At 32.2% G+C, this 72,089-nt stretch overlaps 6 protein-coding genes and 2 long non-coding RNA genes across 10 annotated transcripts; 7 read left to right on the top strand and 1 right to left on the bottom strand.

Annotated features, from left to right (window-relative positions):
* The first annotated feature begins 7,507 nt into the window (after positions 1 to 7,507).
* On the top strand, positions 7,508 to 12,185 carry LOC112754180 (uncharacterized). The gene is made up of 2 exons (XM_029294016.2): positions 7,508 to 7,893; positions 9,019 to 12,185. Exon 2 carries the CDS (start codon positions 10,724 to 10,726, stop codon positions 11,567 to 11,569), a length of 846 nt encoding a protein of 281 aa, XP_029149849.2. The 5' UTR covers positions 7,508 to 7,893; positions 9,019 to 10,723; the 3' UTR covers positions 11,570 to 12,185.
* An 11,750-nt stretch (positions 12,186 to 23,935) lies between these two features.
* On the top strand, positions 23,936 to 25,753 carry LOC112756325 (probable aspartic proteinase GIP2). The gene has a single exon (XM_025804862.3). It carries the CDS (start codon positions 24,236 to 24,238, stop codon positions 25,541 to 25,543), a length of 1,308 nt encoding a protein of 435 aa, XP_025660647.1. The 5' UTR covers positions 23,936 to 24,235; the 3' UTR covers positions 25,544 to 25,753.
* Positions 25,754 to 26,683: 930 nt separating this feature from the next.
* Positions 26,684 to 27,496, top strand: LOC112758037 (uncharacterized). Its single transcript, XR_003179483.3, has 2 exons — positions 26,684 to 26,867; positions 27,072 to 27,496. It is a non-coding gene; the product is annotated as an uncharacterized lncRNA (long non-coding RNA).
* Positions 27,497 to 33,250: 5,754 nt separating this feature from the next.
* On the top strand, positions 33,251 to 34,595 carry LOC112756884 (uncharacterized). Its single transcript, XR_003179396.3, has 2 exons — positions 33,251 to 33,403; positions 34,220 to 34,595. It is a non-coding gene; the product is annotated as an uncharacterized lncRNA (long non-coding RNA).
* A 1,494-nt stretch (positions 34,596 to 36,089) lies between these two features.
* Positions 36,090 to 42,951, bottom strand: LOC112756379 (uncharacterized). Its single transcript, XM_025804957.3, has 17 exons — positions 42,720 to 42,951; positions 41,924 to 42,044; positions 41,024 to 41,172; positions 40,707 to 40,790; positions 40,563 to 40,625; positions 40,244 to 40,375; positions 39,867 to 40,142; positions 39,456 to 39,575; positions 39,100 to 39,149; positions 38,671 to 38,833; positions 38,432 to 38,569; positions 37,666 to 37,788; positions 37,485 to 37,583; positions 37,128 to 37,217; positions 36,943 to 37,027; positions 36,669 to 36,799; positions 36,090 to 36,564 (listed from the first exon to the last, which is right to left on the bottom strand). The coding sequence occupies exons 1-17, from the start codon at positions 42,732 to 42,734 to the stop codon at positions 36,421 to 36,423; spliced, it is 1,983 nt and encodes a 660-aa protein (XP_025660742.1). The 5' UTR covers positions 42,735 to 42,951; the 3' UTR covers positions 36,090 to 36,420.
* An 18-nt stretch (positions 42,952 to 42,969) lies between these two features.
* Positions 42,970 to 46,551, top strand: LOC112755902 (small nuclear ribonucleoprotein SmD1b). Its single transcript, XM_025804227.3, has 4 exons — positions 42,970 to 43,306; positions 43,420 to 43,496; positions 44,622 to 44,813; positions 44,926 to 46,551. The coding sequence occupies exons 1-4, from the start codon at positions 43,293 to 43,295 to the stop codon at positions 44,985 to 44,987; spliced, it is 345 nt and encodes a 114-aa protein (XP_025660012.1). The 5' UTR covers positions 42,970 to 43,292; the 3' UTR covers positions 44,988 to 46,551.
* LOC112755903 (outer envelope membrane protein 7) lies at positions 46,128 to 46,551 on the top strand. The gene has a single exon (XM_025804228.3). The coding sequence runs from the start codon at positions 46,128 to 46,130 to the stop codon at positions 46,332 to 46,334; it is 207 nt and encodes a 68-aa protein (XP_025660013.1). The 3' UTR covers positions 46,335 to 46,551.
* Positions 46,552 to 62,426: 15,875 nt separating this feature from the next.
* Positions 62,427 to 65,209, top strand: LOC112758764 (F-box protein At2g27310). Of its 3 annotated transcripts, XM_025807506.3 has the most exons (3): positions 62,427 to 62,768; positions 64,011 to 64,363; positions 64,538 to 65,209. In XM_025807506.3, exons 2-3 carry the CDS (start codon positions 64,027 to 64,029, stop codon positions 65,146 to 65,148), a joined length of 948 nt encoding a protein of 315 aa, XP_025663291.1. In that variant the 5' UTR covers positions 62,427 to 62,768; positions 64,011 to 64,026; the 3' UTR covers positions 65,149 to 65,209. The 3 variants fall into 3 exon arrangements, with proteins under 3 accessions (XP_025663291.1, XP_025663288.1, XP_025663289.1); XM_025807503.3 differs by having other exon boundaries at positions 62,533 to 62,768; positions 64,011 to 65,209; XM_025807504.3 differs by having other exon boundaries at positions 62,565 to 63,479; positions 64,011 to 65,209.
* The last annotated feature ends 6,880 nt before the right edge of the window (positions 65,210 to 72,089 follow it).

Here is a 72,089-nt window from a genome sequence, read left to right as displayed (position 1 = left end):
AATTATATATGATAAAAAATATTTTGCAAAAGATATTTATACACCAATTTTTCGTATATATATATAAAAGTTTAGTCGAATTAGAGAATAAAAATTTTAGATAAAAAATTAGGAAATATTTGAAAATAATAAAAAATAAAAAATAATCTTATTATAAATATATAATTATAAATATTATATATATAAAATTATAAATATTAAATTTAAAAAATAATTTTAAATTATTATCTTTTTAATATTACCACAAAATAAATATGAATAAAAAAGATCAAATGAGAGAGTTATAAGGTGTCATATATATATTAGAGAATTTAAAAAATAAAAAATATATATCAATCTTATATTAGTCACAGTTACATACACACATATGATACATATATGTAGTTGATACATATTATTTATTCAGTTTTTCTAAAAAAAAATTTAAAAAATAATATTTTCATGTATTATATAAAAGATTTTAAATAAATTATATTTTTTAAAATATTTGATAAAAAATTATATTATATAATAATATTTTTAACAAAAGTAGTTACTTAATAGACTAAATTCCTATTTTGGTATGAGAAATTCATGCAATTACCTATTTCAGTCTCGAGATTCAAAATTACTTTATAGTGGTCCTTTAAATTCAAATTCGGACACCAATTTAGTCCATCGACCCATTCCGATGATAACTCAGCAAACAGAGTACTAAAGTGGCACGCTTCCTACCACGTGGACGCTGCAATGGCTAACTGACATGACAAGATTTGTATTTTGGATCCAATTTGGTCTATGAAACCTAACTTCTGCGCCATCCTCCTTTTTTTTTTATGACTATTCATGCGATAAATATAAAAAGTAGGGTTAACCACCAAAAATGTCCTCGAATTATTTAAATGCGGACAAAAATACACTCAAATTTTACTATTTGACAAAAATGTATTGAAATAATTTAAAAACACAACAAAAATATCCAACAGTAAATATATATTTTAAAAAAAATATTTTAGAGATTAAATTTTGATATAATTTTTTGTAAGCATGAATAAAAAAAATATATTATTATACTTAAAATTTGGTGATTTTTCGTTAAATATATATTTTTTTATAATTTTTTTATTAACAACCAATAATACTTTTAAAAAAATCACAAAATAATATATACTTAACAAAAAACTACTAAATATTAAAAATAATAATATTTTATTTTTCTAATCATGCTTGCAAAAAATTACAGTAAAATTCAATTTTTAATATATTTTTTGAGAAATACATATTTAATGTTAGTTTTTTTGCAAAATTATCTAATATTAAATATGTATTTCTCACAAAAATACATTAAAGATTGAATTTTGATATAATTTTTTGTAAGCATGATTAAAAAATAAGATATTATTATCTTTAAAATTTAGTGATTTTTCGTTAAGTATATATTTTTTTATAATTTTTTTATTAACAACTAATAATCCTTTTAAAAAATCACAAAAAAATATATATTTAAAAAAATATATTTAAAAAAAATACCAAATTTTAAGGTAACTTGATGTCGGTTGGCAAATAAAAGATTACTTAAAAATAAAATTTATTAAAGGTTTAATTACTCTATTGGTCCCTATAGTTTCACGAAATTTTCAATTAGATCCCTATACTTTTTTTTCTTTTAATCGGGTCTCTGCACCAAATTTTTTTCTTCAATTAAATCCTCTTAGTAGTAATTGGCTTAATTGTATAAAGACCCAACTAAAAAAAAAATTGGTGCAGGAATTCAAATAAAAGGAAAAAAAAAATATAGGGACTTAATTGAAAAAAAAATTGGTGCAGGGACCCAATAAAAAGAAAAAAAAGTATTGAGACCTAATTGAAAATTTCGCGAAATTATAAGGACCAATAGAGTAATTAAACCTTTATTAAACTATGTGCAACAGAGTGTTTCCTCCCTCCAACTTAACTGCACCATATGAATGTTTTCCAAATTTACTTAAAAAGATAAAATTGATCAAGAATTCACGTGTATTAATAATAATAGTGATCCACATATTTTCACATGATTATGATTTTTCTTGAGCTATAACTCAGTATAATAGAAAATGAAAATCAACGAAGAAATGTAGTTATATTAACATGTTCAAAGAAATGGGGTCTGATCCAGAAAAGAGATAACATCGAAGACAATTAGCCAAACAGATTGCAATCGAATCATGATATAAAGTTATGTGTAAGACACTGACATTTCCAAATCACATAATTGCTTTAGCTGAACCTATTTATAATTTCCTCATAATTCAGGAATGCCAATCAAACGAAAGCAAAACCCATTAATTAAATAGGTATAGCTTCATATGAAATGATATTAAAATAGAGATCAAAACAAACAAATGTATAATAATTTTATTTTTTATGAAATAAAATTATAATATTAAATATAAATATAACAATAAAAAAATTTGTATTAATAAATTTAATTGAAAAAAAAATATATATTCACGTAAAAAGTAAAAAACAAACACAGTATTAAAAAATCATAGTTTACATATTAAGTGGCAACAATAACAGCTAAAAGAATATCTAAAAAAGAGCAAACTGATGAGCACACAAAGGGGACAGAGTCCGACGGGAGGGGCTGACGCTACTGAAGGGGAGGAGCGCGGTGGAACAAAGATAATATATATTAACTATAATCACAAATTAAGCTATCTTAAATTAAATAATTTATATAATGATAATCTTATTTATTGTTATAAATACTGAAGTAAATAAATCATTATTATTTTTTATTTGGAATTAAATGAGAATAAAATTAGAAATATTATTTTATTTAAATTTTAGAATTTAATAGATACAATACTCAAATATAAATAGTGACTTAGTTTTGATCCCAACATATCAAAATTGCCTCTATAATTCTTTTTTCATAAGAGTTACGATTAAGTCTCCTCAAAAAAAAATTCTGGTTAAGAAAAATCATAATTACAAGAGTCAAACTCTCTCAATCATGCTCTCGAATTAAAGTATGTATTCAACTTTTTTGTATAATAATTTAATATGGATAAGAATGAAGATTTTTATAATTTCAACGGTATACTTAGTTAAAAATATTTACTTAAATTGACAAAAGATTTTTAACTTGATTTTTTTTTTAATTTTAACATGAAGTATGGTAATTTCAATCATAGTTGTGAGAAGGATCGAACTAGCCAGTTGGACTAGAAATTGAAAAATTAATTACTAAGTTGATTCGATTGAAGTATCTGACCGGACAAAAAAAAATTATAGAAATTGATTTGAACCGGCTAATTCGAATTTTTTAAGAAAATCACCCTCGCGTCAAAACGAGGTTTTGGAAGTTTTAAAAAGAAAAAAAAATCCTAATTGCTCGAAGGCCCCTAACTCTCTCAAACTCACTCAGCCTCTGTACCAAAGGCCCTCTCTCAGTCTCTCACGCTCACAAGAAAACCACCAGCCACCCCAACTGCACGGTTGCTGTCACGTTTGCCGGCTCCTCTGCCTTGTCTCGCATGCTCTCACCGCGTCTCCGTCACTGCGTCGTCGCCCTCCGTCTGTGACTCGCCTAGTCTGCGTCGTCGTCCTCTGTCTGTGGTTCGCCTGGTCTGCGTCTCGCCCGTGCGTCTCTCATCTTCGTCGTCGCGCCCTTGTTCGGGCGTAGCTCACCGTTGCTGCTGCCTTGCCCTTGCTACTCTCTGCTTTGCCAAATTTTTATATGTTGTTTTTATCGTAAAGTAAGAACATATCAAAATTAGCTTAAAATGAACAACAAATTATTAAACAATTTTAATGTACAAATTTTTCTAATAAATAATAAATAATTAAAAATCATTAATATTTATTTAATACAACATATGCTAATACTAAAAATATTTCTAAAAATATATATTCATAAAAATAGATATAATATGATTACAAATATAACATAAATAAATATGTTAAATAAAAAGTTAAACCAATATGTTTATCAATGCCTTTATTAAATTTTATAAATTGGAGAATAAGTATGTATTTGGTTGTTTGGTGATCATATAGATAATTGAATAATTGAGTTGTAAATTGATCTCCAGCACCTTATTTTTTCTCATTTATAAATAAAAGCAAGAATAAGTAAAATAAATAGTAATATATAATAAAAAAGATAACATATTTTGCATATGCATAGATAATTGTTACAAACAAAATCTTATTGTGGAATATTAAAATTTCACGTACTCCAAATCATGAAGATAACCACAATGTAATTGTCACTTCTTCCTATTTTTAATCATGATATATAAGCTCTTTTTTTTCGATCAAGAGTCCAATAACATCTAATTTAAAAAAAAATTAAAAGTATCAAATTAAGGACAAATAAATGAATAATATAATAAATTACTTATAAATTAAAGAAATTTTACCAATTTATTTTATATTAAATGGTAAAACTAATAATATATTAATAAAATGATATACCTTTAAAAAAGTCGCAATACAATTTTAAACATTTGCATAATTTATAACCACTAATATTTATTTAATACACCATATGCTAATACTAAGAGTATTTTCTAAAAAGATATATTCGTAAAAATAGATATAATATGATTATAAATAGAACATAAACAAATATGTTAAATAAAAGGTAAACCAATATGTTTACCAATGCCTTTGTTAAATTTTGCAAATTGGAGAATAAGTATGTATTCGATTATTTGGTGATTATGTAGATAATTGAACAATTGGGTTGTAAATTGATCTCACAGTATGCACCTTATTTTTTCTTATTTCTAAATAAAAGTAAGAATTAAGAGAAATAAGTAGTAATATATAATAAAAAAGATAAAATATTTTGCATATATATAGATAATTGTTACAAAATAAAATCTCATTGTAAAATATTAAAATTTCATATACTCCAAATCATGAAGATCAACCACAATGTAGTGGTCACTTCTTCCTATTTTTAATCATGATATAAGCTCTTCTTTTTCAGTTAAGAGTCCAATAACATCTAATTAAAAAAAAATAAAAGTATTAAATTAAGGACAAATAAATAAATAACATAATAAATTACTTATAAATTAAAAAAATTTTACCAATTTATTTTATATTAAAGGATATACCTTTAAAAAAGTCATAATACAATTTTAAACATTTGCATAAATAAACTATTAAAATTTATATTATCGATAAAATGATGCTGTTATATCATTTTTTGGCAAAAATTAAAATAAAAAATAATTTTGTGTAGATTAATACAAATTAATTACGTACCAAATAAGTTAGATTGTTCATTTGTTTGTTTCAATATATCAGCATGAGCAAAAAAATTAAAATGATTGTCAAAAATTTTACGATCATCAACCATATTTATTATACGTGACTCCTTCTTAAAAGTTATTCTACACACGTGTGCAGTCATAAGATAAATTCCGCTTGATTCCTCAATCACAAAATCTGAGAAGATGTAGACCTTCCACTCAATCAGTTCATTCTCAAATATCTTTGCCAAATAATTCTTGATTGAACAATAAATTTTATCACACTGTAAAATAAATTAAATATAAAAACTATTAGCACTTATAAAACTATTAAATGGCAGTGTCTTTGATTGTAAGGATTTACTTATCAAATAAATTTAAAATATGAACAAAAAAATTTATAAATTGAACCTAGCATCACTTAAAGAATTATGAAAAATAATCAACTAACTTTAACATCCATTATAACCATTTCTATGTAAGCCGTCATGCCCTTGTCAAATTTGGATGAGACTTTCCATAACCTTATAATTCTTGCCTTTATTTTCTAAATTTTTTCATCACATAATCTACCATAGGTAACACTATTGATAGAATCGTAGCTAGTAGCCATTAAGTATGAAAAATAAAAAATAAAAAAAGAACAATGTCCAAATTATGAATTCTCTAAATGATAAATAATTGTAAAAATTCACTATTACTTATTATATATATATATACACACACATGAATTATACACAGTAATAATTAGCCAATATTTTTAATAGAGATACTTGTCACAATTAGGTAAAATTATGTCATTATATTTTATTAACCTTTATGATTAATTCAATGGAGATACTTGCTCAGTATATATGTTATCTACATTAATTATACGCCAATATTTTTAGGAAAGAGCTAAAAGAGGAGAAATATAAATATATATAATATTATTGTTATATAGAAAACAGATATAAATTGTTACATTCTTTTTTATTATATTATACAACTTAAAATTATAGTATCATGTTACCATTAATGGTAGATACTTGTTATAATTATATTAAATTTAATTATGACTCTAAATAAATAAAATATATAATAATCAATATTTTTTTATATTCAATATTTATTGTAAATATAAAAAGTAAAACAATTAATGAATAAAAATAAGAGTAAAAAATAAAATATATTAATTAAAATTTAATTTGTTAAATAATTAATCTTATGTCTATACAATATAATTTCACAAAAATATTATGAATCACAACTTTTTTATACCAAAACAAATACTATATATAATTTTTAGTAATATAAAAATAATTATAAAAATTAATTATTGATATTAATCTCAATTACAATTTATCATTGATTATCTTTTTAAAATATGTTTTAATTTTTAAAATACAATACATATACAGTCTGGACTTTTTCTATTATTATTATTATTATTTTCCACACAATCGCACGAAACAAATTCGCACCAAATATTTAATATACCTTCCCTTTAGCCCCCAATAAGAATTGAAAAATTAGGGCACAAATTAGGATGTTTCCTTACTAAAAATGATCATTGATGTAAAATTAACAAAGTTAAAAGAATCATACAAAATCAACTCAAATTTAAATAATTTATATAATGATAATTTTATTTATTGTTATAAATAATGAATTAAATAAATTATTTTTAATTTTTATTTAAAATTAAATAAAAATAAAATCGGAGATACTATTTTATTTGAAACAGATGTCATACTCAAATATAAATAGTGATCTTAGGGTTTTGATTCCAACATATCAAAATTGCTTCTGTAACTCTTTTTTCATAAGAGTTACGATTCAGTCCCATCAAAAAGTTTTGATTGAGGAAGATCAAAGAATTACAAGAACCAAATTCTCTTGTTGTCGAATTAAAGTATGTATTCAACTTTTTTTTTTCAATGATTTAATATGGATGAAATTGAGAATTCTTAAAATTCCAAACATAGTTCCTTAGTAAAAAATATTTACCTAAATTGACAAAAGGTTTTTAACATGAATTTTTTTTTTTAGTAATTTTAACATGAAATATGGTAATTTCAATCACAGTTGTTAGAAGGATAGAACTAACCTGTTGGACTGGAAAATTGAAAAACCAGTTACTAAGCCGATTAAATTTAGGTATCTGACTGGACAAAAAAAACGGTAGAAACTGATTTGAACCGGCCGGTTTGGATTCGTTAAAAAAATCACCCCCGCGCCAAAAAGAGATTTTGGAAGTTTTAAAAAGAAAAAAAAAATAAATAAAAAACCTAATTGCTGGAAGGCCCCCTAACTCTCTCAAACTCACAAGCCTCCATACCAAAGGCCCTCTCTCAGTCTCACACTCACAAGAAAACTACCGGCCACCCCAACTGCACGGTTGCTGCCACGTTTTGCCGGCTCCTCTGCCTCGTCTCCCCGGCTCTCACCACGTCTCCGTCAATGCCACGTCGCCCTCCGTCAGTGGCTCGCCTGGTCTGCGTCATCGCCCTCTGTCTGTGGTTCACCTGGTCTGCGTCTCTCGTCCTCGTCGTCGCGCCCTCGTCCGGGCGTAGCTCACCGTCGCTGCTGCCTCGCCCTCGCTAGTCTCTGCTTCGCTTTGCTTGGACAGCTTGGTTCCTCTCTTCTTTGCCCGCGTTCTGCATCAGATTCAGCCGGTCAGGTATGTTTTTTTATTTTAGTTGTTCAAAAATGTTGTTGGTTACCTATACTTTTCCTTATACTTATTGATTATAAATTATTGATTTTTGGCAGTGTAATATATAGGTTTAATGGTGGATTGCTGTTTTTTCTTTTACTGATTTGGTGTTTATTATTGTTTTTGTTGCTGTGCTATGTTGTTGGGTTGCTGTGAATTTATAATTTATATTGTTGGATAGGGATAGGTTGATTAGGTTATGTGAATTTAGGATAATTGCTGATTTATATTGTTGCTGTTTCATATTGTTTTAGGATGGTTTCGTCAAATACATCATTAGAAACACCATTGGATATAGTTCATAGATTGTTATTCTTATTGTGTCAAATTAAGATGCTATTGTATTAGTATTGATTAATTTTATGTCTTTTTATTAGTTATTTTTAGATTTTGAGACCTGATTTTCTTAAAATATTAGTAAAGATATGTATTTTATATTTTGATTCTAGGTTTTTGATTATTTTATATTGTTTATTTAGGTGGAACCAATTCTAGCGGTTCAACTAGTGATTCATTAGTTGAACCAATATGCTGCTCTGCTTTCTCTTTTTTGCTACTTAGCTTTTAGCTGATAATGATGTGCGGTTGCTTCTGCTTAGCTGAATCCTTGCAGTGCATTATTGAATTGTAGCTGCTATAAGTGTTGTGGTTGCTTCTAATTTAGTTATCTATTGTTGCTGCTGCTGCTGATAGTTTTTATTTATACCAATTCCTATGAATCTGAACTTGTTCTAAAGGTTAAACTATGTATGCTTGTTAAAGAAAATTGGATTAGGCATTGATAATAGAGCCAAGAAGTAGTATATTTGGAACATTAGGCAAGAAAAGAAACAAAAAATCATTGGATTATTTTGCATTAGCTTATTTTCAGCACAAGATTTTGTATTGTATGATTATCATTGAAGCACGTTTTCTGTTGTAAAGCCAAAAATTGAGGTTGTACAAAATTTTGATTCATTCTATAGATGGTATTATGGCAATTGAGTATGATCAAGTTTTGCTGTTAGATTGTTGTATTAGAACTAATACTACATACCAGAATATCTTTAACTTGCAGTCTGCAATTTGATATTTATTTCTTCTTGCCAGGTTTGATGTCTAGTGTCTAGTCCAGTTTTCGGAAGCTTGATTTCCCTAACCAGTTACTCTAAATACCTGGTGCTTTGTCTCTCTCTCTCTCTGCCACAGTTTTTGTTGTCAGAACAAAACGGAGTTTTGTTGTTGGTGTTGCTCAATATTAATCTTCGATGTCGCTTGGCTTCAAGTTCCCCATCACCAAGTTCACTCACAGCTTCAAGTTCAAATTCAAGTTTGCTTCAACTGCTGCACTTGCACACTTCAATGTTTCACACACCGATTTCAGTGAAAGCGAGGATTCTTCTTCGTCATCATCTTATTGTAGCAGCAATAATATCACCAACGACAACATGAAAGAAGAAAGTTTTCACATTGTGAAAAGTTTGCATAACGATCCTTCTCTTGCATTTTCATTCTTCACTCAACTGGAGCAACAACAATTTGTGGGGTTCCCTGAGAACATTTCAACCTATGCAGCAATCATCAGGATTTTCTGCTACTGGGGCTTGAATAGAAGGTTGAATTCCGTGTTTCTTGATCTTATTGCAGTCTAAACAGCACCCTTCATTTGAAATCCATGACTTGTTTGAGTTACTATTGGATGATGGTGGTGTTAATGGTGGGAATCACAATTACATGCTTAGAGCGATTGATGCGTATGTTAAAGCTTGTACTGTTCTTAAAATGTTTGACGAGGCCATTTATTTCTTGTTCCGAACTAGGAGGCGCGGTGTTGTGCCGAATATCCTTATTTGTAACTTTCTTATAAATAGGATGGTTGAGGATGGTAAGGTTGATATGGCGTTGGCAATTTATATGCAACTCAAGAGACTGGGTTTGTGTCCTAACCATTACACTTATGCTATTGTGATAAAGGCATTCTGTAAGAAGTGTGAACTGGAAGAGGCATTTCATGTGTTCAAGGAGATGGAAGAAGCCGGGGTAAGGCCTAATTCGTATTGTTACACGGCTTATATTGAGGGGCTTTGCAACAATATGATGTCCGATTCGGGATATGAAGTCCTCCAAGCATGTAGAAGGGTGAATGTCCCTGTAGACCCTTATGCTTACATAGTCGTTGTCTGGGGATTTTGCCGTGAGATGAAGTTTGATGAAGCCGAGAGAGTGTTTTTAGATATGGAAGAGAAGGGGCTGGTTTGTCAGGATGTTTTTTCAGCATTGATCTATGGGTACTGTAAAAGTCATAATTTGCAAAAAGCTTTAGTCCTACATGAAGACATGCAATCAAGAGGTATAAAAACGAATTGTGTGATTGTTAGCTACATCCTTCAGTGCATCTTGAGATGGGCTATACTAGCCAGGTGGATGTGATGTTCAAAGAATCGAAGGAATCAGGCATATTTCTTGATGAGGTGGCCTACAACATTGTATTCAGCGCTTTGTGTAAGTTGGAGAAAGTGGACGATGCAGTGGACATGGTGGAAGACATGAAAGCTAAGCGTATGGTTTTAGATATTAAGCACTATACAACCCTTATAAATGGATACTTCCTTCAGGGTAAAGTTGATGAAGCCTCTGCTATGTTCAAAGAAATGGAAAAGAGAGGTTTGAAGCCTGATATTGTCACATATAATGTAATTGCCGCTGGTTTGTCTAGAAATGGCTTGGCTGGGGTAGTAATTCAGCTTTTGAAGAATATGGAGACTCAAGGTGTGAAGCCAAACTCCATTACACACAAGATGATCATTGAAGGTTTATGTTCAGCAGAGAAGGTGTGGAAGCCGAGAAATATTTTAACCGCTTGGAAGATAAGAGCATTGAAGTCTATTTCGCCATGGTGAATGGCTATTGTGAAGCAAACCTTATCAAAAAATCCTATGACCTATTCCTTGATCTGTCAAACCAAGGAAATATTTCTAAAGATTCCTGTTTTAAGTTACTTGATAAACTCTGCAAGGCAGATGACATCCGCGAAGCTATTATGCTGCTAGACACAGTGATGCCTCTTAACGAGGGACTTAGCAAAATAATGTATTCTAAAGCAATAGCTGCTATGTACCAAGATGGGAAATTGGAATATGCTCGTTCTTTGTTTCACTTATTCATCAAGAAAGGATTTACGCCTGATTTAATAACTTACACAATTATGATAAATACATATTGTAGGATGAACAACTTGCAAAAGGCCCATGAACTCTTTGAGGATATGAAGAGAGAAGGGATAAAACCTGATTTCGTTACGTATACAGTTCTACTTGATGGGAACTTGAAAGCAAATTTAAAAAGGCATTCCTTGTCTCCAAATTTAAAAAGAACATGGGACATTTTGGGAGAGATGCAGCAGATGGAAATAACTCCAGATGTTGTTACTTACACTGTTTTGATTGATAGTAAAATAAGGGCGGCTAAATTTAAAGATGCTGTTCGCCTCTTCGATGAAATGGTTGACAGAGGATTACAACCAGATACTGTAACATATAGTGCTATGGAGAAAGCTGATCCACTGTTTAAGGAAATGTCTTCCAAAGGAATGACACCAGACTCTAATCTCATCTCGGCTTTTGAACGTGTGAAAGCTAGAAAGGTTCAATTTCAAAAGTAATCAATCAGTATAGACGGTTTGAGTTTGGGTTTGTCCGAAGTCTTAAAGTATATCAAGTAAATACCCAAAGGTGAAGTACAGTCCAATATGCTGTTAAGTAATTTGTGAAGACTTACTGAATTATAGTTGTTTGATTATTGACCAAGAGATTGTGTTTGCTTATACAGGTTGGAAAGAGAAAAGCCTTGTGATTTGATTACTAGGAAGTTGTTGTAAATAGGTATGGATCTGCTGTATATGAGTTAGAATGACATGTAATTATGAAACAATTGACAGTGTTTTGTGCAGTACATCCTTCACGGAAAATTCTTAAGAAAGTTGCAGTCAAAGTTGAATCAGGTGAAGACTGATGCAGATGTGTTTCTTCAGGTAATTGATTAGTCTACTTTTCATTTGGGAGACCAAGGTTTCTCCTTTAATAACCGAAACTACAGTGACCACAGAATTTTGTACTACTTTTTTACAATAAATTGACTATGGACTTTCCTCCATAAGTAGAGAGGCTGTTTTGATATTTGAACTTGTGATCTAGCAAAAACTTTACCACTCCACCCAGGATTATTGGAAAGTATTAGGAATATATAAATCTTAAAGAAAAAAGAAAAAAAAATTGCATTTAACTTGTTTAGTCCTTGGCAACTTTCATCTACACTTCTAAAATTTTTATGTTTACCTCAAGAAGTTGTTTGGCCCCCTTGTATCTGCTGCTATTATTAAGTGTAAAGCCAAAGTTGTGCTTTCTCAACAGGAAGTTAGATTAGTGCATTATCTAATTTCATTATATCTACTCTTTTTCTTTGTCAATTAGAGATTCCTTGTGCACCCTATAAATATGTGTGTGTTTGCAAGTAACAGCTTCCTATGCTTTTCGTTCCTTGCTTTAATATTGAAGTTTGAATCCCATGAAAACACAGTTCAAAGTTCAAACTCCTTAACCAAATTGAGCTATGGATTTCGAAAATATCTAAAATGAGTAGCCTAACTTTTTGTTTAACGGAGTATTAAAATGAAAGTTAATGTAAACATTTTGTTGGATCTCTTGACATGACCAAAAACCATAAAATCATCTGGATCATTGTACAAAATATTATTGCTTACTACCAAAAAGCCATTAATGACCATATTTAAGTGAAAGACTATTTACTAATGGATTAGTCAGAGTGATAATTACCTTGGCCTCTTAATATTATTGGTTCAAATTATTAGGAATGAAAGACCTTATAATTTTATGGATTTTTTATTTAAATAAATTAAAAAAAAATAATTAACGAATCAATTTCTTGGATCCAATATTATTTATGCATATATATTTTGTTTTTATGTAGAGTAAATTACAGTGAGGCACCATAATTTACCAATATACATGTAAATCGCATTGAATAAGAGCAACTTAATATTTTTAAAATCACTCTTAAACCGTACTAAAAATGAGAACTAGAATTAATATCCTCACCTACTGCGATCACACCTGCTAAAGCTAAAATTTGTCCAAAAATCGCAAAATTATGCTGCGATTTATGACTTATGAATTAAAACATCACAAGTCATTATGCAATTTAAATTTCAATAACTAAATTATTCGGATTTATTTTGTTAAATTTCTAACAAAGCTAGGGGGATGTTTTATTTTTATTTATTAAAAGGACTAGAGGATATAACATCACGAAGTCCGAATAATAAAAATACTGTTTTCTATGGTTTTAACCCAAAATTGATGAAATCGGTTATGAAAAAATAGGTGATTGAACACGTTCTAGGTACATATGAAAATAGTAGCGCAGGGAAAAAGTGATGCATACATTACTTTTAAGTTTTAATTAAATTTTGCATGAGCTAAGGAGTTAATATACCAGACTTTATAAGTGAGGAAATATGTTGAGAAAGTAACTAAGGAATCAGTGCATTATATTGTACTAGTAATATTCTCTTCTATAAATGAAATCGGTCCGCTACGTTACCAACAGCATATCTGCCAATTTCTGCCAACTTCTGCCAACTCTTATTTATAATTATATTTTATAGAAGTGTCTTCGTGGATGTATCTAATAAAAATGTCTTTTTTATAGTTGTGTTTAATAGAAGTGTCTTTATAAATATATTTTCTGGATGTGTCTCTTTATATATGTATTTAAAATATAATAATTAATTATTGTTGGCAATAAGTTGACAGATAATATGTTGGTACCCTATACTTTTCCAAATGAAATAACATAATCTTTTTTCTTTCTCCGTTATGTTTGTTTTGGACACTATTAGGTTCAAAATTTCAAATATATATTGGGTTTTTGATACGGCTATGATGGAGCCTCTCTTCAAATATGTATTGGTTCAAATATTAACAAGCATGGAAATTAATGCATTACAAACAAATAAAATAGACGAAACCTAGGGAAAAAAGGATGATATATAATAGTTCAATAGTCCATAATGCACAAACAACAGTAACATTGATTTTTTGTAATTTGGTAAAGATTAAGGCATGTTGTGAGTAAATTTATAAATTTGTCCAATTTTAGAATTCTGTAAATTTACGCCATGTTTTTAATCGATATAAATGCATTTTCAGAGTCGTCGAATTATAAAAAAAACAGCCAAAATTTGCTTTATTTAGTATTAATTGATTATCGCAACAATTAATGAATGCTAAATAAGATAAATTATGGCTGTTTTTAACTGATTTTCTTTAGTTACCAAACATTTTCATTTCTAAATATCCAATTTAAAATTTTCTAAATTCATTTCTAAATGTTGCTATTAATAAAGTGATTTGTCTCACTCTATATATTATTTGGAAAGTGGAAACTCTAAGTTGAGCATGGGCTCACCATGCATTTTGACTAAAATCAGTACCTTTATATATGAATTATGATTCACCATCAATCATTTTCAAAATATTTGATAATTAAATAAAATTAACCAAAAATAACTATAATTTATTTTATTTAATATTTATTAATTATTACAATAATTAATAAATATTAAATAAAATAAATTTTAACTATTTTTATTTAATATTTTTTTGTTACTAAATATTTTCGTAATTATATAAAAAACAATTTTTTGTCAGTTTGGATGTTACTTAACACGAATAGAAAATAAATTTTGATGGATTCAATGGCTAAAGTATCTTATTGAACTAACGAAACTTTATGGTATAAACTAACAATATTGGTAAGACCACATGCGAATTCATTAACACACTGACGTTTCGTATTAGGAAAAGTATAGGTACCAACATATTATCTGTTAATTTCTGTTAACTCTTATTTATAATTGTGTTTTATGAAAGTGTATTTGTGGATGTGTCTAATAATTAATATATTTTAAATTAGGGCCGTCAAAATGGGCTAAACCCATCGGGCCAGCCCGTTTACCCGTTTAAATGGGCGGGCTTTGCCTCTAAAATTCAGCCCGTTTAAATATCGGGCTAAACGGGCTGAGCCCGATTAACCCGACAAAAATGACGGGTTAAACGGGCTAGCCCGCGGGCTAAACGGGTGGCCCGTTTAATTTTTTTTTACATTTTTTTTTTAAAAAAGTAGCACTTTTAGCTAATATTTCTCCCGATCCGACCCGAAAATCTGACCCATCAACTAAAATATATTATTTTTTAATAGTTTTTGACCTAAAAGTGGTATTTTTTGTCAAAATATTTTTTAAAAAATAAAATAAAATGATAAACGGGCTGGCCCGTTTAACCCATCGGGCTGACCATAAACGGTCTGGGTTAGAAAATTCTGGCCCGCGAATAAAGTGGGCTTAAACGGGCTAGCCCGTTTAACCCATGGACTTAATGGGCTGGGCCTAAATGGGCTGGACTAGCTCGTTTGACAGCTCTATTTTAAATACATATATAAAGAGACACATCCAGAAAATATTATAAAAAAAATATTTTTATTAGACACATCCACGAACACACTTTCATGAAACATAATTATAAATAAGAATTGGCAGAAGTTGGCAGATATGCTGTTGGTAACGTAGCGGAACCGTTCGTATTAATGTTCCACACCCATCATGTGGTCCCACCAAATATTAATGATATGTACTTCAATTCATTTAATTTGCCACGTAGATTTCATAATTAATTGACACACAATTTGTTTTAATAGTATTATGTTGTGTTATTAACTTATTATAGATGTTTATGATTGAGATTGAGCCCAGAACATACTAATAAGATGTGGATAAGATATGTTGAAAACTTGAAATCTTATAAAACTGTCGGTGAACTTTGCACTAAATAAATTATGAACAGAGGCGCTTTCTTCTCTTCTTTCAAGCAATCTCAGACTAATAAGAATAACGCGTCACATGTGACGTTTCCATTTAGGGAAATTATATAATATCATTAATGTGTCAAATCTGCCAGCTTTACATTATAATTTACAACTATCTATATGTTTTTCCAGAATAAACAATTTGGAAGACTTTCACATATGCCAGTGTACTTGACTGGTACACTGCTATACAATAAATAATAGCCATCCAGATACTAATAAAAAAATAGAAACGGTTGAGATGTTAGAGGAAATAACTAAAGTGCTTTCTAGAATATTTAGAATTTGGTGTGTAATAGACCTATTTTGTCGGTTGTACATGGATGTTGCAGAAAAATTTTATGTCCCTCTTCTTGATGGGTTGTACTATTGTAGCGTTGATGGCTTATAAATGGTTTTTGATTCAGCTAGCTTAGCTATATTAGGACTTAGAACTAATGGTCTTTTATGGATTTCTTTTTCTGAAAAAAAAATGGTCCTCGGTAAATAGGGATGTGATTTTATCATTAGACTAGTGTAGTGGTTTAATTTAGATTTTGTGATGAAATATATATATATTAGTGTTTAAATTAAGAAAATAGTTAAAATATATATGTCTAATTAAAAAAATAATTGTCATTAGACTAGTCTAATGTTATTAACCATTAAAATTATCATTATTATTTCAAGCATTACACAAGTATTATATATAATAGATTATAAATAAAATTTTTGGTTTTGAGATTAAAAAAAATAAGTAATCATATCGATAAAATTGAAAAGTGACATTCAACCAAATAATATTTTTAATAATATAAAAAGTATTATCTGATATAATAAAAGAAATTAGAAAAAGATAGATTTAATATTTTTTTATAAAAAGTACTCATTAGAGTTTATTATTTATTAATTAGTTATAAATATTTAAAAATATGAGATAAAATATATTGTTAGAGTATTAAATTAAAAAATTGAGTTGATAACTAAATAATACCAAGATAATAAACTCTGATAACCCATAATATTTTTTATTTTATTTCTAAAATAGTCTTCATCACATGTATATGGATAAAAAACATATTCTTTTTTCCATTTACAAAACTTAAACCCAAAATTTCTTAATTAAAGAATAAGATATTCATATACTTAACATCTTTATTAATCTTGCATTGTAATAATTATATATATCTAATAAATAAAAGAAATTAAAAGGTATTTTTATATCTACTAATTCACTAGTGAGTAAAGTAGAGTTAAATCCTAAAATGGTCTCTGTGATTGGCGTCATGCACTAAAATCGTCCTTGAAATTTCAATTGTACCAATTATGTCCCTAAGATTAAAAAATGCATTATATTAGTCCCTGACCTATTTTCCATTAACGATGTGATGACATGGCATGATGACGTGGACTGTAAGTGACACGTGTCACTTCATGATTTGGCCACGTGTAATGGTATGATGATGTGGTGACCAGTGACACGTGGCATGCTTACGTGGATGGTTGTGCCACGTGTCACAATGTTATTTGGCCACGTGTCCGTTTGTGCCACGTGTCGCAACAATATTTGTCCACGTGTCATCCATTATGTCATCGTTGTATATGCACCAAATTATTCCCTCACTTTGCATTAAATGACTCATTTTAGTTCCTGAAATTGAATGTCGTGCACCAAACTAGTCCCTTCACCAATTTTTTTACATTTTTTAAATATACAATTTTAATATCTTGGATACACTAATTTCAATTCTATTTTTCATATATCGTTTAAATACAAGTACTTTCATAAAAATTTTTAAGATTTTACTTTTTAGTTTTAATTATATAATTTTTTTAATAATTTAACATTGGTAAATTTTGTAATATATAAGTATGCTATTATAAAAAAATAATTATATGATTGATTAGACACATTTTTTTCATACAAAAATATGTGTTTTTAACAATAAATTAATGACTAAAATAAATATTTTTTTTCTTATGAAATATACGTTTTCGTTATGTGTAAATGAGCTACATTGAAGGAACTTCAAGTACCATAACTACCATCTTTGACCTCTGCAGTCTAGACGAAAGAGATCGGAGATGGTAATGAGGGAAGCTTGAAATGCCTTCACGTCAACTCCAATACAGCGGTTATTAGGGGTATCTGCAAGGAAAAAATATTTTATAAAAGTATTGAAAGAGGTCGGAGATGGTAGTGAAGGTGCTTGAGAAGCCTTCATGTCAACTCTAAGTCGGCGGTTAGGGTATTCGCAAGAGAAAAAATATTTTATAAAAACAATTTTATTTGAAGAACATGTGAAAAAATAGAATTAAAATTAATGCATTCAAAAATATTGAGAATTTTGAATTTATAGAAAAAAATGAGAAAAAAACTGGTGAATGGACTAATTTGGTACACAACATTCAATTTCAGAGACTAAAATGAGTCATTTAATGCAAAGTAAGGGACTAATTTAGTGCATATACAACGATGACATAATGGATGACACGTGAACGAATACTGTTGCGACACGTGGCACAAACGGACACGTGGTCAAATAACATTGTGACACGTGGCACAGTCATCCACGTCAGCATGCCACGTGTCACAGACACCACATCATCATACCATTACACGTGGCCAAATCATGAAGTGACACGTGTCACTTACAGTCCACGTCATTATGCCATATCATCACGTCGTTAATGGAAAATAGGTCAGGGACTAATATGGTGCACTTTTTCAATCTCAGGGACGTAATTGATGCAATTGAAATCTCAGGGACGATTTTAATACACGACGCCAATCTCAGGGACCATTTTGGGGTTTAACTCGAGTAAAGTATCATTTTTGTCCTCAACGTTTGGGGTAAGTCCTATTTGTGTCCCTAACGTTTAAATCGTCCTATTTATATCGTTAACGTTTATAAAAGTGATTCAATGTTATCCTACTATCAATTATACTAACAAATCAGATTATATTTTTTAATTATTTTTACTTGAATGTATTCATTCTCAATTAGGTCTCACTTGGATGTATTCGATTTTAATATTATACCCACTATTTGTGTTTAGATTCAATTGTGTCCCTAGAAAAGTGAATTATGTAAATATTGTAGGAATTAGTTTCAACTATTGATGAGCTATTTTTCAGAGTGGATCATCGATTCTATCACAGATATTTGTATTCTAACTTCAAGAAGAGATTTTTAAAACTCAAACTAAAGTGTTCATGATGTGTAATTGACGGCAGGATAACATTGAATCACTTTTACAAATGTTAGGGATACAAATAGGACGATTTAAATGTTGGGGACACAAATAGGATTTACCCCAAACGTTGGGGACAAAAACGATATTTTTTAGAATAGTGTCGTTTTCGAATAAAGGGGTCATGGATCATTTTGTCTCTTGTTAGAGTTGTCAGGGATCATTTTGTCCCCTGTTAGAGTTGTCAGGGACCATTTTGTCTTCCGTTAGAGTTGACGGAGCTAAGGACCTAAGTGACTAACGGAATTAATTGTTAGGGACCAATCAAATAATTAATTTTAGTTGGAGACTAAAGTGTCTAGTCCGAAATTCTTTGAGGACCAAAATAGATATATACTCTTATTTTTTAATCCTTCTGTTTTTATTTGAAATATTTTTTATTCATTTTACAAAATAAAAAGATCGGTTACTATTTTTATATTTATTATGTAATAAAAAGATCCGTTATTTTATTTTGATAAATAAAATAAATAATACTAAAAAAGTTCTCTTATTCAAAATATTATTTATATTATTTATTTAAATAAAGTTTCTATTTCTAAAAAAAAAAGTATAAAAACTAACACAAATACTAATAATTTTAGACGAAAATCTCATATTAATCAAAGATACTACAAAAGAAAAAATATAAAAAATCTAAAAGATATCTTCAAATGAAAAATTTATATACAAAGATAAAATAAAAAGAATATATAATACAAAACTCAAACAAGTTAATATTTTAAAAAATCTAATTTCTACAAAAACATACGAGAGAAAGAACAAACAAACAACTTTGATAGGAAGAAAAAAATAAAAAAATAAAACAAATATCACATAAAAAAATTAATAAATCTATTAACTACAAATAATATAAAAATAAAAACAAAAAATAAATATGTAACTTTGTACAATTATAATATTAAATACCTATATATATTGTTTTTAAAATACATAATATTTCACTTTATATTCTCTTCTAATTAAATAACTATATTGAATTATATACAAATCACAAAATTAATACTTTGTACAATATTTTTAAATTTAATATTAATTTATAAATAATATAACACTTTTAAATTTATATTATAATTTTTTTTATGCGTATCGTACGGATTTTTATCTGATTATTATAATGTCATTTATTGCTATTATAAATTTTTTACTATTCATTAATATCATGACTAATTCATTACCATTATGGCCAAGGTATCTATTTTACTTAGCAGTGGAAGAGATTCTAATAACAAAAAAAATTAAAAACTTGCCTTTGATGAAAACAAAACAAGTAAATATTGTTCATGTTGATGACCATAGATAGAACAAGTTCACCTTACTGAAACATAATCTTTGATTCAACAAAATTTTATTAAATTGATTTTATTTGGGATGCAAAATTATTCGTCATCATGCCTTAGATTGAATAAAATTACTAGTCTTAATCATAGTAAGTTATTGCTAATTAATTTATGACTGGATCGATATTTAAGGAAATTTGTATGAAACATTATTTTAGTTTTTTAATAATTTTAATTATCAAATCATTGTTTAAACTTTTATTTTGTTAAAAGAAATTAATTTTTATATTAAATTATTTGTTCTATATAGATATTCAAATGTTTATTATTTAATAAAAAATACTAAAAAACAATCAGAATTTATTATTTTTGACCATCACATAGTTATTAATGTCTAAAAATTTGGGATAAAGTATGTTCTTAGATTATTAGATTAAAAAGATTAAATTAAAAGAATTGAGCCAATAATTAAGTAATGATAAAAAATAATAAATTACAATAGCTTTCTAACATTTCTCTAAATAATAATGGAGGTTGATTTGTTTATTTGTCACAGAATTTAACATGAAAATTAATTTATGTAATAAGTTTAGTAATTGATTTAATAATAATTAAAATTCGTTGGAAATTAAACTTTTCGACCAAATTAAATAGAAATATAATTAAATAATTAATATAAATTATTAATTAAATAAAAATATAATTATTTAATTAATTAAAATTTTATATAATTATTTATTTTTATATAACTTGTCATATAGTAAGTTATTATTAGACAATACAAGTCTCTATTTAAAGAAATTTTTTCTTTTCAAAAATTGTGAACAAATTTTTTTTCCAACCGTTAGTTCTTTTTCATGTTAAAAAAAAATATAATAGAAACTACATAATTAAATTTATTTTTAATATTTAGTATTTGGAGCTAATCTATCTGATAAAAAAAAAAAAAAAAGAGGGGTGAAGATAGTTATAGAAAGAAAAAATAAAGGCTTAAAGTTGTTGCCTTTTTGAATCTCGGCTTTAGCCACTTTATCCAAGTTTGCTCCACGTGTGGTTGCCTCTTGATAACTGACTTTTCCGTCTTTTCAAACAAAATTAAATCAAGGATAAATATGGTATTTCCTTACATGCAATACGACAAATTTCTTACCTCCAACCGGACCGTACATGGTATACTGCTGTTCCATTAAAGTAAATGGAACATGTGAAAACTTTCCAAACAATTTAACCCTTTTTTAAATTGAGGTTTCCATGAATTTATTTTACTGTAAAGTTACTCTTAATTTGTAGATGATATTAAAGGTATTTTTTTTCTTCAAAAATACATAATTCAAGGATTATATTATTAAGAGTAATAAGAAGAGTAGATCGATGAACCTGATTTTATGCTATTCCTTGAAGTAAAACCGGGGCACGGTGAGGCACCTAGTTTTCAGGATGTGTCTAGTTAGATTTTACTTTTGAGATTAGAGAAATAAAAAAAATATAAGTACTCAATGAAAATGCTAAATAATATAACAATGGATATATCGGATGTTTAATTTAATAGATATGTCGATAGTTGATTATATTGATTCTTAATTGGATGGTTATTTCTTTTGATTCGGTTTAGTCATGTACAGTTTATAATGACTAGATGTTCAATTCACTAGGTGTGCAAATAGTTATCCTAATGTTAGAGTTTAGGAAATAATTTGAGAATAGAGTATTTTTCTATTTTATTAAGCCAATTCTAAAATCTATTATTTACTTTGTTCACAAAAATTATTTTCTATCTAACAAAATCTGAAATAAAATACTAATAAAGTAACATGGCTGCCTTCTTTGACGTCCTTTTTTACATCTCATTCAAGTCCATTATTAATTAAACTTACGTGTATAACAGCAGCGTAATCCTCCAGGATATATATATATATATATATATATATATATATATATATATATAGACGAAATATTATTTTTTATTTTATTTAACAATAAAAATTCAAATACGGTAAAATTAATAATTAAAAATTATTAAATAATTTTATATATTTGACTAAATTATTATTTAACAATTTTTAATTATAAATTTTACATAAAAATAATTATATATAAATTTTTATTTTATTTAAATTAGTTATATATATATATTGATAATATTATAAAAAAATATTAATAACTAATATTTTTCAGCCAATTTTTATTTTCGTTTCATCGTTCACAAAGTTAAGTTGGTTTCTTTGTTTTATTGTATAAATTAATCATTGGCTACAAAATTATATTATTAGTGATATATATCACGCTATTTATTATATACTTACTCTTTGTTTATTTATTGTTGAGAACATTCAACTTCCATATATAAATTCTAAGAGATATAGTTATTTATTAATTAATTTATAGTTTGCAAGCCAAGAAATTTTCCAAAGTTAGGTACAATAGGGCTGCTTTCTTTGACGTCGAGGTATGTCTCTTTAATTACATGCATACACGATATACCTGCTTTTTAATCCAAACCTAAATCGTGCACACTGCATTCATCACTAACATGTATGAACATAGCAATCAAACCAGAGAAAATTTTGATCATTCTTGGTTCAATATAACACAAAAAGTCAACCTGTATTTATTTCGAATATACTTGCTAAGATTGTGATATTGTTTGTTTTTTCCCTAGCCATATTTTTTTACGTAACTTTTCATCATTCAATAATACATTTTGTTTGCATAAACTATATAGTTTTTCGTACTAGCTAGTCACATTTATCTAGCTATATACACCAAAATAATAGTGATATTTGATAGATATTTCAATATTTCATGCATTCACGTAAATGCACTACGTACACACATAATTGACATGACACATTAATTGTGATATGTCAAACTCAAAACGTCGTAGTCACAGATGGCAAGATTAAGAGTTTCTAGTCAACGAAGGCAACTCTCTCTTTATCATCCACTTTCTTGTTTATCCTTATTTTTATTTTATATATATCAAGCCAGTTGTATGGTCTTGTACGCAAATTAATTTTAATATGGAACCAAAGTTGGTGCTGGACGACGTTATGGAGAGGAGGAGAACTTTACATTCTTATGGTGTCAGTTTACATATAAATCGGATTGAGGGAGTTGTTTTGGTCAAATCGGACCGTGCGAGTTGCTTAGCCTGTATCCAAAACTTCATTAACAAAGAAAACAAACCATGCGATTACCTTAAAGTTATATAAAAAAATTTTGTTCACGTACAAGTCGCAGGTCCGATTTGTTTAATGTTATTTTCGTTCCTTCTCTGCATGCAAAACGGACCCTCCGATTTGCTCAAAAAAATTTCAAAAAGTAAATCGTTGGGTCCGATTTCTTCTCACCATCTCTGAACAAAAAATTTGTCCCACATATTAGTATAGCTCATCCTCATCCCATAACCCTACAAAACACACCCAACTCTTCCATAACCAAAAAAATCAGCCTGGTCTTATACGTTGTTGACAAACATTTATAAAATAAAAAATAAAATATATATAACCATTTATAGAAATATATGTATTTACCTATATAAAATTTGAGAAAAGTCACAAAAAAAAATATATAAAATTTCATAAAATATAAAATGAAAAAATTTAGGGGTCCAGTAATTTTTTAAAAAATTGACCAGAATTTAACCATAAAAAAAATTGAATGATTTCACACCATTAAATTTAATCTCACACCATTAAAAATATTCTTAATGACCAATTGATAGTTACAAAACACAAAAATTACTACCCCTAACACTCCTCGTATAAAATTAAAGTAATAGGTGCTTAAACTTAGAATTTTACTATATAAATAGAGGCAGTGGTTTTGCAATATGAATAGCAGCACACCACAAATTAACCAACTCCGTCAGCATGGCACAAAAACTCTTGGCAGCTTTCCTCCTCCTCCTCTTCTCCGCCGCCATCACCGTCTCTTCAGCTCAGAAATCATTCAGACCAAAAGCATTGGTGATCCCAATCAAGAAGGACACTTCCACAAATCAGTACCTCACAACAATCCGGCAGCGCACCCCTCTCGTCCCCGTCTCCCTCGTCCTCGACCTCGGCGGCCAGTTTCTCTGGGTCGACTGCGACAAAAACTACGTCTCCTCCACCTACCGCCCCGCCCGCTGCGGCTCCGCCCAGTGCTCCCTCGCCGGCTCCACCTCCTGCGGCACCTGCAACTCCCCTCCCCGCCCAGGATGCAACAACAACACCTGCGGCCTCATACCGGACAACACCATCACCCACACCGCCACCGGCGGCGAGCTCGCGGAAGACGCCGTGTCCGTACAATCCACTAACGGCTTCAATCCAGGCCAAAACGTCACCGTTTCGCGCTTCCTCTTCTCCTGCGCCCCAACTTTCCTCCTCAAAGGCCTCGCTAGCGGCGTCTCCGGCATGGCGGGTCTCGGAAGGACGAAAATCGCACTTCCCACGCAGTTCGCCTCCGCTTTCAGCTTCGCCAGAAAATTCGCCGTTTGCTTATCCTCAAACGGCGTCGTTTTCTTCGGAGATGGACCGTACGGTTTCCTCCCGAACGTCGAGTACGATTCGAAATCCCTAACCTACACACCTCTCTTCATCAACCCCGTGAGCACCGCCTCCGCTTACTCCCAAGGAGAACCCTCCGCTGAGTACTTCATCGGCGTGAGTTCCATTAAAGTTGACCAAAACGTGGTCAAAGTCAAATCCAGCTTGTTGACCATCAACAAGACCAGCGGCGTGGGTGGAACCAAGATCAGCACTGTAAACCCTTACACGGTTCTAGAAGATTCGATCTTCAACGCCTTGGTTAAGTCCTTCGTGAATGCCTCGGCTGCAAGGAACATAACAAGGGTGGCTTCGGTGAAGCCGTTCGGAGCATGCTTCAGCACGGAGAACGTGTTCAGCACGCGCTTCGGGTACGCGGTTCCAACAATCGAGCTTGTTCTTGAAAACGCGAAATTGAGTTGGAGCATATTCGGTGCTAACTCGGTGGTTCAAGTGAGTGATAAAGTGATATGTCTTGGGTTCGTGAACGGTGGGAAGAACCCTAGAACCTCCATCGTGATCGGAGGGTATCAGTTAGAGAACAATCTTTTGCAGTTCGATCTGGCTGCTTCCAGATTGGGATTCAGTTCTTTGCTCTTTGGAAGACAAACCACGTGTTCCAACTTCAATTTCACCTCCACCGCTTAATTAATTAATTAATTAATTAATTAATTGAAGAATTGAATTATGTGATGTGATTCTTATTCTTCAGAATAAAGGGCCATGTCATGTGGGGCCATACTTTTTGTTTTTTGTGGGAGTAGCTTGTGCGGCTTCTGGGGTACGTGTAATAATAGTATAATACTCATACACCATTTGTGTTTGAATCATAATAAAGGAGTGATGATACATACACTACTTCATGTCCATGGATATTTATTTTCACACAAAGTCTGTTAATAAAATAGCTAAGATTTTTGTTAATGAAAAATGATATGTATACACACTTGTTTTTTCTTATCGTATAAAGGATTAATTTTTTATTAATTATTTTTTAATATTAAAAATAAAAAAAGAGATGTATACCAAACTGTGGCTATATAATAAAGCTAAAAAAGAAAATAATTTATTAGGTTTTGTTAGGTAGACAATAATTTTTATAAACAACGTGAATAATATTCTAAAATTAACTCAATAAAATAAAAAAAAATATTTCACTTTTAAATTACCTTCTAAACTCTAATATTAAGATAATTATTCGTACACCTAGTAAATTAAACATCTAACATATCTATTATTTATATTATTTAATATTCTTATTATTTACCTATATTTTTCTTATTAATAATGGTATGTACTATACGTTGTCTCATCAAATATTTTTTTACATTAATAATATTTTATCTGCATAAATTTAAATATAAAAAAGTAATTAAAAAAATGAAAGAAGACCAATTTAATAAAATACTTATTATAGATTAGTTATTACTAGTGGGCTAATGGAAAGAAATTTGAGTAGGTATATTAAATTTTGGTGTAACAAAAAAAATAGTTATATATAAACTGAATGTTTTTAAATAGAACCCGTAAGAACCAACTTGAGTTAGTCAAGTGCTCAATTCACTTTCTTCTACTACACGTGTAAGCTATATCTATCCCTGTTAGTTTTCTTTACAGGGAATGTGGAATTCATGAAATGGTACATTCCCATAACATGGGGAAGGATTCAGGTGAATTTTGTGTCTTGCATGCATGCTCAACTAACACTCCTAACTACCAATTAAATACAGGGATCTCTCCCTCCACTACTCTCCTATAAATACAACACACAATCCCACACTTTTTCTCATCCATCCTCATCACATCATCACATACATTATTTTAGTCTCTTCATCTCATTATTCTTTTGTTGTAAGCAAATTTAAGATGGATACCAAAATGTTTGTGTTGATGTGCTTGTTCTCCTCTCTGTTTTTCACCTATGCTGCGGCTACTAATAATAAGCCATTCGAATCTCATGATGCAACACAAGGTAATAATATAGAAAAAATTTTAAAGGTATCAAAAACACCAGTAGTTTTTTAATATTAATATATATTTTTTATAATTAAAATCAACGGTTATATTAGCAGGTACATTCAATATATGGTTTCACTGTACTCTTCCTTTCACACATACCACACCGTATTCTGGGTTAAATGTGAATATTTCATTGTTTTAATTTTCATATATGCAGGAATAAGCACACCAAAAGTACTAGAAATAATACCTGATGAAACTGGATATTATTATGTGTTGGGAGAAGGATCTTCATCACTCAGCAAATGCGATACGTATTGCATTATTGGGATCTTTAAATATTGTTGCGATTCTTACTCCCTACCACGTAAGATGGCAAAATATGCATAGATGATTATTGAACAACTATGAAATATAATTAAGTATGGAGTATAATATGTCTCTCTCTCTCTGTACACCTAATACCACATCACTATGTTATTATGATGTGTGTATTATATTTTATTATGTGTCTACTTAGCTTCAATAATCCATCTTCTTTGTACCACCATGCATGCATGTACCTCCCAATTTCTATATTGTAATGTGTATGTGTGCCACTTACAATTATTATCAATGTTACATGCTTGAATCTATCATCAATATCGTATTATCGTATGCTAATTTCCTCCAAAACTTGTATAGAATCATTTGCTTATGCAAATCATAACACTTATTTATCAATTCCATTAAAAAAATCCATCACTTTTCTAATTAAATGTGGACTATATATAGATGAACTTTAACATAATTAAGGCCATTATGGATGATGAAGGAAAGGTAAGGAACAAAATATAGACATCGATATTGATAGTGAAAATAAAAAAGAAAAAAGAAAGAAAGAAGAGGAATTGAAGGTGGAAACTCAGCTGAAGTTATTTTTATGTTAAGTTGTAGTCAAACATATCAAATTATTTAACGATTTAATTAATAACTTTACATAATAAAGACAACTACATGTGAGTTTTTATCGGAATTAAATTTGTTTAAAGTGCTTCCAATTTAGATGGAGCGGTGTGTATATGAACACTAAAGAGAAGAAGAGAATGCAGAGAATTCTATTATTATAAGTGTTCTTGAAGAGTGTATAGACTAATACATTGCTATTCTATTAATAGCTGATGAGTTCAGTTAGTTGTAACTACTTTCTTAACTAACTCACATTTTATCCTTATCCAGTTACCGTGTATATATATTGTTAAGTAATTCAACAAAATCAGCACAATTTACTCTTTTTTACCAGTACTTAATCATCAGTTCATTTTTATAAGCTGATGTTATTAAGAGAAAAAAAAAACTAAATATACTAATAAATATGTGTGCTAGCTAAAATTACTAGTTAATATAAATAACAATTATTGTCCTAATTGTTTTACTAGCTTTTCTTATAGCTTTAAACTTAATTAAGAACTTAAATAAACTGAATAAAATTAAAAAAAAATTTAGGGGCAAGCAATTTTATTAAATTTTAGATAGCATGTAATCAACAAAAGAAAAATGAATAATTCTATACTATTGAATGAAATCTCACACCATTAAAAATATCATTGATGACTACTTGATAACTACAAATCATTACGAAATAAAATAAAGGAAAAGTATGACTACTATAAATCTTCCGTTTTAATTTTCTTCTTTAGGTTCTTAGTTCTAAACTCTCATATAAATAGAGGACAAAAAATATGGATATCACAAGTTAGTGCCTTAATGCCCTAACACGTATATATAAAATTACAAATACAATGATTTGTTTCCTTTAATTTTTCCATTTGCTTCGATCTCTTGCTACAATCCTTTTTTTTTTTTCTATTTGTATATATAGGGTTGTCTACACCCGAAATGAATTAGTCTGGAGAATTATGATTCAAAGTAAATTAACTAAGGATCATAAGATAAGATCCATTTGAAGAAGATGATGAAATTTCACAAGAATAATAACGATTGAGATGAGAATACAGCAGATAGTAGAAAGATTAGAGTGCAAGAAAGGGAGTCTTTCAAATACTATACGTTATTTTTCATCTATCAAAATATATTGTACACATGATTATATTACCAAAAATACTACTTGTTTTTTAAAATTCAGCCTATAATCAATTTTTTTAAAGATTTATTATCGTTCAATTAATTTAAATATCTATTTTTACGTATTAATTGTTTAAAAAATTAATTTTTTTTTATAAAACCTGACTAAAAGATAATATTTAAAGAATACCTAGTTATACTATATGTATACTAGCAGGATAAACCCTAAACCCTAAATTCTATCCTAACATTACCCGCGTGTTGAAAATTTTATTAAAACTCTACCTTACTGGCGGGTTGAGAATCTCTCAACCCTAACCCTATCCGCACCCTAAAATTCTAAACCCTACCCTACCTACCCTACCCGCAGAAATATTAAATCTTTTCAAAGTAAATATAAAATTCAATTATTTCGAATTTTATACGTATTAATAACATAAAAAATAAAAAACTAATGTTCTAAATTACTAAATTAACTAACTAGTTTAGTGATTGTTATAAAGAGGTTGTGGGTTCAATTCTCACTTCCTTCACTATATAGAGAGATTTTTATAAAATATGTGTTAATTAACAACAAATTTTTAAATAAAGCTTCGATTTATAATAAATTAGTCTTTAGTCTATTAAGCTAAAAACCATAGAAAAAAGAAAAAAAAAAAAACAAACAACTAACATTTTCTCATCTCTTTCAGAATGATATAGGGTTGCATCTGGTTATATTAATTTTTGTAATTATTATTAATATATAGTTTTTTCTTTTTATGTTGGTCTTTATAGTCAATGTGGAAGTGATTAATGATCCTGATTGGTTCCATAGGCAGGTGATGGATTTTCTCTCATGCTCAACTAACAATCCTAACTACCAAATAGAGAGAATAAAATCTAATCCCTCCACTACTATAAATAGAGCATACATTCCCACAGTTTTTCTCATCTCACATACAAACATACACATATATACATTTGAATAGGCTGTTTTTATTAAAGATGAATAGCAAGGTGTTTGTGTTGATGGTGTGCTTGCTTTTCACCTATGCTGCAGCTACTAGTGCTAGTGATGCAACAAAAGTAGTGGAAATAATCCCTGCAACTGCAAGTGGATATTATCATGTGTTGGGATCATCAGGATCAGAACTTGGCAAATGCGATACCTATTGCCTTGTTTTCTTCCTTAAAGTTTGTTGCGATTCTTACTCCCTGCCACTGCCACGTAAGATGGCAAGCTATGCATAGCTGCTCTATATCTATCTATCTATCTATCTATGCATGCATGAAATTATGAAATAAGTAACTATAGAGTATATGTCTCACTCTATAGAGTACCTACCACGCATATATGTATACGTGCCTCTTATTGTTATCGATCAATGTAACATGCTTCAATAATATCGTATTTTCATTTTTCTCTTTATGATTTACATGAACATCATACAAATTCATCGTATCAAGATTCAAATAGAATACGTCAATGAAAAATAAGGAATTATCCATCGTAAAAAATGATGCCAATAATTATGCTAAATCATGGCCGTTGTTCATTATCAAAAATACTATTTATACGTTAAAATCAGCTACAAAAATTAATTATCAATGTATTTATATAAATGTGATTTAATTTATTTTCAATAGCTATGTCACATGTGTCAATGAGTTATACCTCAAATAACATAGTTTCTCCATATTCAACTAAGAAGTCGTAGGTTCACCAATATAAAATACATGTTAAAATACAAATATATATATAAAAAATAAATTAAATTACACATGTATTTTTGTACAAATAATATTTTTGTATTTTTGTTATGGCCCAGCCTAGCTGGCCCAGCCCGAGAACATCCCGACCCGCTTGGTCGGGTTAACACACATGACCCGTCCAGTATGCGATCCGGACACGCACCTTTGCTACCAGCTGCATGACAGCTGTGGAGAAGGAAACTTTCAAGAAGGAGGTCTTCCTGTGTGGAGCCCGCCCTACTGACATGATATATAAGAGGAGGGTCCTACCCCTCCCCCAAGTAGGGGTGGCAAGCGGGAAAGCCCGCCACGCCCCGCCCCGCCTAGTGAGGCGGTCCTAGAATTCTAGCCTGCCCTGTCTAACTGCGGGCTATCCTCTTTTTTTTTTTACTATTAACTACTAAGTAATATATATAATTTCACAACCATATTAATAAATTTATAATTTCTAATGGCATAAAAAATTATATTTTTTATATTCACAAAAATTAAATTCTTTGTAATTATAAATATCTATAAATATAATTATAAACCAAATTTTTATTCAAAATATAAGTATAAATATTCTCTCCAATGCAAAATAAACATAATCCAAAACATAATTGTAAATATTGTCTCTAAAATAACATAAACATAATTCAAAACACTCAATTTTTATTTTCATACTCTTGTAAGTTAGGTTGGGGAAAGTTAGGTTTTGGCAAAAAAATTACAAAAATACCCCTTCACTAAAAAAAACCTTAGCCCAGCGGGAAAGCCCGCCCCGCCCCGCCAAAGCCCGCGGTTTAAGCGGTGCGGGTTAGACGGACTTTTGCTATTTGGCGGTCCCGATTTTTCAGCCTAACTCGCCTTTTTTGGCGGATTACGCGAGTCGACTCGGCGGGTTTAGGCCCGTTTACCACCTCTACCCCCAAGGTACGTCACCATAACTTTTTCCCTCATACCGCCTGCACATTTTTTGACTTGAGTGTCGAAGTGTCCTTATAGGTGGCACTCCCTTCACATTAACAAGAGCTCGAGAAGTCGACCGCTCCCAAATTTTACATCCCAGACCCAAATTGAGGCCAGCATTCACCTTCACACCCAGCAAACACCTCCAAACCGTCCAATAACTGACCAACCGAACAATTTTCAAATTCCAATACACGAGTATAGTCTATTGATCATTTATTAACATAATTTCTTTTCATGGTCCCAAATACACATTCAACTAATATAGTGTGAATGTGTGATAGTGTAGTACCAAGAAAAACAACACCCAAAAGTGATCAAAAGTACGTTGTCTTTTTGTTGGTCCTTTGATTTCTCTAACTCTAACTGATTGTTCATAATATAAGTAAGAGAAATCTAATTTAAATTTCTTTTCAACATGTACGTGTAGTACAATATAAGCAAGAGAAATTCATCACTCAAATTTATCTTTAAATGCTTATATATCAAATATACGCCAGAAAAATGTAATCTTATTTAACATATCTAGTATGATTTTTATGATGAAACAAGATCCATATATATGCAAAACTTCAGCAACAACTCAAGTTTACTTAGATGTATATAGTTACACGTTAAAAGAACATGCATACAAAATAGTTCAACAAGGATTAAACTCGAGACTTAGTTATAAAAATTTTGATATTATGTTTTGAAATTACTCTTTTCAAAACTTAAGTTAATAAAAAAGAATATATGAAATAATTATATTTCTAATAATAATAAATACAAATAAAATGCATTAAAGCTAAATAATCATTAGACTCCCACTACTAAATGAAAGACTTAAGTTATGATTATAACACCCATATAAAATTTCAAACTCTTCATATTTTATAGGAAAATACTATTTGTACACCAAAATCAGCACTAAAATTAGCCATTAATGTATTTGTGTATAAATATATGTGTAGTTTAATTTATTTTCAATATGTATTTATATTTCAGTGTGTATTTTATACTGGTGGCTGATTTTGATGTACACGTAGCATAACTCTATTTTATATGTATATAAAGTGAGAAAAATATCAGAGTGAGAATGTCAAGTAACGATTTAATTATTATTGTTTTTGTAATTATGTCATGTGTATGAGTTTTATTATATCTTAATTTAATTTAACGGTGATTAGAAGGTTAGAAATATAATTATTGATATGATTTTTTTTATTCGTTTAAATTTTTTAAAAAAAATTATTTTATGACATAGTGTCAGAATTTATCTGATCTAACCATTAGATCGGTCCACCAAAAAATTTTTTTACATGTAAGAATACCTTAAAAATATAACTATTTATATAACATTTTATATTAATTTAAATTTTTGAGAGACGTAATTTTATGATATAAATTTTTATTTTTTTATTAAAAAAATTTAAAAGAAATAAAAAATCAACTCCACCATCTAATTAAGAATAATATATATATATAATTAGTATGAAATAATAAAAAAGTATGGAATCTCCCAAATCCCAAACTACCATGCAAGTATCTCTCATGCTCAACTACCAATCCAAACTACCAAAAATAGATATACCAATACACACATATATGTCTCCCTAGCGCCATTATATTGCTCCTATAAATAGAGCAAACATTCCCAAAGGTCTTCTCATCTTTCTCATCTCATACCTTTTACTATTTTAGCCTCTCTTTATATCAAATTAAAGATGAATACCATGAAATCCTTTCTGTTCATGTGCTTGTTTTTCACCTATGCTGTGGCTACTGATAATAAGCCATTTGAAGCTGATGCAACTCAAGGTAATAATAATATAATATATAATGAGAATTTCTTACATGCTGTAAAAATAAATTATAATTTTTTTTGTCTATTCTATATATTCATATTGTGTTACATCAGTAATCATTTTAGTCCCAGTTTGGATATAAAGCTTAATTAAGTTCTTTTTGAAAAAAATAGTTTAAGTAATAAATGTCTATATTAAAAGTATCTTATAAATAAGTTATTTTGTATTTGAATTTTTAATTCTAAAAATGCTTATTTTAAAAGAAATGTGATAAAAAAAATTTTATTATGAGAAAAGTCATTTTTTTTTAACTTTTCTATAAGTTCTTAAATAGTTTCTTAGAAAGTTATAATTTAATTTTAAAAATTGCACCAAATATTAATACTACTATTTTTCATAAGTCAAAAACTAAAAAAAATTACTTTTAAAACTTCCAAACGGGCTTAAAAGGAGAGAGGGATAAGTTAAGTAGATTTTTTAATTTTAAAAAATAAAAATGAGAGTCACATTGTTGATATATATTTCACAATATAAATAGAATAAAACAAAAAATTTTCATTTATTTTTACAGCATATATATAATGAATTTAATTTTTATTGATGGTATAAAACTTTTTATACAATGTGTATATATACTTTTAGATAATTATTTACTGTATGAATATAAACAATAATATTTTTATTAATATGATCATATATAATTAGATATCCATATAAAATTTTATAAAATTGAAGTTAAATTCGTATAGAATATATATAATAAGAGCAGCATTCAGTGTGACATATGTGAATATTTATTTTTCATAATGTATATGGAATGAACATGCAGGAAGCATAACAAAAGTGTTGGAATCAATCCCCAGTGGTGTAGCTTATTTTGTGTTGGGGAAAGAAGAAGAGCTCAGCACATGCCATGAGTATTGCTGGCTTGGCCTCATAAAGTATTGTTGCGAATCTTACTCCCTTCCACGTAAGATCGCAAAATATGCATAGCTTTATACATCGATAAACTATGCATCGCGTGCACCAGCTTCTATATATATATAGGAGTTATGAAATAAAGTATAGAGTATTTCTATACACCATGTTATGTGTACGTTTTGATATCTTGTAATGTGCCACTTAGGCACTTATTGTTATCAATGTTATGTATTTCAATTCCTAAATATAATATAGGGTTTTAACCTGGCCCACCATTGCCTCTATGCTCTAGCTACATGGTTTTATTATTTATTAATTTTCTTCTAAAACATGAATGATTTGTTTTATTTTTTCATGAAAAACACAAAGCACACTAATATCAAAGTATATATATATATAATGCTAGTCAGAATAAAACGATAATTTAACTAAAGCAAATTAAAGGCACCTTTAGCATATGTCCTTTTTAGTTAAAACCAAACAGTAGGGATGGAAAATGGAGTTCTGTGGGGACAGAGACACCTCCTCATAGGAGTGGCAATGGGTAGGGTAGGGTAGGGTTTGGATCCAACTTTAAGTCTACACGCGGATTGAGAATATCCCAACCCTAATCCTACCCGCTCTTAACTCGCGGGTACTCGATTCTACCCATGAATTACAAAAAATATACAACATTATTATATAACTTGATGATAATTTAAAATAAAACTGATTTTTACGTTAAAAAAATATTAAATTATCAATTAATGATTTTCTTTTAGTGGTTAAGGATCTTTTGCATCTAATGAGAAGTCTTTAATTCAACATCTACTTAAAACATATTTTTATATAAGTATATAACATAAACATATATAGAGTGTGGGTTGGTCGGATAGGGTTGAAGTTCAACCCACACTCTACCCGACCCGCACGAGAACCCTACCCACACCCTATCCTACCCGATCGAATGGGGTCGAGTTGGATACCAGCAGATAGGGTACATATTGCCACCCCTATTCCTCCACTTTTTATTTAGTAAAATGTCCCCTTCTCGCCCCCATTTCAATCATAGGTCCCTATTTATTTTTTTCATTGGAGTGGTGGATATTTGTGAATATTCATAAATATTTAGTTTAATTTTTATTTTAAAAAAATTAATATTCAATGTAATTAAATTAAATGTATTAAATTAAAACCCGATCAAATACAAATTCAAGGTAATTAATATAGTCACAAAATCTTCAAGATGCTAAATAAAATAAAATGACACAAATTTGAATTTAATATAGAGGAATGCTAGGGGCCAGCAACTTTTGTGATTTGTAGCCATCAAATAGCCATCAATGATAGTTTTAATGGTGTGAGATTAATGTGAGATTTCATCCAATGGCTCACTTTTCTTTGCTGGTTACATGCTGGCCAGAATTTAACAAAGTTGCTGGCCCTCTAGACTTTTCCTTCAATATATCTACAAATATTTTGATAGTCTCACCAAAACGGACAAAATCTTGATGTTTCACTTATATGATCTTAGGCACTTTTGGAGGTGCGATTTCTTAAAACAATATCAACATTTTTCAAGAAACCTTTGAAGAGCTTTAATTTTTGTAGTAAAAATGATCTAGCTAGATAGATATATATGTTTGCCATGACATTACTCGACTCTCTCAAGAAACGAACAATGGAGGAAAGCATTATAACGAATATAATAATACTAAAATATTCATAACAAAAACCACTTTTCTTTAAACAAAATTTATGATCACATGAGCAAAAAATAAAAAAGCCAACCCTTCATCTGTAGTGGAATTATTTTTATTAATTATCAACTCATAAAAAGCATTACTTCTGAGGGAAAAAAATGATGGTACAAACTGACGAACACATCCCTATCTATACGAGGAGGAAAAGAATAATGAAGATAGACAAAATTGCTAATATACAACAGCTATCAAAACCTTAAAGCCCAAACAGAATCTTATAACCTAGATCTCTTGCCCCAACCAACAATGATGACTTTGGCAACCAAAAATGCACAGCTCCGCCAGCAGCACCTGGTTTAGCAGTCTTTTTTATCTTCAATAAAGTAACAGTGGAATGCTTAGCTTTGATTATTATAATTGTTATCAGTTATCTGCGCCGCAACAAGACGGTGTTCTGGTGAGCCTTGATATCCCTTTGTATTCTGTCTGCATATAAGGGTAGGCTAATGATTCCATTGATCTCATTCAACAGCAACTCTTCTGTAATGTTATCCTTTATGCTTCGCATTACCTGTGTCATCAAATTAATTTTAAAAACTAAACTTGTATTACATGTTCTTCACATTAACTAATTAAACCAAAACACAAGAGGATTAAGAGGAAATAAGAATAAACCTTTCTGTAGGTATTAATCTCATTCGGATTTGCTTTGTCAAATCTGATTCTCATACAGACCCAGTGACGCTCTGTGGCGTCCCAGTAGCACTCAATGATCTTCCCTGAATAGGAAGAAATATCTGATGCATCTGCAAATGGTTTAAAAGCGAAAAAGGGAAACAAATTATGGTTTGCTTTTGCAAATACCAATCTTGGATAAACTACTCAGATAACTGTATCAGAGTTTAGAATTATGTTTTCCTAGATGGTATCAAATTATAGGCCAACAAACCTTTAAAAATAACTCTATTCCCTTCCATTAACTTCTTCCTTCCGCGTTCAAACAGATAAAGGAGGGGGCGATCACCTGCTCCAACCTGTAAAATAAGACATCACAATATATTTGGATTGTAATGATGGGGACGATTTTTGGCAAAAATCAGTGCATCTTAACTTGACAAAAGGTATTTATACAACCTCACAGAGGAAGTCAACGGAGTTCATCTCGGGATATTTCCACTTCAAAAGACCTTCATGTGTGCGAGGGACATATGGATCATCCCAACCCTGTAGAATCAAACGTCAGCAAGAACAGAAAATTTGAGAAAAACAGCATCTACCCATATTTATGAACTGATAGTATTTTGTTGGTTGGGCATTCTTCACTGATAAAAGGGTACACCTATATCCAGTTTACTCAGTAGCTAATAGTAATTTATATATTGAAGCAGGAAGAACTGGAAAAAAATGAACTGTGCATTGTTATAGCATCTATTCAATCAGAACCAATCTATGCTTGCAGGGTTTCAAACTTTGAGAGATAGTAGTTATAACCTGGAAAACCAGACCATCTGATTGATGTGAGAGTTGTGGAATGAATTTGTGAAGGAGCTTTGAAACGGTAGAAAGTAACCAAAACCCCTTCCTCCTCACCTGAACCATAAGCACGACAATATAAAGTTGATCGCACTAGAAAATGCCCCTAAAGTAGAATAATAAGCATCACTATACGTACACTAAATGGCTCCAAGTCATATCTGTAATAAGGATTTGTACTCTTGGAGAGAGCCTCTCGTTCCATGTTACGAGGCTCAATTACTTCTTTCTCCAGCAATTTCCACCGTTCGTAGAATGGAAGCTGCAAGCGTTAAAAAAGATGGTCAAGTCAAATTCTGCCAAGAAAATGCACAGAACTCATATGGGAACCAACCAGAGATCCAGGATATAAATTGTTTTATAAACATTCTTCCTATTTTTTTCTTTTTCGGCAGCAAATAATCATGCTCAGCCAGAAACTGAACATTGTTGATCAACATCCAACTGTATCAACGTTCTTGAATAAAACTTATTATATCACTATTTAGTTAATAAGATGCTGCTTCCATAATTATGCAACAATCTTTTCTGCATTTGTCTTGTGATGTCTATCTTGAACTAGAGATATGGACTCTTTTGATAGAGAGAGATGAACTAATCAAGGTTGCAAACTTTCACGCAAACCATGGCCCAAGAATCAGAACTAGTTCCAAATTCAACAAGAAAGCTTACAGGAGCTCATTTTCATTGGGATTCTTAGGAGAATATACATAAATTCAGTGATAATAACAAACACCCTATCTATAATATTTAATACGATCTATTTTGCGCCAACCACTACCAATAGACATTCAAAACCCCAAAATCAAACAAGAGTTAGCTGGTATTTTCAATATTTCAGAATAGTAAAATGTATGGATGAACCAACCAAACTATAGGCACTACAATTGTCAACCAATAAATACCTCTGTCACTGAGACTTGATTAATTGCCATCAGATCATAAATGAGGTATCTTCTCTCCTGCTTATGCGTATGCGGATCCATGTCAATAATCATCTCCCCGTCAAGTAATGTGTAGTGGTGATTCTTCTCAGGTGTACCCTTGAAATGGTTTCATTAAAAATGATTAAATAAAAGGAATGGATCTAACAAATATGTATATCAAGATACTAACAGAAATAACAGCAAATAAAAATGCATACCCCATTTGAGTATCTGCAAGGAAACCGCATGTTGATCTTTCGGAAGAGAAACTTTCTGTCGATCAGATAACATCCATCAAAAGTAATCAGCATCATGTAACGAGTTCCATCAGCTTTCCAAGTGGCATAGTAATACCGCTGTCTTAAGAGTTGTAGATTTTCACTGCAGAAAACAAGGTAACCTGATGTCAGTTGGCAAATAAAAGATAACAAACAAATTTATTAAACTGTGTTCAACACAGTGTTCCCTCCCTCCAACTCAACTGCACCATATGAATGTTTTCCAAATTTACTTAAAATATAAAATTGATCAAGGATTCACGTATACTAATAATAGTGATCCACATATTTTCATGATTATGATTATCCCTGAGCTATAACTCAGTATAATAGAAATGAAAATCAATGATCAAATGTAGTTATATTAACCTGTTCAAAGAAACGGGGTGTGATCCAGGAAACTGCGGACGTCCTCTCCCCTGAAAAGAGATAACATCAAAGACAATTAGCCAAACATAATGCAATCAAATCATGATATAAAGTTATGTGTAAGACACTGACATTTCCAAATCACTTAATTGTTTAAGCTGAACCTATTTTTTAATTTCCTCATAATTCAGGAATGCCAATCAAACTAAAGCCAAACCCATTAATTAAATAAGTATAGCATTCATATGAAATGATATTAAAATAGAGAAATATAGCAGCAGACATTAAGAAACTATTCTAAAGGAAACATTAAACTACAGATGCAAAATACAACGAAAGCCAATTCATGAACCGACCCCTGTGCCCAGTTTGAGCAGTTGATAACAAACTTCTTGCATTGTATGCAGCTGATATGAAGGAATGGAATCTCCCAAAATATCGTCATTAGTCAATGCTTCATTCCTCATGGTATTCTCCTAGAATATAAAACCAAACGTAAGAAAAAGCCATATATACCTATAACTCCAAGCAAAAAGTCGAAGGTTTTTTCCCCAAAAGATTCAACAAAGCAAACTAACTTAAGCAAGCATTCAAAATAAGATAAATAAAATGATATAAATTTGGGGAAGCAAAAGATTATAGTTATCAACTTAGCACAACCATTTCACACTTGTGGGAAGTTTACTTTCCAAGCATCTATATATGGAATTCAACCTAAAGATGCACTACAAATAATAAAGTACAAGAAGGAGCATCTATTGATATACCTGCTGAGGAACATTTCCATGATTTTCTACAGCATGCACCTGCTGAGGAACATTTCCATAATTTTTTACAGCATCCTGCTGAGGCACATCTCTATAGTTGTCTACAGCTGGGACAGCAGCACCATCAAAATCTGTCTCACAAAGTCTTTTCCATTCTGGAGTCTGAGGACAAACAAGATCTTCAGGCTTCTTTTCACCATAAAACATATATAGGGCGTCAATGTAATCCTGCTTGTAAATTCCTGGGTAACGTGCCTGAGCAAATCTATTTATTGCCTGAGAGATACATACACACAAAAATATGCACAACACATCAATTATTGGAGTGAATCAGGTTTTTGAAATCAGCCTATAAACTTTCCTCAGATGTTTCTCACCTCAGTCACAGAAATGGATTCTGTGCGCACAAGAAAATGAACAATCATATAACCTGTACGGTTATGCCCATGTGTGCAATGTACTAGTATATATTTCTTTGTATTTGTTCTTCGGGAGCAAAAGTCCAGAACCTAAAAAGAATGTCTAACAGGTATAAATCATAAAACCTCAAGTGAGATATCAGGAACTGTTCATCATTTCTAGGCTACCAACAAGAGAATAATAGATTATCACACTCTGAGCAGTGATCAAAATACTGTATAAACGTAATGAGCATGAACATCACAGATAATACATATGCTACAAAATGGAAGCTACCTCATCACAAAATTTTTTTACAGATTCATCATCAGGCACAGAATCTCTTCCCTTGCATCTTATCTGCCATAAGCAAGCAAAAAGTTCAAAATTCCAAGTGCAACGAGCATTCATAAAACAATTCCATAAAAGTTAATATGCTACCTTAACATGACTAATCCCTTCTTTTGTCCAATCTGAAACTGGATAGTAACGATTAGTATTTGTCAGATCAAGCACTAAACCAAGCTGCAAAATTACAGAGTAGACCATCATGAGGCTGGATTCAACAAAAGGGACTGTAAAATAGAGAATACTCATAACATGTTATGCATGGAGCACAGTTTATTCAGAACAACATAAGATACTCTTAAATTGCTAAGCACTGCTATCTAATTCCCTCAACTGTTGATTCAGCAATTCAACAAATAATAAGTCTAGATAGCCCAAAATGATGGACCTTGTGCTTTTCCTATACTTACTTCTCTACCTAAAGCTCGTTGCTGAAGAATTGCTTGCTTGGGAGTATATTTCTGACCTAGGATGTTATCGTTGAAGGATTCACCGAGTGGGACCTTTGATGGTATTATGAATCCTAATTCTTGACCATGTGGTGGGCAGCCTAACCAACCTGCAATATAGGATCAACTTAAAAACTTCAAATTAACTAAATAAAAGAATATAACAATACAACCACGTTATTAGTGTGTTTGATTCAGTTTCTTTAGTTATTTGGCTCTAGTAGAACAAGATCAATTCTTCCCTTTATTATTGATTCCGGAAAAGTAAAAAACCTATATTTTTGTCACAATAACTTTTAAGGCTCAAACATATATCACTTTGCTTCAAAATCAATTCTAACTAAATACTGATAGAATTAATCCTACCCAGAAACACACTATAATCAAGGACACTAGAATATTATCTCAACATTTGAATCAGTATGTAAGGAATCACGTATCATGAAGTCAACAATGAAAAAGAGCTAACTTCAAAGTCGGGCATATATAACATTGAAACCACAAATAAAGATTCAAATAAAGAAAATATCTTCTTAGGCAAAGACAATGAGTATTTGAAAGCATGCAATCAGCATCTCAATATAATATTATTCAACATACACACGGTCATCTTCCATAGAATTCTGCTACATATAGGAAAAACAAATACACAACCTCTCAAAGCTAAAGGTTATTTGTAGCTTCATTTATTTGGAGGGATTGTTCAATTTGAAAAGTCAAATTCAAAACAGAAGCTTAAAGAAAAATGTAATGTAGCAATTCTTAAACTACGACCAGGTAAAGCACAATGCAACATCTCTGCAGCAAGCAATATGGTCCTCAATATTTAAATTTAAGAGAGGGTGAAAAAGAAGAACCTACCATGAGGAACCATGTTCCTATCGTAAGGTCTAGAGTTTGTATCGTAAGGCCTCTGTTCTCTCCCCCAACGTTCCATTCCCGGGGGCTTCCTTTTCCAACCTCTTCGGCCCTCTTCACTATTCTGAAGCATAAAGAACTCACTATTAGAAGAAAAACAAACGAAGCATAGAAAGTTATGATCACAAAATGACAATTCATCAACAATCCAATGGAATACATAAGATTGCCAAGAGTAAAAAGGAGGTTACATTATAACAGGTGAAATATTTATGCTTAGCAATGAAAAAGTTCCACAAAAATTTACCACTTTGAAGTCCATTGATGAAAGTAAATAGCAAAAATCAACAAGCCAGAACAATTCCATTGACACATTAAAACAATTCTACTAAAAAAGAAAACTTATGTAAGCAAAAGCTATTGTGCGGTGAAGTTTTCATGCCGAAGTGAAATTTGAATACCGTCATATATTAAATTGTGGAATGCCAGCAAAGGTCTGATGCATCTATGAAATTATAATCACAAAAACCGTGAAGAACACGCTGTGTTCGAATGCAGAGAAAGAATGACATGGTTTTTAGTATAAAACAACAATTGACTTGGTTTTATTTCCGTTGATTGATTTCTCGTACTACTTACTACTCAAGATGCTTGTTCAACCATGGAACTAGAATTGAGAAAGAGAATGAGGTCAAAAGTAAAAACGAAAAAGAAAAAACTTCAATAATGAAAAGAGAAAAAAAAAAAAAAGCAAATTGCGGTTTTGGAGAATGAAGAAGAATATTATAATATTATGTACCGCGTGGTAGCTCATAGGAGCTGAGGATTGATGAGAAGTGAGGAAGAATCGGAATTAGGGTTTTTGGTTGGGATTGGGGAGCAGTGAATCGATGTTTGAGAAGATGGGAGTTTGTTGCAGTTTTGAAGTTCGAAGATCTGCGGCTTTGCTTATGATTTAGGATATATCGGCGTCATCCCCTCCTCGAGTAACCGACATTAACCCACTTTCCCTTTTTATTTTTATTCTTTTTATTAAATTTGCATAATATCTTCCTTTTATACGCTATCCATTTAAAATATTGAAAATTTATTTCTGCATAGCGAAAATAATTTTATACAAAATTAAATATATTACCAATTTTATTAATAGAAATGTTAAATATTAACAAATTTATCATAAATAATAAATTAATTAAACATATGCCCCTCCCAATTTCTGAATTTTCAAATTTCATATATATTTAACATTTAACTTTTTTAATTATTTTGAGTCGTTCATATACAGCGATTGTCGTTTTGGAGCCCAAAACCACACTCGCCTCCTTTCAGCTTTCGTCTTCCTTCGGTCTCTGCCACTGCCACCATCATCACCATGAAGCTCGTTAGGTTTCAACCTCTCTCTCTCCCTCTCTCTCTCTCCGCGTTTCTTTCACTTTTTACTGTTTCTCTTTGTTTTCGTGCAATCTGATGCTGGAAGCTCTCTGTGAATATTCGTGCAGGTTTCTCATGAAGTTGAACAACGAAACCGTTTCAATCGAGCTCAAGAACGGTACTATTGTCCACGGCACTATCACAGGTTCATCTTTTTTCTCCCAATGTAGTTCTTTGCCTTTTTGGATTTTGTTGCTTCTTTTTGTTAAACCCTAGCTTGGTTTCATGATTCAACATTTCTGATTTTGCATTGCTGCATTGTTAGTGTTTCATTCCATTTGCCAATTGCATATTGAAATCATGCTCATTGGTTTGGTTTCCGAACTGCTAAACCTAATGCAGTTCCTGAGTTCTAACTGGCATTACCAGAATTTTTGTGTTAGTTATTCCTTTATTGAAACTGGCAGCCATGTATGAATTAGGGTTTGTCAGTGGATATTGTCTCTTCCACTTGCATTCTGTATTCAATATCCAATTGATTCCATAGATGTCGTTCTCTCCAAGCAGGAGGCAGATTTTGTTGTTTATAATCTATTTCTTTTCAGTTTGAACTCTGAATTACACATTCTTCCTTAAGTGCTGGGTAGTTATGGTGTGATACCAGTACTAGCTCTGTCTCTTATTCATGGGCAATCTATCATCTCAGTAGGGTGGGAACTTTTTTCATTGGCCTAACATCTTTCAACTTATGATGTAACTAATATGTTTTGGAATCCCTATTTTGGTTTTCTCTAAAGTGGAGCAGAATAGAGGGTGATATTTTGTTTCCTGGAGTTGGTTGTAGTTCCTCTAGTTCTTTGTATGCTTGACAGTTTTAAGCATATCTCAAATACTATCCCTTATGTCACGTTGAAGTAGATCTTTGCATATAAACTTGCTATAGGCTAGGATTTAGTTTAAGCTACATAAGCATGAGACATCCAAGTTGCAAAATATTTAGATAATTGTATCTTTTGTAGTGTTGAATTTTGGGGTGCCTGAAACATAGGTCTGAACACTATCATGCAATGTTTATAATTAGTGAGTGAACATCGTTTGTGAGAGTTGTAAGTCTACAATTGAGCAACACATTGCTAGTTTGCTACTTTCTTATTGTTCAAAAGTTGAAAACTATCTAATTAAGCAATCATCACCTCACCTTTTATCTAGCAAATACATATTGGTCATGTCTTTCTATTTGATGTCTCTTAGCCTTTTTTCTTGGGGGATGGAGATGGAAAATACTTTGTTGTACTTGTACTGATCCTGGAAATTTGTTGCTATGCTACAGGTGTTGATATCAGTATGAATACACATTTGAAAACCGTTAAACTAACCCTGAAAGGGAAAAACCCAGTGACTCTGGATCATCTTAGTGTGAGAGGCAACAACATTCGTTATTACATCCTTCCAGACAGCTTGAATCTCGAGACTTTACTAGTTGAAGAGACTCCAAGAGTCAAGCCCAAGAAGCCAACTGCTGGTACTGTATATTCTTTTGTTGACACTGCCACATTTTTCCAAAGAGACTACTTGTGTTTACGTTGCCTGTTATTTGGGATTTCTGGTTTTCAAAGTTTTTATTTCATTTGCAGGGAAGCCGTTGGGGAGAGGAAGGGGAAGAGGACGTGGGCGTGGACGTGGTCGTGGCCGTTAAGTTTCATGTCGCAAGTTTTGTGGCATTGGTTGTATACCCTTTTGTAGGAAAATTTTTCAGGGCTATTTCAAAGACATCCAAGGAGTGTTATTATTCATTAGTCATGACTCTGTCAATGTTGCTATTTTCTTATCAGTTATTTCTAGTGTATAATTCCTTCCTGTAGGGTAATGCCTGATTCCTCTCAACTGAAACATTCCTATATATGTAGCTTTGGGATAAGGTGAAGAAGTTAAAGGAATTAATGGGGATTGCCCTTGCCTCGTAGTCGTGGTGGTTGTGTTAAGACCTTATATACTTTGGACCTCAAACCTTACATTCTTTTAACTTTTAAGGGATTACCATGTGGATTAATCTTATGCCACATCAAATGAGGATACTTTCGGCATGTTAAGAAATGGATTACTTTAAAATGGTACAATCCTTAATGGCTAGAGTGGAAGCGACTTTGGTAGGAGCTAACTATGATAATCTTCTAGTCTCAGAAGAGATATTAACGAACACTTTCTGGATAGCAAAAAGGGCAAATAGATTAGACCCAACTGAATCAATAGAGCTAAACTATGATAAATCATGGCTCGTTGAACGAATTAGGCTAGATTAGATAACTAGATCAAACCAAATTAGATTGAATCAAGTGACTAGATTAAACCGATTAGAATAATGATTGTGCAGGATTTACCTTTGACATTCAACATGATATGAAATTCATTTTATTGTTAAGCGAAAAAATGAAAGATTTCGTAAATTTGTACATTCAAGAATTTGATAGTACATATGAATAAAAACATAGTACTCAAATTTCGAGACTTATTTGTTTCTATCTTATCAATTGGATAGATTAATGGGATGTCCCGGCACCACAAATTAGTAAAGGGAGGATAAAAAAGACAAATAAGTTAACCATGGGTCAAAATGAATGAGTTAAGGGTATCAATGTTGTCGTATAGTGTAAGGAAGAATAGAGGAAAAGAACGAAGAAATGGGATGGGGAAATTGTGGCAGTGACTAATTTGAGAGTAGAGACCAACCATCTCACACACGCAACCACCATAACAATCCCCCATCCCCCACACTCTTTGATACTACAAAAACACAAGGCACGTGGCACACTCAATCAAGAACAAGAAGAAGAAGAAGATGGGAAAGGCGAAAGATGCGGTGGTGGTTGTTGGAGCCCTAGCGTTGGCGTGGGCCGCCATAGAGCTGGCCCTGAAGCCGTTCCTGAGCAAGGCCCGGTCCGACATAGACAAATCCGACCCGGCTCGAGACCCCGACGATGACGCCGTTCCTCCGGCCGAACCCAAACCCCTGGATCCCCCTGCTCCACCTGCACCTGACGCTTGAACCCAGGTGGTGTCTGCCTTATTTCTTTTCCCTCTTTCGAATCTGTTATGTATTCTGGACAATCATCCAACTCTCTTTCTTCTTCTCTTTATTGGAACATTGGACTCACTAGGATGCAATGCAATACCGCCTTATTCCTATTCCTCTTTATTGAATTCTCTTATCTCATGTTCCAATCGCAGAATAATCAAATCAACTACTCAATCTTTTTTTGTCATCTTACGAAATCAATCATTGCCTTTATCATGAAAATCGTATTACAATTTGCGCCGATTACACAATCATTACAACAAACAGCAAGCAACTACGTTCATTTGTATCTCTTTTGTTAGAGATTTGGTTTAGATACACCAATTATCACTTTACATTTTTTTTTTTTTTTTTACAGAAGATAAGAGAATCCAACTCGCGACCTCTTTAATTGAGTATGGGTTTGAGATATAACTCATTGGAATTATCACTTTACATCTTCTTACAGATTTTATTGAAGTAATTATCCAATTTTATAACTCTTAATGTATATATTATATACTTTTTATTTAGTAGTTTTTTTATATCAATCGTATAAATTTGTTACTCTAACAATTAGTGGTACCATGTCAACCAACTCTAACTTAAATGACATAATTTTTTATATTTATCTAAAGAATTATATTATGTAAATATTAAAATTAGTTATCAGTATAAAATATATGTTAAAATATAAATATATATAAAAATAAATTAATTATATATATACAAATATATTAATAGCTGATTTTAGAAGTTGATTTTAATCTACCAATAACATTTTGTTTCTTAAATATCTCGAATTTAAATCTCTACTTTAGAAAAAAAAATAGCGGTACCATGTACCGTATACACATGAATTAATCTAAAAGTACTTAGGCTGACATGAATAGGATCATCTGATCATGTATGTCATCATATCATAATATGCATGCAAACATACATACATGTGAAGAGCAACAAAATCTCTTCGTGGGGAGAGGGGAGACTCCTAACCTTGAGATCTTCCCTCACTGCTTGGCCACCTGGATTAGGAGTAATAGCAGATATCATTTTCTTAACCTAATTTAGGTAACCTAAGGGAAACTATTTTAGTTTTAAACTTTATGGTGTTAGGCTAATTTTTTTTATATTGATTAAATATATGTGTAATATATTGTTATTGAAAAATTATGTTTTTTTTATATGGTGTTTTATTCAAATTGGACGGTCCGATTTGTTTGATAAAAAAAATAAATTACAAATCGGAAGGTTCGATTTGCTTGAAGAAAAAATTAAACTCCAAATCGGAGGGTACGATTTGTATTTTTTATTTTTTTATTTGTTAAAATAAAAATTGGACGGTCCGATTTTAACATTAAAATTTTTTTTATTTTCAAAATCACAAATCGGACCGTCCAATTTGTGATTGTTTGTTTAAAAAACAAAACAATGTAAACAAATCGGTGTCTCCGATTTGTGTCATCCCATAGCCAAATAAAACACCCCTCTCCTCACACCATATTGTCATACACATTTTTCTCTCCCACACGAAAAATCAAAAGCGACGGTGTTAATGTTATTCATTTAAAAAAAAACCTTATATATATATAGGTGTTGCGGTAGGTAACCGGAGATTAATGGACTGGATGGCGTTGGTTGGCCCAATCGTCTGAGGGAGGAAGCCTTTGAGAGGGTCTGCGCCTTGGGGGCCTCCGTCCGACTTGTGAGTATGAATGAATGGGGGGTGGTACCTGCAAGGACACTCCGATGCCTAAGTCAGCAAGAGTGTTAGCCGGTCTAGAGAGTATTGGGACTTAGAGATACCTGAGGGGTGTCAGTGTATTTTATAGTGGTGAACCAATAACCACCGTTGGAGTAGTGCCACTTTTCTAGGGTGTTAACCGTCCCTTTATCTTAGGGAAGTTAAGATATGGCTCGTGGAAGTGGTTAGAGAGATTCTAGGGGCAGTTACTCATTCAAATGAGTGATTATCTGCCAGCTAACCCTCGTTTCCGACTTCTTTAGAGCAAGTCGTGACGAGTATCGACTTCGTAGTGGCTGATCTGGTGAAAGGTGAGGTCAACCCTTTGGGTTGGGCCTTTTTACTTGGATCCTGGGCCTTAATCGTTGGGCCAGGGTATGAACAGTGCCCCTACTCGAGCCCAATTTCTCTTTAAGATTTGGGTTCGAGTATACCACTTGGGGTTGTAACCGACTTGTTGGAGGACCGACGTGATGCTCTGAAACCGACGTGACTTTTCGTGACCTTTTGGTTCTAGTAGTTACGTCTAATCAAGCGTCGTGTCCGTTAGGGATGTGTGTAGGGATTGATGGTCTTGGTAACGGTGCATTTTCATTAATGACTGCCCCGTTTTTACCATAGTGTCCCTAACGTACTTATAAATACTTTCCCTCTCTTTCATTGTTTAGTTTCTGCGATTTTTCAAATTTCCCCTTCATTCGTTCGTGCTGCATTCTCGTATCTTCGAAGGCTTTTGTTTCCTCCAACCCTCATTTCCAGATAAAGGTTAGTTCTTTTTGGAACATGCTTTTCTATTTGCATGCCTTTATTTTGTAGATAGGTTGGTTTGTAGACTTTAGTTCCGTATTCCCTCCCTTTAGAGACCGTGTCTTTTATTTTCCTTTTCTTTTTTTCCTTTGTAGGTTTTTGTTACCTTTTTAAGAAAAAAGAAATGGCTTCCGTAGATGTCCTTTCTCAGTGGGTTGATGTCACGGTCCTAGGGAGGAACCCTCGGTCGATACTGATTTTATCACCCACCTTCGTACTCACCACAGAATTTGTACTTCCGAGGAGGACGAGCCGAAGTATGAGTTGGTAGTCCCGGGTCCTGAAGACCGGGTTTGCTTTGGGAGGGCCAATGAGGCGGCCTCTCATTTTTTCTTTATGTATGAATGTATGATCACCCGTTTGGGTGTTTTTCTTCCTTTTTCAAACTTTGAGATGTCTGTTTTGCATCACTGTCGAGTTGCCCCTACCTAACTTCACCCCAACTCTTGGGGTTTTTTGAAAATTTATCAATTTATTAGCCAATCTTTGGAGTTCCCGACCTCTTTGAAGATTTTTTTCTATCTCTTTCACATGACCAAACCCTTCAGTGGGCTGAACAATAAGCAACAGTGGGTATCTTTCCGAGCCATACAGGGTCGGAGAGTTTTTACCCTTTTTGACGAATCCTTCCATGACTTTAAAAATTATTTTTTCAAAGTTCAAGCTGTAGAGGGTCACCACCCCTTTTTTCTGGATGATAACTCTTCTCCCCGACTTCCTTTATACTGGCTGGAGGCCTCCCCTTGCGAGAAATATGGTCTGGACGACCTGGACGAGGTAGAAGCAGTCATTGTGGGGTTCCTTCGAGAAGTGTGGGGGAGAGCCCCATATTTGGACACTAAAAAGTTTCTCCAGGGGTCCCCGACCTATGTCCAGGCACAGCTAGGTAGCTTTTATTTGTTTGTTAGATTACCGACTTGTCTGATTGACCTTCCCGACTTGTCTTAATCTATTATCTATTGTTTTTTCAGAGATGGCGAAGACAAACTCTCAGGAGTCTTACCAAAGAGTCCAGGAGGCTAAGGCAAGGTCTCGCGCCAGGACTGGTGGCGCTAGGGCGGTTATTTCTCCTCCTCCTCCTCCTCGAAACGTTGGGACTCCCTCTCAGCCCATTGTGATTTTTTCTTCAGCTTTCTCTCAGCCGCCCCCCTCTGCCCGATCTTCTCCTGAGCCAGAGAAGAAGAAGCGCAAGACTTTAGAGTCTGGCTCTTCTGGTGAGGTTAAGGCGGATGCTCTTGCATTCGTCCGAAAGAACATCTATCCCCATGCTCGTATAAGCATGGATGATGTTTCTGTTCGGCGCCACCTTACCACTCTGGTTGAGGAGAGCCTCAAGGCGGCGGGAGTTTGCGGCAAACTCTTAGATATTTTTGAGAAGGCTCCTCTCAGCTCTTTAGGGATGACCTCGAGGGTCGAGGAGCTGGAAGGAAGGCTTCTTTTATGTCAAGAGCAGGAGAGGGAGTTGAAGGAGGAAGTCGCCAAGTTGAAAGAGGAGAGGGATAGCCTCCGGGAGAAGGAGAGGAAATTGCAAGCCCAGTGCAACATGGAGGTGGGCTTGAGGAAGACAGCACAGGACAGCTACCAAAGTTTATTTAATGATCTTGTGTCTGTGAAAAATGAGCTGCTGAATTCTCAGAGGGCCTATACCGAGTTGGAGGACTCTATTGCTGATGGGGCTGAGGAGGCTTGGAGGATCTTTAGGGAGCAGGTCGGAGTCATTGCTCCTGGCCTGGACCTTTTCCCTTTAGATCCTGATAAAGTTGTCATTGATGGTGCCATTGTGGATCCCCCTGTCCCCGAGATTATTTCCGAGTCAGAATTGAAGACTCGGGGGCAGAGAATTATAGAGTCCCCTCCTCGCCCTAAGGACGCTCCGAGTTCTTCTACAGTTCCTCCGACTTCCTCTTCGTCTCCTATGGATGCCTCTCTTCCTGGTCCTGGCGGCGTTCTTCCTGACTCTGGTGGTGGTGATCCATCTACTCTTCTTCCTAAAAAGTAATTTGTTGGCTATTTTGGGGGCCCGGCCTGTGGGTCCCCCTTTTTTTTAAACTTCTTTATTTGTGTTGGTGGTGATGTTCTGAACAATTTGCTTTTGGCCTTATAAGGCCGTAAACAAATCATTTAAAATACCCTTTTTTAATAAGGGTTTAAGTTAAAAAATAAATACCCTTTTTGGATAAGGGTTTAAGTTACCTTATGCGTGCATGCTTTACTGATTGCGATTTTTTCGAATTCCCCTTGATCTTTTCTGGAAAACCTTTTCTTTGGCTTGTCTGTCTTTCTGAACCTTTTAGTTTCAAGGATCTTTAGGACAGCCTTTTAATTTTTCTTTGTTTTTTTCCTATCTCTTTCGTTATTCCTAGTACTCAATTTTGTTTTATTGAGTTTTCATGACTTAGGTTATTTTTGCGATTCGTTTTCTATTTCTACTCGGTCTTTTCATTTCGACTTATGAGTCGGAATGTTTCCGAGTTTCTTACGATCACCGTTTATAACCTCTTTACACCAACTTGTACCTCGTCGTTTTATCCTGACGACCATCTAGGTCGGTTCATGGGATTTTCACGTTTTGTCGAGCTTAAGTCGGCGCGTTTCGTAGAAAGAGAAAACAACAAAGGAATTTAAGAGATATTTGTAAAAAAGATCTTTATTAATTGGGGAGGTACTTTATTGCTGCTAAGGATTTTTGACAGTCTATTTCCCTTAGCCCCTACTATGATGCCTCGTTAAAAACCCTTCTCCAGAAAAAACCCTTTGGTTTTGGGAAAAAATCATGAAGTTGGGAAAAGAGTACATCATGGGGTAGAGTTCGCTTTTAGCTATAGTACCTTTTCATATTACAAGCATGCCACGACCTTGGTAACTCGGTGCCGTCCAGGTCGGTCACTTTATAATAGCCTTTTCCTAAGACCTCATTGATTTTGTATGGTCCTTTCCAATTTGCAGCGAGTTTTCCTTTCCCTGATTTGTTGACTCCAATGTCGTTTCTGATCAAGACCAAGTCACTTAGGGTGAATGCTCTTCGAATGACTTTTTTGTTGTATCTTGTGGCCATCCTTTGCTTCAACGCTGCTTCTCTTATTTGGGCTTCTTCTCAGACTTCGGAGAGCAAGTCGAGCTCCTCTTTGTGCCCCTGTATATTTCCGATCTCGTCATGGAGAATCACTCTTGGGCTTTGCTCGTTGACTTCTATTGGGATCATGGCTTCTACCCCATAAACTAGTCGGAAGGGTGTTTCTTCAGTGGCGGATTGGGGGGTTGTCCTGTAGGCCCATAGCACTTGTGGGAGCTCTTCAGCCCAGGCTCCTTTTGCATCTTGTAGCCTTTTCTTTAGCCCTGCCAGTATGACCTTGTTGGCTGCCTCGGCTTGCCCATTGGCTTGCGGGTGTTCCACCGAGGTGAACTGGTGCTTGATTTTCATACTGGCTACTAGGCTTCTAAAGGTAGAGTCGGTGAACTAGGTTCCATTATCTGTTGTAATGGAATAGGGTATCACATATCTTGTGATGATATTTTTGTAGAGGAACCTCCGACTTCTCTGTGCGGTGATGGTGGCCAATGATTCTGCTTCTATCCATTTTGTGAAGTAATCTATTCCCACTATCAGGTATTTGACTTGTCCTGGCGCCTGGGGAAAAGGACCTAATAAATCCATTCCCCATTTTGCAAAGGGCCATGGAGAAGTGATGCTGATGAGCTCCTCCGGGGGAGCCACATGGAAATTTGCATGCATCTGGCATGGTTGACACTTTTTCACAAATTCGGTCGCATCTTTCTGCAAGGTCGGCCAGTAGAATCCAGCTCGGATCACTTTCCTGGCTAGTGACCTTGCTCCGAGATGATTTCCGCAGATCCCACTGTGGACTTCTTCCAACACTTCGGTGGTTCTTGAGGTCGGTACACACTTTAATAATGGTGTTGATATCCCCCTTCTGTAGAGGATATTTCTCACCAAAGTGTAATGTTGTGCTTCCTTCTGGATCTTCTTAGCCTCTTTCTCCTCCTTGGGGACGATGTCGAATTTCATGTATTCGACCAAGGGGTTCATCCAACCGAGGTTTAATCCGACTACCTCGAGGACCTCTTGTTTGTCTTTTTCTTTTACTACGGAGGGTTTCTGGAGAGTTTTCTGGATCAGGCTTCTGTTATTCCCTCCTGGCTTGGTACTTGCCAACTTGGATAGGGCGTCTGCTCTGCTGTTTAGATCCCGAGTTATGTGTTTGACCTCGGTTTCTGCAAAGCGCCCAAGATGTTCCAGAGTTTTTTTCCAAGTACCTTTTCATATTTGGGTCCTTTGCCTGATACTCTCCACTTATCTGGGAGGTCACCACTTGCGAGTCGCTGTATATCATCACTTTTGTAGCACCGACTTCTTCCGCCAGCTTCAATCCAGCAATCAAGGCTTCATACTCTGCCTGATTATTTGAAGCTGGGAATTCAAATTTGAGGGAAACTTCTATCTGGGTTCCTCTTTCATCCACCAATATTATGCCTGCACCGCTTCCTGTTTTGTTTGAGGATCCATCTACATAGAGTTCCCATGCAGTTGATTTTTTCTCTTGGTCTCCTGCGTATTCGGCGATGAAGTCGGTGAGGCACTGGGCTTTAATCGTCGTCCGAGTTTCATACTTCAAGTTGAACTCGGAGAGCTCTATTGCCCATTGAACCATTCTCCCTGCAACATCCGTCTTTTGGAGGATTTGCTTCATGGGTTGGTTCGTGCGGACTCTTATTGTGTGAGCTTGAAAGTAAGGTCGTAGCCTTCGTGAGGCTACCACTAAGGAGTAGGCAAACTTCTCTAGTTTGTGGTATCTTAGCTCAGGGCCTTGTAGAACTTTACTGATGAAATATACTGGGTGCTGTCCGACCTCGTCTTCTCTTATCAGGGCCGACGAGACGGCCTTGTCTGCTACAGATAAGTATAGGACGAGGTCTTCCCCAGCTGTAGGTCGGGCCAGAATAGGAGGTTGGCTCAAGAATCTTTTGAACTCCTGGAACGCCTCCTCGCATTCAGGAGCCCATTCGAATTGACATCCCTTTCTCAATAAGGAGAACAGTGGAAGGGATTTTAGTGCTGATCCTGCCAAGAATCTGGAGAGGGCTGCAAGTCGGCCATTCAGCTGCTGGACCTCTCTTAAACAAGTCGGGCTTTTCATCTCCAGGATAGCTCTACACTTGTCGGGATTAGCTTCAATCCCTCTTTGTGTTAGCATAAACCCTAGGAATTTTCCTGCCTCTACCGCGAAGGCACACTTTGCGGGATTTAGTCTCATCCCGTGTAACCTTATGGTGTCGAAGACTTGCGAGAGGTCTGCCAAGAGGTTGACTTCTTTCTTGGTCTTTACCAGCATGTCGTCGACGTATACTTCCATTAGGCTCCCAAGGTGAGAGGCAAACACCTTATTCATCAGTCTCTGGTATGTGGCCCCATGAATGACAAGTATTGATACCCCGAGCTGGAGTCTACCAGGGTGTCAATACTTGGCAGTGGATAAGGGTCCTTGGGACAGGCCTTATTTAAGTCGGTATAGTCGACACACATTCTCCATTTACCATTTTGTTTTTTGACTAGCACTACATTGGCTAGCCATGTTGGGTACTTGACTTCTCTGATGAAGCCGGCTTCTAGGAGCGCTTGTACTTGCTCTTCTACTATTAGGGCTCGTTCTGGGCCGAGCTTGCGTCTTCTTTGTTGTACAGGTCTGGACCCCGGGTAAACCGAGAGCTTATGAGACATGAGCTCGGGGTCTATCCCAGGCATGTCGGAGGCCTTCCAGGCGAAGAGATCGGAGTTAGCTCTTAGGAGCTTAGTCAACCCTTGTTTTAGGGTTTCCCCTAGGTCGGCCCCTATGTGAGTATTTTTTCCCTCCTCTTCGCCGACCTGTATCTCCTCGGTTTTTCCTCCCGGTAGTGGACGCAGCTCCTCTTTAGCCCTTGCACCTCCGAGCTCTACTGTGTGAACTTCTCTGCCTTTTTCTCTCAGGTTTAGGCTTTCATTGTAGCATTTCCTTGCCAATTTCTGATCTCCCCTTACCGTTGCTATTCCCGCTGAGGTCGGAAATTTCATACAAAGGTGAGGAGTGGATACCACCGCTCCGAGTCGATTAAGGGTAGCTCTGTCGATTAAAGCATTATATGCTGACCCTACATCGATGACTATGAAGTCTATACTTAGAGTTTTTTATTTTTTCCCTTTTCCAAAAGTGGTGTGGAGGGGCAAAAATCCCAGTGGCTTTATGGGCGTGTCGCCTAATCTGTACAAGGTGTCGGGGTAGGTTCTTAACTCTTTTTCATCCAACCCTAGTTTGTCGAAAGCGGGCTTGAAAAGAATGTCCGCTGAGCTTCCTTGGTCTACTAGGGTTTTGTGGAGATGAGCATTTGCTAGGATCATAGTTATTACCACTGGATCATCGTGTCCAGTGATTATTCCTTGCCCATCTTCTTTTGTGAATGAAATGGTGGGGAGGTCGGATGACTCTCCGCCGACCTGGTAGACTCTCTTGAGATGCCTTTTGCGAGAGGATTTGGTGAGTCCCCCTCCCGTGAACCCTCCTGAGATCATATGGATATGTCTCTCCGGGGTCTGTGGTGGTGGGTCTCTTCTATCCGCATCATCTCGCTTTCTCTTCCCATGGCTGTCCGACATTTCTATGAGATATCTGTCAAGCCGACATTCTCTAGCCAGCTTTTCTATCACATTTTTGAGGTCGTAATAGTCATTTGTGGAGTGACCATATATTTTATGGTACTCACAATAGTCGCTGCGGCTCCCCCCTTTTTTATTTTTAATGGGTCTGGGGGGTGGCAGCCTTTCGGTGTTACAAATCTCTCTGTATACATCTACTATAGAAACTTTCAGAGGAGTATAAGAGTGATATTTTCTTGGTCTATCTAGAACGAGTTCTTCCTTCTTCTTGGTTTCCCTTTCCCTCTCTTTTGTTGAGGGAGGGTGCCCAGGTCGCCAGCTCAGGTCTCTCAACTTAGCATTTTCCTCCATGTTGATGTACTTTTCAGCTCTTTCCTGTACATCACTTAGAGAGATGGGGTGTCTTTTGGATATGGACTGTGAGAAGGGACCTTCTCTGAGCCCATTGACTAACCCCATTATGACTGCCTCGGTGGGCAGGTCTTGAATCTCTAAACATGCTTTGTTGAACCTTTCCATATAGGCTCGTAAGGATTCTCCGACCTCCTGTTTTATTCCCAGGAGGCTTGGTGCATGTTTTACTTTGTCTTTCTGGATAGAGAACCTCATCAAGAACTTCCTTGAGAGGTCTTTAAAACTGGTAACCGACCTCGGGGGGAGGCTGTCGAACCACTTCATCGCCGCTTTCGACAAGGTTGTCGGAAAAGCTTTGCATCGCGTAGCATCAGAAGCGTCGGCCAGATACATCCGACTTTTAAAATTGCTCAAATGATGCTTTGGATCAGTGGTTCCATCGTAGAGGTCCATATCGGGGCTTCTAAAGTTTCTCGGAACTTTTGCCCTTATTATGTCCTCACTAAAAGGATCTTCCCCCCTAGGGGCGACTCTTCTCTACTGTCACGGGAGTTCCGACCTTTGAGGGGGATTCTAACTTTAAGAGTTTTTCCTCTAATTCTTTTCGTCGATCCATCTCCTCTCTTAGGTGCTTTTCTATCTCCCTTTGTCGCTCCCGTTCCTGTTCTAGTTGTTCCAAACGACTTTGGTGGACATGGACTAATCCCATAAGTTCAGTTGCGTGGGACTGTCCGTCCTTCTCTGACTCACGGCCTTCTGAGGAATTCACCTTCGGGGTTTTGACTCTGGAGGTTCCTTCTTTGTGTTGATCGTTGGTTTCCTGATGGAGGGTTAGGTCCGCGTCATTATTTCCGGTATCCAGATTCTCTTGTTCAGAATCTGTTTCCACATGACCCTCTTCAGGGGATCTGTCCGCCATCACTCGTTGATCTCTCGGGTCCCCGGCAACGGCGCCAATGTTGCGGTAGGTAACCGGAGATTAATGGGCTGGATGGCGTTGGTTGGCCCAATCGTCTGAGGGAGGAAGCCTTTGAGAGGGTCTGCGCCTTGGGGGCCTCCGTCCGACTTGTGAGTATGAATGAATGGGGGGTGGTACCTGCAAGGACACTCCGATGCCTAAGTCAGCAAGAGTGTTAGCCGGTCTAGAGAGTATTGGGACTTAGAGATACCTGAGGGGTGTCAGTGTATTTTATAGTGGTGAACCAATAATCACCGTTGGAGTAGTGCCACTTTTCTAGGGTGTTAACCGTCCCTTTATCTTAGGGAAGTTAAGATATGGCTCGTGGAAGTGGTTAGAGAGATTCTAGGGGCAGTTACTCATTCAAATGAGTGATTATCTGCCAGCTAACCCTCGTTTCCGACTTCTTTAGAGCAAGTCGTGACGAGTACCGACTTCGTAGTGGCTGATCTGGTGAAAGGTGAGGTCAACCCTTTGGGTTGGGCCTTTTTACTTGGATCCTGGGCCTTAATCGTTGGGCCAGGGTATGAACAATAGGTATAGGAGTGTATTTCGAGAGACAATATCTGCTTGAAATTATATGATATTAAAATTAGTTAATGATCAAATTTATCTTTAAAAGATTATTCATTTTTTAAATTAGTTTTTGAAATATTTTTTTAGTCAAATTCACCTTTTAAAAATTTTTAAGTTAGTCGCATTAGTCTTTCTATAAATTCTGTAGTTGAGGACGTTAGAATTTGTTTATTATGTGATACATAAAGTGATATCACACTACACATATATGTAAAATTGTAAATATAATATCCGTAATTAATTGACTTTAGAATCATTTACTCGTATAAACACCTAACATAACCTCAATATAATTTTTTTCTCAACAATAACATAATAAAATACTAGTAAGAAGAATTAAATTATAACAATAATACATATTTTTACCCTCTATTAATAGAGAAGAAGTAATACTCTTAAACCAGGCCCATATTCCTTATAAATTTCACGTAAAAATTATATCATATATCCGTCCAAAAAAAGAATAAGAATACAATTGGTGTTGGTCAACTGTGAAGAGCTTTAGACCACGGGGGAGGAATCAAGTGAGATAAATAAGATGAGAAGATACTACATCTAGCTCAAAACCTTAAGTATTAAGTTAATGAGTCTCTCATCTTATAAACTCCTCACTTTTTCTTATTTTCTTTGATGTGGAACTAACTTCAATACTCCTCACACTTGCAATATTAGCAATCTCCCCCTCAAGTGTGAGTCTCCACATCAAGCATCAACTCCCCATCTTTCTAGCTCCTCCGCCACATGAGTATTCATCCATCACACCGCCGCAAAACACTACGGGACACGTCGCCCGAACCACCTTTGCCGGGAAGGCTTTCGATGCTTCACCTTGAATACCCCTTAAAACCAGACCGATTAAATCATTGGCTCTGATACCACGGTGGCCCAACAGTGGTATCAGAGCCGATGGTTAATCGGTCTGGTGGTTTTAAGGAGTATTCAAGGTGAAGCATCGAAAGTCTTCCCGACAAAGGTGGTCTGGGCGGCGTGTCCCGTGGTGTTTTGCAGCAGTGTGATGGACGAATACTCATGTGGCGGAGGAGCTAGAAAGATGGGGAGTTGATGCTTGATGTGGAGACTCACATTTGAGGGGGAGATTGTTAATGTTGCAAGTGTGAGAAGTGTTGAAATTAGTCCCACATCAAAGAAAGCAAGGAAGAGTGATGAGTTTATAAAATGGGAAACCCATTAACTTGATACCTTAAAGTTTTGAATTGAATGTGGTGTCTTCTCATCTTATTTATCCCACTTGATTCTTCTTAAAAATCTCCCCGATGGTCGAAAATTTTCCACAATTAGCCCAACAAATAATAGAGTTTAAATTGATCAAAATCTTAAGTTGGCAATTGCATTTATATATACTTTGACTTGTCAAACATATCAATTTCTATAATTTTTTATAATCTTCTTGCTCTTGCCAAAACATTAATGAATTCAATTTGTACTTTTTCTTGGACACTTGAGTATGAATTGTCATATAAAACTTTTATAAATTTCTAGCAATCTCTAATAATTTTAATTCTACTTAAAATTTTTAATTTGGTTATTGGTAATCGATAAATTTAGTTTAATTTTCAACAATTTGACTCAATTGATTATTGATATTCAATTGATTATTGACATGATAAGTTACGAAATTATATCAAATGAGTCTAATTAACTCATGAGATTGGGATTAGAGTTTAGCAAGTGAAAAATTATTTGATTAAATTTTATAAATTTATCATGTCAATAGTTAATTAGGATTGTCAGTGTGTGTGTTGTAGTATCACTTAATATATCACGTCAATAAATTTAATGTCATTAGCTATAAAATTATTGGAAAGACTAACATAATTAACTTAAAATTATAGACAAATTTAATTAAAAGAATCTTTCGATAACCAATTTAAAAAATATGTGATCTTTTGTGAATGAATTTGATCATTTACTTATCTTAAAATACAAGTGCCTCCATTAATTTAGTTTGCTATATCTATAAATATAATAAAACAATCTTTTACTCTATGCAAAAATTCTTTCAAAAAATTCATTTATTAATACTTTTGCATCTTTCATGCAACTTCTCAAATGACAATGATTGGACTTGCAGTTTGTCAATACTAACACTTTTTGAAAAAATAATCTCTCAATCTCTTATTTAACTAAAAGGAAGAACCAAATATATCATCATTTGGTATTTACTCATCATTAATAGTTTTAGTAAATTATTCCTTAACAAATAGATCAATTTCAAGTATTGAATGAGTGGCACCGACTGTGAAGGGAAGACAGAATCTTTAGACCCCAGCCCGGCAGCCCCTACAAAAAACAACAGACATTACAAAATGATCAAAGTAGAGAGGTTTGGTTGGTCATAAATATGATCACAAGTGCAATTATGATAGATCAAGAGAACTTCACCTTCCTCTTTACACTCTCTTATATATTGCTTCCTTTATATAATTATATCACACTCACACCCTTGAGAACATTCGAGATTTATGCGCTGATAGCGACCCTTGAAAATTTTTAGTATCATGCTGATCAATAATATTTAGGAAACAAAAAAAAAAAAATCAAAATAGTTTAAATTTATTTTATTTAAAATTTATTAATTATTATAATTAATAAATATTAAATAATATAAGTTTAGTTTTTTTTCCTCTAATATTATAACTTAGTAATTTATGATCACTATAATTTTTTTCTTAGAATAAATTTAGAGATTTAACTTTATCTTATTTTTTTATATGTAATTTTTGGCAACGTAATTGGCAAAATAAAACCCATTTGATCATTTCACGAGGTTCTATTGCGAAGTAGAGTTTTTTTTTTTTATAATCACAATAACACATTATGGTGTCCGTAGTGCTATGGACGGACGGATCCAGAAATGATATTATGGGGCCAATAATACATATAATATTAAAGATTATGTAATATAAAATATATTATAAAAATATATGGATAGAGAATATATTTTAAAGTGAAAAAATATGTGTATATTTTTTACTTAAAATTTATTGATAATAGAATTTGTGTCAAAATTTTCAACAATTTTTTTCAATATAATTAAAAGATAATTAGCAAGAAATTCATTTTTTATTTTGTTTCTAAATTATTTTTCATAATATTTATAGTTGAAAAAGATCTCTTAATTGTAGCAGTTAAAACAGAGAGAATTAATACCAAACGAATAAAAAAAAGGCCACAAAAAGAAAAAGAATTCACTTTATGAGATTTAAAAATTTTATTTAATTAAAAAATATTAGTAATAATATCTTTTTTAGATTTTTTTAAATATTGTTACTTATTTTTTAGATATTAAAAATTATTAATATTTAAATTAGACTGAACTTTTATTTATATTATACTAAATACTAAATATTTTTTTAAAAAAAATTAAATTATACATAATAACTTATTACTATTAAAAAGAATTGGGAGGCCGAGACTGCCACTCGCCCCCTTATGTCCGTTCCTGTTGCTATGAAGATAAAAAATCAAAATTTATTTTATTTAATATTTATTAATTATTATAATAATTAATAAATACTAAATAAAATAAATTACGACTATTTTTTGGCTGATTTTTTTTTGGTTAACTTACGAACATTTTTCCATTATGGTGTTAGGATATTAATTTTACGTAAACGTGCAACTTCTCCCATATATATTTGGGTGGAATTTAAAATATTTTATTTATTTAAATAAAAACACCAAAAATATTATATATGCTTAGTTCGTGATTATGAAGCTATATCGCAGCTCACTCTCTTTTACCAAGCACGAGAAATTAAATATATTTTATTAATTAGTTTTTTCACTTTCTGTATCCCTCTTGATTTTGTAGTTATAAAGTTCCCATTCTATACCAAACAAGACTTAAAACATTAAAAGAATGTGACCAGGTTTACATCATTTTGGTTTACCCATGAACTTGGTGGACAGTGACAAGAGAAACAGATATTTTATCATTGCTAACCATTTTTATTTTCAAAGTAAATAATAATATGACAATAATCAAACAATAATTCAAATAAACAAATAAATAGTTTGATAATAAATAATGTACACTTCCCATTTTTAAGAATATAAAAGTTTGACATTTTTTTTCAAGTTTAGATATGGTTTAAAAATAGAACATTTATCTTTCGATAAAACACATAAATAAAATTCTAGAAATTGTTCACTTGTTAAAAATTTTGAAGAAAAATAAAAAAAATAAAGTAATCATATTTATTCTTAAATTTTAAATTTTTAAATCATAAATTCTTCTTTGTTTTGCTTTTATTTTCTCTAAAATTTTAATTCACAAGCAACTTTTAAATATATATTTATGAATTTAATTAACAAGTGTCTTAAAAACACGTATTAAAATTATTAATTGATAAAATATTAAAAATTTAAACTTTTAATATATGGAGACCATTTTAATAAAGACATTAAAAATATCTTTTTTTAAAGACGTTTACATGTGTCATGTTATTATTAGATATTTTTATTAAATTGGTTAATAATTTATTTTTTAATAAACCAAAACAAAATCGATTTATTATAGCAATAATAATAAACTCAATTATTTGCATTATAATTATTAAATTCGATTTGATTCGATCGAATTACACAATTTAAACCGAATATCTTTAAACTTTTTGGTAAAAAGACAAATATATCTCTGATTTTTTGTTTTGTAAACATTTAAATCTTTAAAATTTTTAAAATACAATTAAATCTCTAAACAAAATAGTCACCAAAAAATCTCTAAACAAAATTAAGTTTTTGTTATTGTTATAAAAAAATCGGTTTTATTATAATTTGTTAAAAATTTAAAATAACCGATTCATTAATACGTCCAATAATAATATGAAACGTAATCATCTTTATAAAAAGACGTTTTAAGCGTCTTTATGGAGTATCCATAATATATTTATTACATCTTTATTAAAATACAAAATTCAAAAACTTTCATCACTACTAAAGTCATATTTTATTAGGTACAGTTTATAAGTAACTAGCTACTAGCTAGCATGATGTAAATTAAGGAGAAAAACTAATAAAAATTTAATGAGCATGATGTGGCAAAATTTTATATGGTAGATTGAAGAAAACGTAGGAAATTGATGACCCCAAGATGAGGACTCTCAAGAATTTAGATTACTGCAAATGAAAATGAAACTAAAATTGAAAGGGATCTTTGATCTTCTCTCAGCAACAATAATAATATAGTGTTTGGGTGTTACCCTTTGCTCCAAAGTTCACAACTTTGCATTCTTCTCTCACTTTCACTTTGCCTCTGCCTCTGTCTCTGACTTTCCATTGTTGTTCTTCTTCCTCTGTGCCTTCACATTTTTTCAGGTTTGTTGTTTCTTTTGTGTGTGATGCAAACATAAAGGTATATACTTGTTGAGTTTTACATTCTGTTAAGAAATTTTGTGGATATTGCATAGTTTGGTTGGTATTTTGCATGTTCTGAGATTGCAATGAACTTGTTCACATTCTTCTGAGCTTGTGTTTAATGATTATGTTATATGGTACTGGCAGATATTTTCACAATATTCTTTCTTTCATTGTTTCATGACTTGTGTTGTTCTTGTCCTGCTATGTTCTTATTCCTTCTATTAATGTCATTAATCCCAAAAGCAACCATTTGGTTTGAATTTCAACCTTCTGATTATGTGTTTCAATTGCCAAAGTTTTATAATTCTGTTTTTATTTTTTGGACAAAATCAGAAATTATCTTAAATTTTGTCTCTACTAAACAGGAAAATTTTGAAGTTATTGGCTCTGTGTCTTTCTCCAAAGTCCAATTTTTATTTATTTATTTATTGTTATTATTATTTTTTCTGTTTTTTGTCCTCAAATGTCTCTGCCTTCTGTATCTCATGATGGGAACCAAATATTACCTTAGTGATTTCAATTTGATTAAGTTTATTCTAGATTAGAACTATCCTGTGAATTGGGGTCTCTATAGGTTGAGCTTCGAAATTGTTCAGGAATTTTTTTCCATGGGCTTTGCATGCAGTGAACTTGCTTTGGAAGAGTGTTATAACATCTTGTTCTTATGAGGTTTGCTCACACCCTTTTGGATGTTGTTTAATTTGAGTTTGAATTCCAATAAGGTCTTGGACTCTTGACTTTGTTTGAAACTATATTCTCATTTCTGTATATATACATATATTCCAGTTTCTTACTGACTTTGTTCTAGCATCTTAGGCAACCACTCGAATCGGAATCTGGGTTGGGATGTTTCCTGCCTCATGTTACATTCTGTGATTCTGTATTAGGAATTAGACTTTTCTTTTTCCTTGTGTTTTCTGTTGCAAATGGTTTTTCTGGTAAAGGTGATTTTTTTCCCCCCTTTTTGGTCCTACCTTATTTTGGAGTTATATAGCTTTAATACCTCAAAACAGTTAAAACCTTGAATATTATGTACATTGATGTTCATGCCACTGCAATGCTTGAATATTGAATGTCTAAGGATGAATTACAGAATTAGTCAGTTAAATGGTTTGTCATTTCAATGTAATTTAGTCTTGTTCATGTTAGTGAAACATTATATGCCCCTTTGATTCTTATTTGATATATGTGTTTTGACAGTTAGAGTGTTATCGCCATGTCAGTTGCACCGGTTGAGAGCATCCCCTCTTTAAGTAGTGACCTCTTCTATGACATACTGCGAAGGCTTGATGGCGCGACATTGGCAAGCGCGGCGTGCACCTGTGCTGCACTTTGCTCCATCTCAAAAGAAGAGAGTTTATGGGAAAATGTATGTTCATCTATGTGGCCTTCAACCAATAGGGAAGATGTCAAAAGTTTAATCTCTTCTGTTGGTGGATTCAGAAAATTCTATGCAGACAGTTTTCCACTTATTGTGAACAAGGATGTTATGGAGTTTCATCACAACAACTACTTTGAGTACCCTGATGATTGGACCGAAGCCGAATATTATGGTGATGTGATTGAATCAGAGAGCATCTCTCCATCTAACTTTGTTTCTATTGTAGATATTAGGTTCAAGGAGAAACCAATCTGTTCCAAAGTTCTGTTGGGTATTCCAAATGCAAATGGCTATGATGATTGGTTCTATAACTGCCCTTTTCAGATTGATATTCTTACTTATGCAGATAGCGAAGGCAACAACGATGGCGCCGTGAATCTTTCCATTTCTGATGGTCTGCCAGCAATTACATCCATGGAAAGGGAAAAGAAAGATGGGAAGCTTTGGAAGGAGCTTAGCAATGGACTCAGGCTTAGTTGGATTGTAGTAAACAGAAAAATCAAGCAAGCTGCAAATCTTTCTAGTTGGTTTCCTCTTGGTGGCCAAAGGCATTGGCCAACAGATAATGATTTTGTAGTCCGGTTCGGATCGATTCTCCCGGCCGAGGAAATTCTTCCTTGCCAAGTAGTGGAGTGCATCCTTATCATGAAGTTTAGAGTTGTCCACACAGAATCAGAGGGGATTCAAACTAGTCTTAAGTTAACTGAATTGAGCATGCAATTGGAAGACATGGAAGGTGCTCATGTTAATGGAAGAAACAGTTTGCATATTCTTAAGAAAGCACTTAGTTGCCAAAGGAGCAAAAACTATGGTGATGCACTTGAGTCTTGTCACATGTATTCAAAGGTGCAGAATGAGTTGAAGAAGGAAAAGATGAGAAATGAAAATAGGTTGGATAGGCTTTGTATTCTGAGTGGCATTGCTGCTTTTATGACATTCTGGTACTGTGTCCTGTGAAAATGGTGCTTCACTTCATAGTTTAACATAACATCTGCTAATTATGCTTCCTCTAACAAAATTTGTTATCATATTGCCAACTTCCATCTTGGGTGATTTTCCTTGCTTCTACTAAAGAATTAAATTAAGGTGGAAACTCAAATGCAGATAACTTCATGTGAAGTTGATAGTTGAGAGTTGTTAAATAATTTGATAGATTTGACTAAATTATCATCAAACGGCCCTAAGCTATCAACTTTACATGAAGTTAATGGTTAACTGCACCTAAATTTTTACCTTAAACTAATATCCTAATAATCCTAGGGCGTGTTTGATTGGGAGGATAAAATCGAACATAAATTTCTTCGACTATGTTACGTGTACACCAAAATCAGCCACCAGTGTAAAATACATATTGTAATACAAATATACATTAAAAATAAATTAAACCAAACATGTATTTATATACAAATATACTGGTAGTTTGTTTTATTGGCTGATTTTGATATATGAATAATATTTTTGTAGTTACTTAGATTAATTTTATTGGGATATAAATTCGCCAGAAGAATTTTATTGAATTTATCTTTAAACGCTTCTTATTAAATAAAGAGTGTTAGGACTAAAAGTTGAAGATTTAGGATTTTAGGATTTAAAATATTTTATTTCTTATTTTTTACCTTTAATAATATTAGAGAAAAGAACAAATAGGTCTTTGACCTTTTGAACCATGGATATTTAAACCCCTGAAGATTTAAAAATATATTTAAGTCATTGACTTTCTAAAACCTGAACATATCGATTTTTGGGTCTAATTTATCTCATTTTAAAAACTCTTTCACGTGCGCATCCATGTATCGGTCAGGTCAATACAACTGAAGTTACATTTGATTTTTTCGTTGGGTCTGATAGACCCAAGTGAACAGAAGAATCAATTTGTCCAGATTTTGAGAATGTCAGAGACTTAATTGTATTTTTAAATCTTCGAAGACTTAAATATCGGTAGGCCAAAAGATCAATGATTTATTTGTCCTTTTCTCATAATATTATATGTGCATGTTAACATTGGTCAATTCATTGTGATTGAGTGAAGCTACAAAACTTACAAGGAAATCATGAAAGACCATCCTCATGGTTTAAAGGTTGTGTAAGTAATAAGAATTCAGCACCTCATTGTACTCTTCCTTTAAACTTTGAAAACGAGATAATACTCAATTTAGTCCCCGAACTTACACGCGAGTCTCAATTTAGTTCTTAAAGTTTCAATTGCCTCTATTTAGTCCCCAAACTTTGTGAACATAACTCATGTTAGTCCTTGAAACAATTTTTAACATACAAACGTTAACGGAACACTGTCGTGACAGTCGGATGCCACACTAAACTTTGTCAAATGATGACGTTTTCGTTTTGGCACTCAAATAACCTAAAAACAACATCCTAAATGGTGTTTATTAAAATTTTACCTAACAAAATAAGTAATACAATGTCGTTTTTGAGCTATTTAAATGTTAAAACCAAAACTGCATCATTTTACAAGTTTTAACGTGACATATGATAGTCTACAACAGCACTCTATTAACGTTTTTATACTAAAAATGGTCTCGGGAACTAATATGAGGCACGTTTATAAACTTCGGGGACTAAATAGAGGCAATTGAAACCTCAGGGACTAAATTGAGTCTCGCGTGTAAGTTCAGGGACCAAATTGAATATTATCTCCTTTGAAAACTGTCTAACCAATTACACCATAACTAAGCTTGACTCATAAATGTCTTCTGGTCAAATGCAACCTTATTTCTTTCTTCTTTTTTTTTTTTTTACTTTTGGTTTTGTTTAAAGGTGGGACAGTGGTAGTTATTAGATTGGGGGTATATTTAGTCATGGCAGTTAGTTAGTAGGTGGAATATTTAGTCACATGTCCTATGCTTGTAAATATGCATATCACCAAACTACTAACAACTTTAACTTATCAATTCCCTTTCAATTTCACTCTTTTTTGTTCACTTGTGGGGTTTAATTCTAAAGAAATATTATATTACAACTTTACAAGGTCTTCATAAGACAATCATACTATGAATATATATGATCATGCATGTGTTAAACCTGATGCAAGCCAAAAACTATAATATTATAAACAAGAGTATAATTAGGTAGTGTTTGTTTTTAGATATTGGAACTAAAATTGGAATTGGAATTCAGTATTATGTTTGGTAGTTAAAGACTAGAATTAAAATTTCAGTTCTGAGACACAAAATTTTAGTCATTTCAATATTTCTAAATAATGAGAATAAAAAATACTAAAATTTCTAAAATTAAATACTAAAACTTTAATGATATTTTAAAAAATATATATATTTTTATTTAATTATTTAAATTTTAAATCAATCACTTAATTTTTATATTTATCTTAAATTAAATATAATAATTAATCATAAATACATAATTCAATTCAATATATTTTATACTAAATATAATATAAAAATTTAATTTAATCTTAATTTTTTAATTTCTATTTCCTAATTCCGACATCTCAATCTTAGTCTCTCTTTTAAATGCAATATTAAAGAATAGAGAGACCTTATAATTGAAAACAAAATACTGATAGCACCGTCAATTTAATTAGTTTATTTCGTCAAGAAAGATTCCCATAAAATTGAATAATCAGGTACCGTTTTTGGACATGCAAATTCAATGGTTCAGTCTGATTTAGCATTGTAATAATAATAAGATAAGCTAAAAGGAAGGCAAGGATTATGGCAAAAAGTTCCACGTGTGTCGCAGCTATTTGGGACCAACACTTTGGATCTCTTCTAAAATCTGAATCAATTAGACCTATGTGCCTATCTTCAGCCATTCACACATGAATGTCACACAAAAATTGGCAACTTCCATGTGCCTTGGCACCACCGTTTTCTTATGGGACTTGAGAAACTTACATTCACTCAGTACTAGGGGTGTAAGTTATCGAATTGGACCGAAAATTATCGCAAATCGAACCGAATATTATAACAACCAATTTAAAAATAAAAATAAAAAATCGATTTTTTTTTTGTTTTTTTTTGACAAAATCGATCGGTTCGATTCAGTTTTCGGTTGATTCGATAGAAATCGAACCGAACTAAACTGAACTGAAGATATGCATCCATTTCAATGTTTTAACCATTTTAACTTTTAACCTAACAATAAAAATCTCTAATTTCTAACTATTTTGATGTTTTACTCTTATTATTTCAGTTTATTGACTATTTTAAACCTCTAATTATTGTGATTCATATTTTGCTCATTAAAATTAAAAATCAGAAAAACCGACCGAACCAAACCACTGTTGGTTCGGTTCGATTCGATTCAGTTGTTGTAAAAATAACAAACCGAACAATTGTGTGTCTATAGAAATCGAACATATCGATTCGATTAATTTTTTGTCCAAAACCGAACCAAACCAAACCGATAACACCCATGCTCAGGACATAGGATATATAATACTTAATGCTGAAGATGGTTATGGGGGAAAAAACATACGAATTTATTTATTTTTAAAAAATTTAACGTCTTAATTTAGTTTTTAAACGATATAAATTTAATAAAATTATTATTTTTTTAATTTTTTTTTATGCTACTGACATATTAATAATATAACAAATAGTAAATTTTATCTCCCATATCATATAATCAGCTGTGTAAATATAAAGCTACTGGTAGAACTAACACAATTTACTTAACTAATCCACCAATCTTGACTTAATTATAAAAATATTTGTTCGTCTAATACTTTTTTAATTTAAGTGTTATCTTTTTGTGTAAATTTTAAATAGTAAATTCATTATTGATTTTACGTTTGGAGTGAATGTTTTTTCAATTTTAAAACAAGCACCCCACTTGAATTTTTCAAAAATTTTAAAATACTTTTTCCATTTAACGTATTTAGATAGTACCATTGAATTTAAAAAAAAAACTGACAAAAAGAATCTTTGAATTTTTTTTTTCAGTTTTTTACGGTATCTCTAATCCGTCGCGAGTTGATCACTCGACTAATCCAAGTTGGTTAATTCAACTTTTTTTTAATGTGTCTTTTTTTCGGATTTGGGCATTGCCCAGAACCCATTCCCCCACCTGACCCGATACCACATACATTCCATCCACCTGCTTTGGAATATTGGATCAGACATGTTATGAATTTAAGCCCATTTTATTTTCTTTTGGGGCTTGATCTTTTTTATTTTTCTATGGGGTTTAAGCCCATTTCGAAGGACATTATGGTTACTCGGTGCAGATACTTGTTTTTCACTAAAAAGTAAAAATTGTTTCACAAATCATAATCGAAAAATCAATAGAAGAGGAGAATGGGTCAGTGAACGTAAATCATAATTGATTATTTTGGTTTTATCATATTGGACCATTTCTGTTAGAACTTAGAAGCGCTGGTTTTTGTTTTTTGGCGGTTTCGTTAAAGATGCATAAAGTAAATGTTGGAAATATAAAAAGATATTAAAATCCCGTGATTTGCATCAGCAATAGAAGGTGCCATGCTTCTCATTTTAATGCTGAAGGTGAAGGTTTTAGCCATAACCTATCAAGTATGGATACTTCATTTGTTGTATCAGCGTATGAGACACGACATTCATCGACATTCATTCGACATGTATATCTTTAGTAGTATCTTATTAAAAAACAAAAAAAAATTGAATATATTTAGATACATTTAAATACTATTATGTATTAGCGTGTCTAATCTTATTCTTAACATGTATTTTTAAAATAAGTTTATAAATAATATATATTATTTATTAAAACAAAAAATATTTTAAATATTTTATATAATTAAAATAAAATATTTTATATTTTATATATATATCTATCTCTATATCTTATAAAATTTTAAAATTTATGTATTTATGTATCTCATATTCTATCATATTTTATATTGTGTCAATATCTATACATCACACAAGTGCCTTTTATCAATTATTAACCTATTAAGTGAAATTCGAAATCAATCCAAAAGAGATACAATATTTTCCATGCCTTTCCATTATTATGGGTCCACCATATAGAAACCAATTTCATGAACTAATTCAATTTGTTAATACTTAATAGCTTAATAAATTGGGTTTGTGTTCACATGTGTATATGCATGAAAAGTATGCACACCAAAATGCAATACAAAAATGTATATAACAATATGAATATATTTGATTTTTTTTTCTTATTAATTAGATTGAAATAGACGTGCTATGCATGACCTAATTTAATTAAATTGAGATGTCTATGTATGTCCAAATCTATACATTATCCCTCCATGCCCTAAATGATAACTTAATTTCTCAATCATCTGAAAAAAGAAATTTAAACCTGCCATTAAATTTCTGAATTCTATTTGATTATGTTATATATTTCACAATCAAACAACTAATAATTTCTACAGTGTTGTTAACAAGTTAATACCTCATAAAATATATAAAAAGTACTTGTTTAGGTGTAATTATTTTGATAACAAAATATCTTTTTTTAATGAAAAAGATTTTTTTTATTTTTTAACGTGTTTAGTAAATTTTTAATAATAAAAAACTAAAAATAAAGGTATTAGATATCTTTTTTGAAAAGCTACAATTTATATTTTTTTTAAAAGATATTTTTTTCTTACAAAAAGATATTTTTCATGTAATAAATAAATAAAAAAGTATTTTTATATTATTATACCTAAACATAATTAATAAAAAAAATATTTTATCATAAGATATCCAAACATAAAATTACTTTTACTTTTTTATAAGATTTAAAAAAAAATTAAAATTTTTTTTTTTAAAAACTCATCCAAATAAATTCTAAAAAATTTAAATTTATTAGGTCAAATTAGCTTCTAAGTCTTAATATTAGGCTGAAGCCTGAATGTTAGGTAACAAGAGGAATAATTAATGGACCGTACAGACTTTAGTTTAAACGATTTAATGAAACATTATTGTGATTTATGATGATGATGATGATGCCGGATATATGCCAAATACATTATGAGACTCGTAATAGTTTAATTCTTAATCAAACAATAAAGACTTGAAATGTTGGCATAAAAAAAAGGGACCATTATTCAACATGATATAAATTAAATAATAAATTGATGTAAAGTATTGCGGAAAAGATGGGTTTAAGTCTAAAGAGGCATGGGCTTGAGTCATTAGGTGGCAAAATCTATTTACTAATTATTAAATTAAGGTTTGAATAAATAAATAAATAAAACTCGAGAATTTGAGAGCATTATTGCATGTTTTGAAAGTATTAACAAAATCTTAAGTATTAAATATTTCTTATCCCAACTTTCTAATTTCTACGACAAGATATTAAAAGCTCTAAAGTCTTGAATTCAAACGAGAATGGTGCGCTTCTTCCACGTTTTAAACGAATCAAAAGTCATAACATGTTTTAATCACCTCCAGGCTCTAATACATACTCGGCTCGTTTGTTCCAAATTTTTTGAGGAAGTATATTTTAAAAATAACTATTTCTTTTATTTTTTATTTATTTGTTGGAATTTATAAAAAAAATTTTCTTTTTATTCTTTTATCCGAAAGAAAAAAAGTTAAAGAAAGAGAGCATCCACATTTATTGTCATTAATGTTTATAATTAGAGAAAATTGGCAATTAAGTCCTGAAATTTTGAATTTCGGACTAATTAGTTTCTTAAAAGAAAAAGTACTAGTTTGATTTTTTTAAAATAGTAAACAATTGTCATACTATGTCTTTTTTATTAATTTATCATGTAAAACTTAAGGATAATATATGTACTGTTAACTACTGTGACGTATTTATTTATAAAAGATCGTTAAGTAGATAATAATTTTTAGAGTAAAATTTGTGGCAACAAAAAGCAGTTGATAAAAGTTATGTAAAACTTTAAAAGCTAACGAATGCTTGATTATCCAAAATTATGTCATTTCTAAACTCATGTGACACATATCACTATACATAAT

The sequence above is a fragment of the Arachis hypogaea genome, chromosome 16 (genome assembly GCF_003086295.3).
Source record: "Arachis hypogaea cultivar Tifrunner chromosome 16, arahy.Tifrunner.gnm2.J5K5, whole genome shotgun sequence".
In the NCBI taxonomy this organism is placed as follows: domain Eukaryota; kingdom Viridiplantae; phylum Streptophyta; class Magnoliopsida; order Fabales; family Fabaceae; genus Arachis; species Arachis hypogaea.
The sequence above is the reverse complement of the archived record's forward strand: the minus strand, read 5'-3'. Positions and strand labels throughout refer to the sequence as shown.

Coding starts and splice junctions, on each gene's coding strand:
- LOC112754180 (XM_029294016.2), top strand. CDS start 10,724: ATGTTCAGCAGAGAAGGTGTGGAAGCCGAGAAATATTTTAACCGCTTG.
- LOC112756325 (XM_025804862.3), top strand. CDS start 24,236: ATGGCACAAAAACTCTTGGCAGCTTTCCTCCTCCTCCTCTTCTCCGCC.
- LOC112756379 (XM_025804957.3), bottom strand. Junction 40,791..41,023: donor AACGAGCTTTAGGTAGAGAA/GTAAGTATAGGA, acceptor GTAATTTTGCAG/CTTGGTTTAGTGCTTGATCT. Junction 36,800..36,942: donor GAATAGAGTTATTTTTAAAG/GTTTGTTGGCCT, acceptor AACCATTTGCAG/ATGCATCAGATATTTCTTCC.
- LOC112755902 (XM_025804227.3), top strand. Junction 43,497..44,621: donor TGTCCACGGCACTATCACAG/GTTCATCTTTTT, acceptor GCTATGCTACAG/GTGTTGATATCAGTATGAAT. Junction 44,814..44,925: donor GCCCAAGAAGCCAACTGCTG/GTACTGTATATT, acceptor TTTCATTTGCAG/GGAAGCCGTTGGGGAGAGGA.
- LOC112755903 (XM_025804228.3), top strand. CDS start 46,128: ATGGGAAAGGCGAAAGATGCGGTGGTGGTTGTTGGAGCCCTAGCGTTG.
- LOC112758764 (XM_025807503.3), top strand. CDS start 64,027: ATGTCAGTTGCACCGGTTGAGAGCATCCCCTCTTTAAGTAGTGACCTC.